The 72,089-nt window shown below is 46.8% G+C and overlaps 1 protein-coding gene across 2 annotated transcripts; it reads left to right on the plus strand.

Moving 5' to 3' along the window:
- The first annotated feature begins 13,933 nt into the window (after positions 1-13,933).
- snap25 (synaptosome associated protein 25) lies at positions 13,934-59,509 on the plus strand. 2 transcript variants are annotated; one of them, XM_033026247.1, is made up of 7 exons: positions 13,934-14,072; positions 17,237-17,278; positions 33,751-33,799; positions 39,861-39,978; positions 49,812-49,937; positions 51,418-51,562; positions 58,563-59,509. In XM_033026247.1, the coding sequence occupies exons 1-7, from the start codon at positions 14,001-14,003 to the stop codon at positions 58,629-58,631; spliced, it is 621 nt and encodes a 206-aa protein (XP_032882138.1). In that variant the 5' UTR covers positions 13,934-14,000; the 3' UTR covers positions 58,632-59,509. The 2 variants fall into 2 exon arrangements, with proteins under 2 accessions (XP_032882138.1, XP_032882137.1); XM_033026246.1 differs by lacking the exon at positions 39,861-39,978 and adding an exon at positions 40,174-40,291 and having other exon boundaries at positions 58,563-59,508.
- The last annotated feature ends 12,580 nt before the right edge of the window (positions 59,510-72,089 follow it).

The raw sequence follows: 72,089 nt of genomic DNA on the forward strand, positions 1-72,089 counted from the left end.
CACTGCCACCCAGGTTTGTGTCATCTGCAAATTTGCTAATGCTACTTTGAATCCCTTCATCTAAATCATTAATGTATATTGTAAATAGCTGCATCGAGCCTTTCAGTACCCCACTAGTCACTGCCTGGGTACTTCTGAAAGGGACCCGTTAATCCCTACTCATTGTTTCCTGTCTGCCAACCAATTTTCTATCCATATCAATACCCTACCCCCAATACCATGTGGTCTAATTTTGCCCACTGATCTCCTATGTGGATTAACTCAGCGGAACAGGCAGCGTCTCGGGAGAGAAGGCATGGGTGACATTTTGGGTCGAGACCCATCTTCAGAGTCTGAAGAAGAGTCTCGACCTAGTAGAGTCTGAAGAAAGGTCTCTACGCAAACGTCACCCATTCCTTCTCTCCAGAGATGCTGCCTGTCCCACTGAGTTACTCCAGCGTTTTGTGTCTATCTAAAGAGAAAGTACTATTTGGAGAAAAAAAAACACTTTTAATTTGTTTCTAAATTATGCTTCCATCAGATCAGTTCAGTTTAGTTTATTGTCACGTGTACCGAGGTACAGTGAAAAGCTTTTGTTGCGTGCTAACCAGTCAGCAGAAAGACAATACAGGATTACAGTCGAGCCATTTACAGTGTACAGATACATGACAAGGGAATAACGTTTAGTGCAAGGTAAAGCCAGGAAAGTCCGATCAAGGATAGTCCGAGGGTCACCAATGAAGTAGATAGTAGTTCAGCTCTGCTCTCTTGTTGTGGTAGGATGATTCAGTTTCCTGATTACATCTGTTTTCCAGATTCCATTTTCCAAGTCGCTGGGGTTTAAGGAGGGAAAACTGTTTCACCCAGAGAGTTGTGAATCTGTGGAATTCTCTGCCACAGAAGGCAGTGGAGGCCAATGCACAGGGTGTTTTCAAGAGAGAGTTAGATTTATCTCTCAGGGCTAACGGAATCAAGGGATATTTGGGGAGAAAGCAGGAACGGGGCACTGATAGACCATGATCATATTGAATGGCGGTGCTGGCTCGAAGGGCCGAATGGCCTACTCCTGCACCTATTTTCTATGTTTCTATGTTCATTCATTGCTATTGTGACTTGTTCCTCTTCCTGGCCCTATACTCCCTTGGTTTATCCTTTGGTTTATCCTTCATGAACTCTCTGTGACCTTGTCTAGGTTCCTCATGGTCTGTTCCATCATTGTTAACCAACATCTTTTGGTTAATGATGCTTTCAAGAGAGAGCTAGATGTGGCTCTTACAAATAGCGGAGTCAGGGGATATGGGGAGAAGGCAGGAACTGATTGGGGATGATCAACCATGATCACATTAAATGGCTCGAAGGGCCGAATGGCCTACTCCTGCACCTATTGTCTATTGTCTATTGTCTCTCAGAATAAGTACATGGGAAAGAAACGGGTGCTGTAGTAGGTCGGCACGGTGGCGCAGCGGTAGAGTTGCTGCCTCACAGCGCCAGAGACCCGGGTTCGATCCTGACTACGGGCGCTGTCTGTACGGAGTCTGTTCCTTCTCCCCGTGACCAGTGTGGGTTCTCTCCGGGTGCTCTGGTTTCCTCCCACACTCCAAAGACGTGCGGGTTTGTAGCTTAATCGGCTTCGGTAAAATTGTAAATTGTTCCGTGTGTGTCGGACAGTGTTAGCATACGGGGTTCGCTGGTCGGCGCGGACCCGGTGGGCTGAAGTGCCCGTTTCCACGCAGTATCTCTAAAGTCTAAAGTAAACGAGATCATATGCGATTTTTATACAGACAAGGGAAGAAATACACGCATTTCCTCTCTGCATAAAAAAAACTGAAGCTGTGCAAGGTATGATCTTAGATTTCCTGTGGCTCTCTTGGTGTTCTTGGAAGCGATACAAATTTCATTCCCACCCCTGCAGTTCTGCTCTGTATTAAATAATTACCAGGTTACAAAATTATAGTATCATCCCAGTGAATTAAAACATTAAGCCAATCCACAAGTAACATCTTCATATAATACATCCAGCTGCTGTGAGTTAGCTACTTGATATAAATCACAGCATTTTTGCTGGGTTGTATAGTTTGGTTTGAAGTTTAGTTTAGTTTAGAGATACGGCACAGAAACAGACCCTTCGGCCCATCGGGTCTGCGCCGACCAGCGATCCCCACACATTAACACCATCCTACACCCACTAGGGCCAATTTTTATATTCGCCAAACCTATTAACCTACAAACCTGTACGTCTTTGGAGTGTGGGAGGAAACAGAAGATCTCGGACAAAACCCATGCAGGTCACGGGGAGAACATGCAAACTCCGTACAGACAGCACCCGTAGTCGGGATCGAACAAAGAAATACGCCTGTGGGCCTGATGATTTCGGGTTGCGGGCCGGATCCGGCCCTTGGGCCGTAGGTTGCCAACCCTGATCCAGAGCATCCTATCCATCATGGAGAACTCAGCAACAGAGAGTGCAATGTTCATAGGTTCATAAGGTATAGAAGCAGAATTATCCCATTTGATCCATCGAGTCTACTCCACCATTCAATCATGGCTGATCTATCTTTCCCTCTCAACCCCATTCTCCTGCCTTCTTCCCATAACCCCTGACACCCGTACTAATCAAGAATCCATCTATCCCCACTTTAACAATACCCAATGACTTGGCCTTCACAGCCGTCTGTGGCAATGAATTCCACAGATTCACCACCCTCTGACGAAAGAAATTCCTCCTCATCTCCTTGCTAAAGGTGCGTTCTTTTATTGTGAGGCTGCGCCCTCTGATCCTAGACTCTCTCACTAGTGGAACCATCCAAGGAGACTCAAAATACTGGTGTAACTCAGTGGATCAGGCAGCATCTCTGGATTCCTCTCAGGAATCAAAGCGGTCACCTCTGTGTGGAGCCACAGGACATGGGCAAGGTCCTCAATGAGTATTTCTCCTCTGTATTTACCGAGGAGAAAGACAGTAGGATGGCGGAACTTGGGGCCGTCAATGGAAGCATCTTGAGAGCAGTCAGCGTTACCGTTGAAGAAGTACTGAAGGTTCTGTCATGTTTGAAGGTAGACAAATCTCCAGGGGCTGATCCGATATATCCGAGGACATTGCGGGAAACTAGAGAGGAAATTGCGGGAGCCCTGGTTGAAATTTACGAGTCGTCCTTAAATACAGGAGAGGTGCCGGAAGACTGGAGGGTGGCAAACGTTGTGCCTCTTTTCAACAAGGGTTGCAGGGAAAATGCTGGGAACTGTAGGCTGGTGAGCTTAACATCTGCAGTTGGTAAGTTACTGGAGAGTAATCTGAGGGATAGGATACACAGGCATTTGGATGAGCAATGGCTGATTAGGGACAGTCAGCATGGTTTTGTACGTGGGCGGTTGTGTCTCACAAATCTGATTGATTTTTTTTGAAGAGGTGACCAAAAAGGTTGATGAGGGCAGAGCTGTAGATGTTGTGTACATCGACTTCAGTAAGGCGTTCGACAAGGTTCTGCATGGTAGGCTGCTCTGGAAGGTTAGATCGCATGGGATCCAAGGAGAGAAGGTTGAATGGATAGTAAATTGGCTCCATGGAAGGAAGCAGAGGGTGATGGTGGAAGGTTGCTTCTCAGACTGGAGGCCTGTGACTAGTGGTGAGCCTCAGGGTTCGGTGCTGGGCCCGTTACTGTTTGTCATCTACATCACTGATTTGGATGAGCACATACAGGGCAAGATTAGCAAGTTTGCTGATGATACAAAAGTGAGTGGTTTTGCAGATGGTGAAGATGGTTGTGAATGATTGCACCAGGATCTGGATCGATTGGCCAGGTGGGCAGAGAAATGGTTGATGGAATTTAATACAGAGAAGTGTGAGGTGTTGCATTTTGACATGTCGAACAAGGGCGGGACCTACACAGTAAATGGTAGGCCCCTGGGTAGTGTTGTAGAGCAGAGGGATCTAGGGGTACAGGTGCGTGGTTCCTTGAAGGTCGAGTCGCAGGTAGATAAGGTGGTCAAAAAGACTTTTGGCACTTTGACCTTCATCAGTCAGAGTATTGAGTGAAGAAGTTAGGAGGTCATGTTGCAGTTGTATAAGACGTTGGCGAGACCGCACTTAGAATATTTAGACAAAAATGCTGGAGAAACTCAGCGGGTGAGGCAGCATCTATGGAGCGAAGGAAAAAGGCAACGTTTCGGATTGAGACCCTTCTTCAGACTGGAATATTAGAATATTGTGTTCAGTTCATAACGTTGGCCTTCATAACAGTTTTGGTCTCCTAATTTGAGGAAGGACATCCTTGTGATTGAGGCAGTGCAGCGTAGGTTCACGAGATTGATCCCTGGGATGGCGGGACTGTCATATGAGGAAAGATTGAAAAGACTAGTCTTGTATTCACTGGAGTTTAGAAGGACGAGGGGGAATCTTATAGAAACATATAAAATTATAAAAGGACTGGACAAGCTAGATGCAGGAAAAATGTTCCCAATGTGGGGCGAGTCCAGAACCAGGGGCCACACTTAGAATAAAGGGGAGGTCATTTAAGACTGAGGTGAGAAAAAACTTTTTCACCCAGAGAGTTGTGAATTTGTGGAATTCCCTGCCACAGAGGGCAGTGGAGGCCAAGTCACTGGATTTGCGACCGACGTCGCAGTCTGTCTGTGTTTTTTTAATCTTTATGTCCCGTTGATGGTATAGTTTGTAGTGGGCTTTTAAATGTGTATGTGTGGGTGGGGGAAACTTTTAAATCTCTTCTCTGTCGGGTCTCCGTTGTCGTTGGGGCCTAGCACCGTGGAGCGGCCTCCAACCGGAACGACCCGGGAGCTCAAGTCACGGAGCCGGCGGAGCTGCGGACCTACCATCTGGCCGGCTTCGGAGCGTGAGGAGTTCGGAGCGTGGAGAGCTGCGGTGGCGCGCGGCTGCGACCCGTCTCCGGTGGACGGTGACACCGGGAGCTCGCGGGTCCCCGGTGGGAGACTGCTTTGCGGGGCACCGGCAATGGCGACTTCTCCCGCTCGAATTGTGGGGTTGAGAGTGACCTGGAGCGGGGCCTTACATCGCCCCGCGTGGCTTTAAATGGCCACGGACTTGCTAGCGCCCGCCGGGGGCTTTGACTTTGACTTTGACATCGGGAGAAGAATGGAGAGCAGGGGAGAGACAAGACTTTGCCTTCCATCACAATGAGGAGGAGACTCACTGTGATGGATGTTTGTGTAAATTGTGTTGGTGTGTGTCTTGGTTCTTTTCTTGTATGGCTGCAGAAACCAAATTTCGTTTGAACCTCATGTGAGGTTCAAATGACAAATAAATGGTATTGTATTGTATTGTATTGGATGGATTTAAGAGAAAGTTAGATAGAGCTCTAGGTCTAGTGGAGTCAAGCGATATGCGGAGAAGGCAGGCACGAGTTATTGATAGGGGACGATCAGCCATGATCACAATGAATGGCGGTGCTGGCTCGAAGGGCCGAATGGCCTCCTTCTGCACCTATTTTCTATGTTTCTATGTTTAGGGCAGCATGTTACAGGAAAGATATTGTCAAGCTTGAAATGGTTCAGAAAAGGTTTACGAGGAAGTTGCCAGGACTAGAGGGTGTGAGCTATCGGGAGAGGTTGAGTAGGCTGGGTCTCCATTCCATGGAACTTAGGAGGATGAGGGGGTATCTTATAGAGGTGTACAAAATCATGAAAGGAATAGATTGGGTAGACACACAGAGTCTTTTACCCAGAGTAGGGGAATCGAGGACCAAAGGTCATAGGTTCAAGGTGAAGGGGAAAGGATTTAATACGAACCCGAGGTGTAACTTTTTCACACAGGTGGGTGGTGGGTGTATGGAACGAGCTGCCAGAGGAGGTAGTTGAGGCTGGGACAAGCCAATTGTTTAAGAAACAGTTAGACGGGTACCTGGATAGGACAGGTTTGGAGGGATATGGACCAAGCGCAGGAAAATGGGACTACTATAGCTGGGACATTGTTGGTCGGTATGGGCAAGATGGGCCAAAGGGCCTGTTTGCACACTGTATCACTATGACTCTATGAGAGGAATAGGTGACGTTTTGGGTCGAGACCTGTCTTCGGACTCTATCCAGGCCTTTCACTGTTCGGTAAGTTTCAATGAGGTCTCCCCTCATCCTTCTAAACACCAGCGTGTACAGGCCCAGTGCCGACAACTGCTCATCACATGTTAAACCCAATCTTCCCTGGGATTGTCCTTGATGTTTTGCTGTTGACATCGGTTTCGTACAGCTTGATAGATGTTGTGCAGTACCTTGCTGAGATCATGTCCCAGTAGTTATCTAATCACCTGGGAAATGTTGAAGATAAACAGGAGAGTCAGGGGATATGTGGAGAAGGCAGGAACGGGGTACTGATTGTGGATGATCAGCCATGATCACATTGAATGGCGGTGCTGGCTCGAAGGGTCGAATGGCCTACTCCTGCACCTATTGTCTATTGAGAGCAGCCCTCGGCTGATTCAGGACATAGATAGATAGGGTTTAGTTTATTGATTTAGTTTATTGTCACGTGTACCGAGGTACAGTGAAAAGCTTTTAGTTTAGTGATCCCCGCACACTAACACTATCCTACACACACTGAGGACAATTTACATTTACACCAAGCCGATTAACCTACAAACCTGTACGTCTTTGGAGCGCGGGAGGAAACCGGAGATCTCGGAGAAAACCCACGCAGGTCACGGGGAGAACGTACAAACGGCGCACAGACAGCACCCGTAGTCAGGATCGAACCAAGGTCTCCGGCGCTGTGAGGCTGCAACTCTACCGCTTTTGGAACTGGGGCTTAACACTCCCCTATGTGCCTGGGTCTAGGACTTTCTGACCGCCAGGCCCCAGGTGGACAAGGTGGGGAGACGCACCTCCAACCCCCTCACCCTTAACACAGGATCCCCCCCCAGGGTTGCGTCCTCAGCCCCCTACTGTACTCCCTGTACACACATGACTGTGTGGCCAGGTTCAGCTCCAACTCCATCATCAAGTTTGCTGATAACACTGTGGTGGTGGGCCTGATCTCCGAAAACGATGAGAAGGCCTACCTGGAGGAGGTGGCTGATCTGGTACTCTGGTGTCAGGACAACAGCCTCCTCTTGAATGTCACAAAAACTAAGGAGCTGATTGTGGACTTTAGGAAGGCTCAACATCCGAGGACGTACATGCCACTGGGGATTAATGGGACTACTGTGGATAGGGTGAGCAGCTTTAAATACCTGGGAGTCCACGCATCTGGAAAACAAAAACACATATGCCAGAATCCTGTACATTGACTTCAGCTCAGCGTTTAACACCATCATCCCACAGAGACTTGTGGAGAAACTAACCCTGCTGGGCCTCAACACCACCCTGTGTCACTGGATCTTGGACTTTCTGACAGAGAGACCGCAGTCAGTCCGTGTTGGCAAGAACACTTCAGGCTCGATCACGCTGAGCACCGGCTCCCCTCAAGGCTGTGTGCTCAGCCCGCTGTTGTTCACATTGCTCACACATGACTGTGCTGCCAGATTCAGGGACAATAAGATCATAAAATTCGCGGATGACACAACAGTGGTGGGACTCATCAGCGGAGATGACGAATCAATGTACAGGGAGGAAGTAAAACAACTAGTGGACTGGTGCGGCTACAACAATCTAGAATTAAATGTCGACAAAACAAAGGAGATGGTTGTCGACTTCAGGAGGGCGCAGCCAAAGCATACACCCCTCAACATCAGTGGCACCACAGTGGAGAGAGTGGAGAGCATAAAGTTCCTCGGTGTGCAAATTACAGACAGCCTCACCTGGTCCAGGAACACCACTGGGACCGTCAAACGGGCCCATCAGCGACTGCACTTCCTGAGGAAACTAAAACAGGCCTCACTCCCCACCAACATCCTCAGGACTTTCTACAGGGGCACGGTGGAGTCTGTACTCACGTACTGCATAAATACGTGGTACTCCACCTGCAACTGCTCGGACAGGAAGGCTCTGCAGAGGGTAGTGAGGGAAGCAGAGAGGATCATTGGCGACTCCCTACCCTCGGTACAGGAACTGTTCCAGAGCCGCTGTCTGAAAAAAGCTCAGAGAATTGCTAAGGACAAACTGCACCCCCTCCACATACACCTGGATCTCCTGGCATCAGGCAAGAGATATCGAAGCATCAAAGCCCGGACTACAAGACTGCTAAACAGCTTCCTGCCACAGGCTGTGAGGCTGTACAACTGTTGCTTGCAAGATGACAATAAAGGTTGATTGATTGATTGATTGATTGATTGATTGATTGATTGATTGATTAATTGATTGATCACAGAGGATCTGACATGGACAACACACGCTGCCACACTGGTGACAAAGGCAAGGCAGCGCCTTTACCACCTCAGGCAGCTGAGGAAATTCACAGTCTCTCTGAGGATCCTTCAGTGCTTCTACTCTGGGGCTGTAGAAAGCATCTTGTCCGGAAACATCTCGATCTGGTTTGGGAACAGCTCTGCCCAGGACAGGAAGGCTCTGCAGAGAGTAGTGTGTTCGGCCGAATGCACTATGGGAACAACACTCACCCCCCTGCAGGACCTATACACCAGGAGGTGCAGATCCAGAGCCAGCAACATTAGGGGGGACCCCTACCCCCCCAGCAACGGACTGTTCCAGCTTCTACGGTCAGGCAAGCGCCTCCGCTGTCACGCTGTGAAAACAGAGAGGATGAGACGGAGTTTCTTCCCACAGGCCATCAGGACCGTAAACTCTTATCTCACCAGGGACTAATTTAATGTTGTGTCTTTTTCTTTAAATGTAAATATTGGTTCTGTTCTGTTCTGTTGTTCTGTTGTTTTGCACAATCCCGCAGGCATTGCCACTTTCATTTCACTGGATGTCTTGTTTGTGTGTGTGTGACAAATAAAGTTGACTTGACTTGACGTGACTTGACTTGGGGTTGAGAGGGAAAGATAGATCAGTCATGATCGAATGGCGGAGTAGACTTGATGGGCCGAATGGCCTAATTCTGCTCCTACGACTTAGGAACTTATTAATCCAAGTTCAATCCTGGTCTTGGCATCATGTGTGGCACAAGCATTGTGGGACGATGTTCTATGTTCTGACTTCTTATACTGTCTGCGCGGAGTTTGCATGTTCTCGCTGGGACCACAGGGGTATTCCTTCGATGCTCTGGTTTCCTCCCACGTTCCAAAGGCCTGGTGGTTGTTGAACGTGCTCCTGTGAATTGCCACGAGCGCAGATAAATTGTGGGTGAATTGGTGAGAGAGAGAGAGAATAGTTTGCAGGAAATGGTTGTGTGGGGATTGTTCTGAGAGCTTGCATCGATTCGATGGGCCAAATGGCTTTCTTTAGCGTCATAGAGAGTCATGGAGTCATGCAGCATGGGAGAAGGTCATTAGGCTCCACCTGTTCCATTATTCTATGTTCGCACTTCTGGGTGAGATGCTAACTGCATTTCGTTGTCTCTGTACTTGTACAGTTCACAATGACAATAATGTTTTAATCTGAATCTGAATTAGGCTCATCGTCATGCCGACCAAGATGCCTCATCTACACTAGTCCCTCCTGCCTGTGCTATTGAGGGAGAGCAGCAAGGCTAATTCCCGGGATGGCGGGACTGTCGTATGCTGAGAGAATGGAGCAGTTGGGCTTGTATACTCTGGAGTTCAGAAGGATGAGAAGGGATCTTATTGAAACATATTATTATATTAAGGGTTTGGACATGCTAGAGGCAGGAAACATGTTCCCGTTGTTGGGGGAGTCCAGAACCAGGGGCCACAGTTTAAGAATAAGGGGTAAGCCATTTAGAACGGAGACGAGGAAACACTTTTTCTCACAGAGAGTGGTGAGTCTGTGGAATTCTCTGCCTCAGAGGGCGGTGGAGGCCGATTCTCTGGATGCTTTCAAGAGAGAGCTTGATTGGGCTCTTAAAGATAGCGGAGTCAGGGGATATTGGGGAGGAGGCAGGAACGGGGTACTGATTGTGGATGATCAGCCATGATCACATTGAATGGCGGTGCTGGCTTGAAGGGCCGAATGGCCTACTCCTGCACCTATTGTCTATTGTCTCCCCCCCCCCCCTGTTTTAAAGGACTTACCGTACACTGTGCTTTAGCTGTCTTAATTACAGCGCCAACCTTCCTGTTCATCGCGGTGTGTGTCTGTATCACCCTGGCTTTGCACCGTGTGAATTTCACTCAGACAGCGCTTCCCCCGCTTGCCCTGTCCCCCGCCTGCATAACGGGCTGGTGAAGGAAGCGGTGTGTGTGTGTGTGTGTGTGTGTGTGTGTGCGTGTGTGCGTGTGTGCGTGTGTGCGTGCGTGTGTGTGTGCGTGTGTGCGCGTGTGCGCGTGCGCGTGTGCGCGTGTGTGCGTGCGTGTGTGTGTGTGTGTTCCACTCTGACAGTCGCCGGCAGTCGCCTGACAAATCGCCTAAATGGGACAGGCCCATATGTCCCCTGGTCCTCGATTCCCCTTCTCTGGTGCATCTACCCAATCTATTCCTCTCATGATTTTGTACACCTCTATAAGATCCTCCTCATCCTCCTGCGCTCCATGGAATAGAGACCCAGCCTACTCAACCTCTCCCTATAGCTCACACCCTCTAGTCCTGGCAACATCCTCGTAAATCTCAAACACCATGAATGGAAGGCGTTAGCAGAGAGATAGAAAGGTCAAAAGGATTCTCAATTAGTCCTGAGACAAGCCAGCTGTGATCAAGTTGATAACAGGCCCTTGAAGCAATCCACATTGATTTCCTGCCAGACCTTATTAAAGCATAACACTTTCATTAGAATTAATATCGTTTGTCCTCTGAGAACAACTGTATGCCTTATGGGCAGCAGTAGACTGAATTTGTTCCCCCTTCATTATTCAATTTATATGTATATAAGTTGAAGAATTAGAATTGATTTTTGTTTAGTTTAGTTTTTCCCATTATCCATCTGACATACTAAGCATTCTCATGAAGCAGAGAAAGGGCTTCTATAGATTAAAGAAGGGTCTCGACCTGAAACGTCACCTTTTCCTTTTCTCCAGAGATGCTGCCTGACCCGTTGAGTTACTCCAGCTTATTGTTGCTATCAAGGGCTTCAACTGTACATATCAGACGGATAAAAAGATGATTACACTATTTATAGCATAGCCTATGTGTTACATTATTTTGTGAGAATGTGGATAGATTTAGTTCAGTTGAGAGACACAGCCTGGAGACAGACCCTTCGGTCTACCGAGTCCATGCCGACCACCCGCCCCCACATGAGGTCTATGTCAACGGACCTTCAAACCCTGCACACGAGGGGGAACTGACAGAAGCTGATTAACCTGCAAACCTCACGTCATTGGGATGTGGGAGGAAGCCTGGACACCCGGAGGGAGCCCACATGGTCATAGGGAGAAGGTGTAAACTCCACACTGGCGCACCCGAGGTCAGGATCGAACCCGGGGTCTCTGGCGATGCCAGACAGTAGACAATAGGTGCAGGAGTAGGCCATTCAGCCCTTCGAGCCAGCACTGCCATTCAATATGATCATGGCTGATCATCCAACTCAGTATCCTGTACCTGCCTTCTCTCCATACCCCCTAATCCCTTTAGCCACAAGAGCCACATCTAACTCCCTCTTAAATATAGCCAATGAACTGTGGCCTCAACTACCTTCTGTGGCAGATAATTCAAGAGATTCACCACTCTCTGTGTGAAAAATGTTTTCCTCATCTCGGTCCTAAAAGATTTCCCCCTTATCCTTAAACTGTGACCCCTTGTTCTGAAAGAATGGGTGACGTTTCGGGGCGAGACCCCATCAGCCTTCATAACAAGAGGAGTTGAGTATAGGAGCAAAGAGGTCCTTCTGCAGTTGTACAGAGCCCTAGTGAGACCACACCTGGGACCCTTCTTCAGACCCGAAGTGTCACCTATTCCTTTTCTCCAGAGATGCTGCCTGACCCTCCGAGTTACTGCAGCGTCTTCTGTTCACAGTGTACTTTCTTTTATGCATGCTGTTCAGTAAAAATCTTACTATATGTGGACACAATCACACTTACGTACAAGAGTTTAGGAATTGTTGATTACACTGAGGCAGCCCACAAGAATCGCCATGATTCTGATGCCAACTTGTATCAGGTACAAGTACAAAGTTGATAAAAATTTACAGTGTCAATTTGGCCATGGAGATTTAACTGGACTTAAGGTCATAAGTGATAGGAGCAGAATTAAGCCTTTCAGCCCATCTAGTCCACTCTGCCATTCAATCATGGCTGATCTATCTTTCCGTCCTAACCCCATTCTCCTGCCTTCTCACCATAGAAAAACATAGAAAATAGGTGAAGGAGGAGGCCATTCGGCCCCTTGAGCCAGCACCGCCATAGTCGCTGACACCCATACTATTCAAGAACCTATCTAGATCTGCCTTAAAAATATCCATTGACAACCTACACAGCTGTCTGTGGCAATGAATTCCACAGATTCACCACCTTCTGACTAAAGAAATTCCTCATCTCCTTCTTAAAGGAAAGTCCTTTAATTCTGAGGCTATGGCCTCTGGAGTATTGCGTGTACTTCTGGGCTGTAGGGCATGTTCCTGTGCTGTGCTGTTCTATGTTCTCCAATCTAAGTAAGAATAAACCTGATTCACAGTGAAATTAGGTCTCGTTGTTCAATGTTACAGACCTTACCATGCTATTTGCATTTATAGGTACCAACAGTATATTGGTAATGTATTCAACTTATTTTTAGTTAGGAATATTGTGTAGGAAGGAATTACAGATGCTGGTTTACACCGAAGATAGACACAAAATGCTGGAGTAACTCAGTGGGACAGGCAGCATCTCTGGAGAGAAAGAATTGGGAGACATTTCGGATCTGGAGAAAGGTCTCGAGCTGCAACGTCACCCATTCCTTCTCTCCAAAGATGCTGCCTGTCCCGCTGAGTTACTCCGGCGTTTTGTGTTTAAGAATGAACTGCAGATGCTGGAAAAATCGAAGGTGGATAAAAATGCTGGGGAAACTCGGCAGGTGAGGCAGCATCTCTGGCGCGAAGGAATAGGTGACTTTTTGGGTCGAGGCCCTTCTTCAGACTGGAGCAGGGTCTCGACCCGAAATGCCACCTATTCCTTCGCTCCATAGATGCTGCCTCACCCGCTGAGTTTCTCCAGCATTTTTATCCACCTTCCAGCATTTTGTGTCTCATCTTTAGTTAGGAATCCTCATGTTTCGAGGTTGTCAACATCTGTGTTCATTTACAGTGTAAAACACAAAAAAGAAAAACATTTGAATTTTATATTTAAGCAGATCATTCTCATTCTCCAATTCCAATTAGAATGTACTTAAGTGTGTAGATTAGAATGTGCAGGAAAAATGTTCCTGGTGTTGGGAAACAGGGGTCACACAGTTTAAGAATAAGGGGATAGGCCATTTCAGACTGAGATGAGGAAAAACCTTTTCACCCAGAGTGTTGTGAATCTGTGGAATTCTCTGGCACGGAAGGCAATGGAGGCTGATTCACTGGATGTTTTCAAGAGAGAATTAGATTTAGCTGTTAGGGTAATGGCTCTCCCGAGTTTCAAGAGCTCTCCCAAGTTTAAAAAAAAATCAAACTCGTGATAAGCACGGAGAATGAACGTAGCGGGTACGTCGGAGCTCGGGGACGTCTCTTAGCGCTAACGGCAGGTACTTGGGAAGACTCGCTAATGGCAGGTAAACTCGGGAAGACTCGTGAAGTTTTTTCAACATGTTGAAAAATGTCCACGAGAGCCCCAAGTACCGACGAGCGGCCATTACCGTAAATCTCCGAGTTCGATTCAGGGCAAACTCGGGAAAACTCTTTGAATGAACTCATACAGTGGGACAGGGGTTTAAAGGAATCAAGGGATATGGGGACATCGCTGGAACGGGTTACTGATTTTGGATGATCAGCCATGATCGTGTATTGAATGGCGGTGCTGGCTCGAAGGGCCAAATGGCCTACTCCTGCGTTTCTAATTCACCCGTCTATTTCATCACCAGGTGTAATCGCTACTGTTGTGTTGCATCTTGCTGGGGATTGTCACAGGCAAGTGTAGCGTTCCTTCACCATGGCTGACGATGCAGACATGCGCAATGAGCTGGAGAACATGCAACAGCGAGCTGACCAGGTAGCTGACGAGGTAAGTCACGTCGTGCAAAACCACCAAATCCCACCGCCTTTTGGTTTTCACCGCCGTCTCAACTCACTTCACCCGTCTGGCCCCGTCCACTGCCACCGAATCACTCACGTGTATATGTCTGGTTTGGCAAGTTCACCCAACAAATAGCTAACAACGGACTCTTTCCCTTATCATCGTTACTTTTTGGCATATCTTCCCATACATTGTTCTATCTCCCTCTACATTCATGTGTGGGAAGGAACTGCAGATGCTGGTTTAAACCGAAGATAGACACAAGAAGCTGGAGTAACTCAGCGGGACGGGCAGCATCTCTGGAGAGAAGGAATGGGTGACGATTCGGGTCGAGTCTGAAGAAGGGGCTTGAACCGAAATGTCACCCATTCCTCTCCAGAGATGCTGCCTGTCCCGCTGAGTTACTCCAGCTTTTTGTGTCTATCTTCTATATAAAGGTGTTGCCAGGAGGACCTGAGGTATAGGGAGAGGATGAACAGGCTCTGACTTTATTCCTTTGAAGCGCAGGAGACTGAGGGGTGATCTTATAGAGGTGTTCAGTTTTCATCATCCTGCTATAGAAAGGATGTCATTAAGCCAGAAAGAGTGCAGGCCGATCTATCTCTCCCTTTTAACCCCATTCTCCAGCCTTCTCCCCATAACGCCTGACACCTGTAATGATCAATAATCTATCTATCTCCGCCTTAAAATTATCCATTGGCTTGACCTCCACAGCCTTCTGCTTAGTGCAAGGTTGAACCACCAAAGCCTGATCAAGGATAGTCCGAGAGTCACCAATGATATCAAGTGCTGTTTAAAACTGAAGAGATCTTGGCAAGAGAAGGGTCCCGACCCCAAACGCACCTATACATGTTACCCAGAGATGCTGCATGATCTACTGAGTTACTCCAGTACTTTGTGTCTTTTTCTTGTGCAAAACCAGCATCTGCAGTTCCTTGCCTCCCCATTTTACTGCTCCTCAAGTTCTACCTACTTTGAACATGTTCCCTTCCTCTCTCCGAGGGGAATACTGTGAGGCCCCCTCTCATCGCTCCCCCTCTGTGATTCCTGCTGCTCCCCCGCTCCTTTGGAAGAAGGGTCCCGACCCGAAACTTCACCTAGCCATGTCCTCCAGAGATGCTGCCTGGCCCGCTGGGTTACTCCAGCACTTTATGTCTTTCTTAGATCTTGAAAAAACGCGGGTTACCTTTTGAAATAACAATGCCTTTATCTTGTTTAAGAAGGAACTGCAGATGCTGGAAAATCGAAGGTAGACAAAAGTGCTGGAGAAACACAACGGGTGCGGCAGCATATTCGAAGAAGGATTTTAGCCTGAAACGTTGCCTATTTCCTTCGCTCCATAGATGTTGCCGCACCTGCTGAGTTTCCCCAGCACTTTTGTCTACCTAATGCCTTTATCTTCTTTGGTTTTTAAGTTTATTTGTTGTTAACAATGATACGATCTCTGGGTAGCTGTAACCACTAGATTCATTATCAATGCAATAATGTTTCAAGAGAGTTTAATTGCCATTAAGCACCAACAATGATTTTTTTTTAACTTGCAGCAGCTTAATAGGCTTGTAAACACAATACACACAGATAATATATAATAATCAGAAGATGAAATAAATTAATAACCACAATACTAATGCTAAAAAACCCAGAGTCCTCAGTGCAAATGATGACAGTCCTAGCAAATGCATAGTTGAGCTTAGTGTTGTGTAGTGTTGAATAGCATAGAGTAGTGTAGTGTAGTGTAGTGTAGTGTAGTGTAGTGTAGTGTTCTAGAGCCTGATGGTTGTTGGGAAGAAGCTAGTGTTTCTTGGTTTCCTGGTCCTCCAAAAATATTCCAAATGGAATTTAAACTGTTGGTGGCGGAGGGTGGACTTAAGCAAAAATGGGTTATTGGGGGAAAAAGAGCTACATTAAATTTAGTTGCTACCTTATGAGCTACCTTAAATTTAGTTGTTAATAACAAACCAGGCGGTCACCGTTTTCAGGCTCCTGTACCTTCTTCCCGATGGCAGGAGTGAAATGAGTGTGTGGCCAGTTTGGTGTGTGGGTCTCTGGTGATGCTGGCTGCCTTTTTGAGGCAGCGACTCCTGTAGATCCCTTCGAGGGAGCGGTGGTCAGTACCTGTGATGGACCGGGCATCGTTCACCATTCCCAGTGATCTCCTTCATCCCTGGGCATTTACGTGGCTGCCACAACTTCATATTTGACATTTTTATTCTTGACTAACTCAGCTCTATTTCGAAGGGCTGTGACCGATTATTATTTGACAATAGGGTGAAAAAAATCACCTTTGCGTTGACTGGGCAGTGTGCAACAAAAGCTTTTCACTGTACCTCAGTACACGTGACAATAAACTAAACCTAACTGAAGGAAACTAAGCTAGACTAACAAAGTTACGCATTGGAATCTAAAATGGTGTTTGATCTGAAGAACTGGGCACTGAGGAAAGGGCAGAAGAAGATAATAATAATAATGGATGGGATTTATATAGCGCCTTTCTAATACTCAAGGCGCTTTACATCGCATTATTCATTCACTCCTCAGTCACACTCGGTGGTGGTAAGCTACTTCTGTAGCCACAGCTGCCCTGGGGCAGACTGACGGAAGCGTGGCTGCCAATCTGCGCCTACGGCCCCTCCGACCACCACCAATCACTCTCACACATTCACACACATTCACACACAGGCAAAGGTGGGTGAAGTGTCTTGCCCAAGGACATAACGACAGTATGCACTCCAAGCGGGATTCGAACCGGCTACCTTCCAGTTGCCAGCCGAACACTTAGCCCATTGTGCCATCTGGCGTCCCAAAATGTTCCTTACAAAGAGTTAGCACAAGAAGAACAGGCTGCACAGCCTCCATCGTTCTGTGATCCTATTTTTGTGTAGGAAAGAACTGCAGATGCTGGTTTAAATCAAAGGTAGACACAAAATGCTGAGGTAACTCAGCGGGACAGGCAGCATCTCTGGAGAGAAGGTCTGAAGATGGGTCTCGACCCGAAAAGTCACCCATTCCTTCTCTCCGGAGATGCTGCCTGTCCTGCTGAGTTACTCCAGTATTTTGTGTCCATCTTATGCTTTTTGTGGTCTAATTGGTGAACAGTCGAGGTGTTTTATCATAACTTCGGAACTGATTTCCTTTTTTCTTCTTGTTTGCAGTCATTGGAGAGTACCCGCCGCATGTTACAGCTCGTCGAAGAGGTAAGCACTTCATATTTGGAAGAGAACGACGTTAGTTTAGTTTAGAAATACAGCGTGGAAACAGGCCCTTCGGCCCGCCGAGTCCGTGCCGACCAGCATTCCCCGCACACTAACGTTATCCTACACACACTGGGGACAATTTGAATTCATAGCAAGCCAATTAACCTACAAACCTGTACGTCTTTGGAGTGTGGGAGGAAAGCCGAAGATCCCGTAGAAAACCCACGCAGGCCACGGGGGCGAACGTACAAACTCCGTAATGACAGCGCACGTAGTCGGGATCGAACCAGGTTTCCTGGAGCTGTCAGGCAGCAACTCTACCGCCCGACGGGTGTGGGTTACACCAAAGATAGGCACAAAATGCTGGAGTAATCAGCGGGTCAGGCAGTATTTCTGGAGGAAAGGAATCCTATGAGTTATGCCTATGGGTTATGTCTGGGTATATTTTGTTCCAATTCTTTAAAATGAAATGTTTTAAATGTTGATAAATATTAAAAAATAGAACAGAGATTACAGCACAGGAACTTCGGTACACAACTAACGTTTAACTAATCCCCTCCGCCTGCTGGTGATCCATATCCCTCTATCCCCTACACAAGATGAGGTTTCATCATTGTTCTTTAGTAAAAATGGCATCCCCCTGCTGTGATGGATGGGGCCCTCGCTCGCGTCTGCTCCGTGTCCCGTAGTTCATGTGTTCGTAAGTGATAGGAGTAGAATTAGGCCATTCGGCCCATCAAGTCTACTCTGCCATTCAATCATGGCAGATCTATCTCTCCCCCTCAACCCCATTCTCCTGCCTTCTCCCCATTACCCCTGACACCGGTACTAATCAACAAAATATCTATCTCTGCCTTAAAAACATCAGTTGACGATATCCACAGCCTTTTGTGGCAATGAATTTCACAGATTCACCACCCTCTGACTAAAGAAATTCCTCCTCATCTCCATATCCCTCCATCCCCTGCATATCCATGTGTCGATCTAAAAGCCTCTTAGCCGCCACTACTGTATCTGCCTCCACCACCACCCCCGGCAGCGCGTTCCAGGCACCCACCACCCTTACTTCGCTCATGTCCTTTAACCTTTCCCCTTCTGACCTTAAAGCTGTGCCCTCTAATCTTTGGTAATTCCACCGTGGGAGAACAGTTTTGACTGCCTTTCCTATCCACAATGAATAACTGTTCGTGAGTCTGCTCGACTTCAGCGGGAGCTTTTGATGGTTAGGATAACGCTGTGTATTTTTAGAATTGCAGCCACTCTTAAGTAATTAAATTAATTAGTGCAAATGTAGAGCAGCTGTCCCCTTTTGATCAGTCTGAAAATAAATATAGTTTTGAACAATTAATTAGTATGAGTGCGGATCCTTAGAATGGAACTGAAGAGTTGTTCAGATAGAGCTTTACAGGCCTATCGTTAGTGTTTAGTTTAGAGATACAGTGCGGAAACAGGCCCTTCGACCCACCGAGTCCGCACTGACCAGCGATCCCCGCACACTAAAGGGCCTGTCCCACTTACGCGACTTTTTCGGCGACTACCGGCACCCGTCAAAGGCGGCGAAAATTTTCAACGTGTTGAAAATCCAGCGGCGACCAGAAAGACGCTACGACTCTTTGGGCGACTGAAGAGACGACTCACGATCATACAGGCGACACCCTGGCGACATATCGCGGGGTGAAGCCTGTATGGTCGTGAGTAGTCGCCCAAAGAGTCGTACCTTGTTCTGGTTGCCGCTGGATTTTCAACATGTTGAACATGTTCGGTAACCTGTAAAGACCTATGACGGGTGCCGGCAGTCGCTGTAAAAGTCGCTTAAGTGGGACAGGTTCATAACACTATCCCACACAGACGGGGTAAAATTTATATTTATACCAAGCCAATTAACCTACAAACCTGCGCGTCTTTGGAGTGTGGGAGGAAACCGAAGATCCCGGAGAAAACCCACGCAGGTCACGGGGAGAACGTACAAACTCCGTACAGACAGCACCCGTAGTCGGGATCGAACCCGGGTCTCCGGCGCTGTGAGTACTGTAAGGCATCAACTCTACCGCTGCGCCACCGTGCCGCCCATTGATGTGCGATGTGAGAGACTAGAGGATGTCAGAGCTGTCTCCACATTTTATTCTTAAAGCGAGTCAGTCAGTGCAAGTCAGTAATGACATCAAAACACTTCAATTAACTTCATCACTAGCTCCAAGGAAACTCTGAAAATAGATTAGCCAGCTGTGTTCCAATATTACATTAGACGTCTTAAAGGAACAAGGCACGACGGCTAATAAAAATATCTGTCAACGAGGGACAGAGAAACCATCTCTGACAATGAACTGTGACTACTTTATATTCTTGGTTTAGTTTAGTTCAGTTTAGAGATACAGCGCGGAAACAGGCCCTTCGGCCCACCGAGTCCGCGCCGGCCAGCGATCCCCGCACACTAACACGATCCTACACACACTGGGGATGATTTACACATATACCAAGTATACAAACCCAAGCCAATTAACCTACAAACCTGCACGTCTTTGGAGTGTGGGAGGAAACCGAAGGTCTCGGTGAAAACCCGCGCAGGTCACGGGGAGAACGTACAAACTCCGTACAGACAGCATTCATGGTCGGAATCGAACCTGCGTCTCTGACGCTGCATTCGCTGTAAGGCAGCAACTCTACCGCTGTGCCACCGTGCCACCGTGCCGCCCGATGATGGAAGGTAAACGACATAGACATTCAGGGCTGAAGATAAACCGTTGCGATGACTTGAACACTGGCTAGGACTTGATTCCTTGGAGCGCAGGAGCCTGAGGGGTGACCTTACAGAGGTGTATCAAATCATGAGGGAAATTGATAGGGTGAATGCGCAGAGTCATTTTACTCTGGATAGTGCAATCAAGAACCAGAGGGCAGAGTTTAGTTTAGAGATACGGCGTGAAAACAGGTCCTTCAGCCCGCCAAGTCCACGCTGACCAGCAATCACCCCTAGGTACACTAGGATCAATTTACAATTTTTACCGAATCCCGATTCACCTACAAACCTGTAAGTCTTTGGAGTGTGGGAGGAAACCCACTCAGTTCACAGGGAGAACATACAAACTTCATTCGGACAGCACCCGTAGTCAGGATCGAACCTGCTTCACTGACGCTGTGAGGCAGCAACTCTTCTGGTGAGAGAGGCATGAATTAATAGGACCCTGAGGGGCAACTTTTTGAATGCACAGTCTTTTTTTCCCTGGGTAATGTCATCAAGACCCATAGGTTTAGGATGTTCCGTCTATCTAGAGGGGCAAGACTTAATAGAAAAATGAGGGGCAACTTTATCACTGGTTATGTGCAACGAGCTGCCAGAGGAGGTAGTTGAGGCAGGTTCGAAAACGGCATTTAAAAGACACCTGGACAGGTACATGGATAGGGAAGGTTTAGAAGAGGTTTTTTTTAGTCAGAGCTCCCGTGGATTTTGAAGCAACAGCAACAAAGAGAAGCAGGAGAAAACACTGATTGTCTTGAGCCCGAGGGGGAGGAGAGTTAGAAGTGAGTCAGAGGGGGAAAACAGTTTAAAACTTTGGTTTGTAAAGCGGTAAATTAGGCAATTTATCAGTCAATATAAGCACGACGGCTCTTTGGGAGCGGCCTTGTGAGGGAAGTGCCCTGTGAGAAAAGTGTGAGTCTTTGGCTCGAGAGTCTTTGGCTCGGAGGCTGAGGAGAGGAGGCTACGCAAAATGCTGGAGAGGGAGAGACGAAAGAAGGAGATGTCAGGCAAGCTGATTCAGTGTGATGCTTGCAGTATGTGGGAGGTCAAGGACATTGCTGGTGCCTCTGGCTGCTACAAATGTGTGAAGTGCATCCAGGTAGAGCTCCTGAAGGACCGTGTTGGGGAACTGGAGAAGCAAGTGGATGACCTCGGGTTCATCCGAGAAACGGAGTCGTTCCTCGACAAGTCCTACAGTAAGATAGTTACACCTAAGGTACCGGAAGAGAGAAAGTGGGTGACAGTGAGAAAGGGAGGGAAGCATGGAATGCCAACGTCCCCGGGTGTTGTACCTCTTGCGAACAGGTTCACCCACTTAGAAGCTGTCAGGACAGAAGTCGTTATCACACTGAGCGGCGGACTGGCTTGTGAAGCAAAAAGGGTTGTTGAGCTAAAACCAAATAGGCCAAAGCCAGGCAACGCCATTGTAGTGGGAGACTCCATTGTGAGAGGTACGGACAGGGGTTTCTGCGGCAACAGACGGGATGCGAGGATGGTGTGCTGCCTTCCTTGTGCCAGGATCCAGGATGTCAGGGACAGAGTGCAGAAAATCCTCAAGGGCGAAGGTGAACAGCCGGAAGTGGTAGTGCATGTCGGCACAAACGATGTCGGGAAGAAGGGGATGAATATTCTGCAGAGTTACTTTAGAGAGCTCGGAAAAACGCTGAAAAGCAGGACCTTCAGGGTTGTTATCTCCAGTTTGCTTCCAGTTCCTCGTGCTGGCTAGAGCAGGAACAGGGAGATACGGGACCTGAATGTGTGGCTGAGGTCCTGCACGGCAACATCAGAGCTGGTGAAAAATATTAGCAAAGTTTCATCATGGAATTCATTGCCACAGACGGCTGTGGAGGATGTCAATCGATATATTTAAGGCAGAGATAGACAGATTCTTGATTAGTACGGGTGTCAAAGAGTAAGGAGAGAAGGCAGGAGAATAGGGGTTAGGAGGGAAAGATAGATCAGCCATGATTGAATGGCAGAATAGACAATAGGTGCAGGAGTAGGCCATTCGGCCCTTCGAGCCAGCACCGCCATTCATTGTGATCATGGCTGATCATCCACAATCGTACCCCGTTCCTGCCTTCTCCCCATATCCCTTGACTCCACTATCTTTAAGAGCCCTATATAACTCTCTCTTGAAAGCATCCAGAGAATTGGCCTCCACTGCCTTCTGAGGCAGAGAATTCCACAGATTCACAACTCTCTGGGTGTAAAACATTTTCCTCATCTCCGTTCTAAATGGCCTACCCCTTATGGTGATAAGCATGAGGGGTAGGCCAGAATGGCCTCATGCTGCTCCTATGATTTATGAACTTATGAACTCATGAAGTAGGATCACACAGAAAACATTTGCTTCTCTGTCGTGATATTTTAATTTTAAAGCATTTCTACCACATCTTTCACCTTCTCTTTAGATTGCCTTAAAATATGGTGAGTGGTGAGGGGCGGCACGGTGGGGCAATGGTAGAGTCGCTGCCTCACAGCGCCAGAGACCCGGGTTCGATCCTGACTACGAATGCTGTCTGTACGGAGTTTGTACGTTCCGAGACCTGCGTGGGTTTTCTCCGGGTGCTCCGGTTTCCTTCCACACTCCAAAGTCACACAGCTTTATTGGTTAATTGACTTTGGGAAATGTTGTAAATTGTCTGAGAGTGTAGGATATTGGTGGACGCGGACTCGGTGGGCCGAAGGGCCTGTTTCCGTGCTGGATCTCCAAACTAAACTAAACTAAACTAAAGGTTTACTGATTACGGAGAGGGAAATGCTTTGAAATTTTAATTCTGTTGTAATGTAGGAAACATGCCAACTGAAACCACACGCAACAAGATTTAATAAACGGCAACATTGGTCAAATAATCGGCTTTACTAATACAGGGTGATGTATATTAGCCAGGGCACCACAGACAACTCCCCTGGTCTTCAGTACGTTGACTTGAGGATGCAGATGGTGCCCTGGTTTAACATCAAAGATGATCTTCTGGCAATGGGACGGCGAGGCTTGCATCTTCTAATAGGATGCATCTCAGCCTGGTTTGGCACCTACTCTGCTCATGACTGCTGGAATCAACCCACAGAGGAGCAGAAACACCGTGGGCGGCACGGTGGCGCAGCGGTAGAGTTGCTGCCTTACTGCGCTTGCAGCGCCAGAGACCCGGGTTCGATCCCGGCTACGAATGCTGTCTGACATGGACAACACACGCTGCCGCACTGGTGAGTAAGGCAAGGCAGCGCATTTGCCACCTCAGGCTAGCTGAGGAAATTCAGAATCTCTCTGAGGATCCTTCAGTGCTTCTACTCTGGGGCTGTAGAAAGCATCCACCCCCTCCCCCCCTCAAAGAAGGGTCCCGCCCCGAAACATCACCTATTCCTTTCTCCAGAGATGCTGCCTGACCCGCTGAGTTAAGGGCCTGTCCCACTTGGGCGTCATTTGCGCCTCACGCAGGCGGCGCGCGAGGATTTTGAGAATCCCCAAATCCTGGGACGCCACACGCTACCGCGCGTCACTGCCTATGCCACCACACCTCACCCCGCGCCATGCGTACGTAATGCACGCCATGCGCACGTCACGACGTGCGCATCGTGCATCGTGACGCAGAAATGATGTCGTGTAACTGGCGCGCAGATAACGCCCAAGTTTTGGAACGCAAAATTTTGGAAAGGCCCTAAAACCCCCACAATTAAAATGTGGATTATGGAAATGTCGGAGACCCTACACCTGGAAAGAATCAGACTTGGCTTAATGGACAAACAAGAACTTTTTGGTCTCCATTCATTGACTATTTGAAGGGGTAGATCGGCTCAGCACGGGAACCTAACTGAAGCTTGAACTCAGGATTAGATGAAAAGTTATACTTTATAATCCACGAACCCATCTCCAACGATGTATTATTAGTAAATCATTCCATTCTTTTTTTATCTTGACATTTGTGGGGTTTTTTTCTCTTTCTTTCTTACTCTCTATCTATAAAACTAGTAGCAGAATCAATCCCCAATTGATAATATTAATAATGTACGACTGATATACATGAAATGTTTTTATCATAATATGTGTTTGCTTCTAATAAAAATATTATATAAAAAAAAAGATAACGCCCGAGTGAGACAGGTCCTTTACTCCAGCACTTTGCGTCCTTCAAAGAAACCAGCATCTGCAGTCCATTCACTATTACATCTGAGATGAGCTTTGTTTATTATCACATGTACCGAGGTACAGTGAAAAACTTTTGTTGCGTGTTAACCAGTCAGCGGAAAGACAACACATGATTACAATCGAGCCATCTGCAGTGTGCAGTTACTTAATAACGGGAATAACATGAATATTGTTTTTAGTGCAAGTATCACCCGACCACAACCAGAGAGCAGTGTTGAACTACTATCTACCTCTTTGGTGACCCTCGGACTATCCTTGATCGGACTTTGCTGGCTTTACCTTGCACTCAACGTTATTCCCTTATCATGTACCTGTACATTGTATATGGCTCGATTGTAATCATGCATTGTCTTTCCTCTGCCTTGACAGACCGCAACAAATGTTTTTCACTGTACCTCGGTACACGTGGCAATAAACTGAACTGATAATGCCAGTAGAGTCTGATCAAAGATAGTCTTAAGAATGGCATCTGCTTCAGCTAAACGGTAGTGAAACATTGTAGAGTAACATCAGTCCCTGCTTGCTTAATAAAACAGGGCAGATTAGTGGGCTGCTTCATATATCCGCAGCGTGCTGACAAACAGGCAGCTAGACAAAGGAGCAAAACCTCACCAGTTCTTCATCAGCATCCTCTAGATTAGATATAAATGCAGTGGAACTACACAGGGCCTCATGAGAGGGATTTGTGAAAACAGATTAAGGATTCGATGAGGCCTGGATAAAAAAAAAGAATTATTGGGAGCAAGTGGTTTCATCTCTGGGATAATGAAGATTTCACTTCAGCTCAAATCCTTCACATGACTGTAATGCTACAGATAAAGTACGGGGGGAGGGGCGAGCAGGAGTGATAAATAGCCACGAATAAGCTTAGACGCACGCTGTCTTAAAGCAGAACGAACAAGTGGCTTGAATTTTACTATACATAATTACAGAAGAATTTTACATTAAGTGAGGTTAATAGATAGACACAGAATGCTGGAGTAGCTCAGTAGGTGAGGGCAGTATCTCTAGAGGGCAACAGAATGGGCGCAGCGTTAGAGGCCCTGGTTCGATACCGGCTACGGGTGCTGTCTGTACGGAGTTCGTACGTTCTACCCGTGTCTTGTGTAGGTTTTCCCCCGGGAGCTCCAGTTTGCTCCCACACGTACAGGTTTGTAGCTTAAATGGCCTTGATGAAATTGTAAATTGTCACTGGTGTGTGTAGGATAGTGTTAGTGAATGAACTCAGTGGGCCGAAGGGCCTGTAGCTGCACTGTATCTATACTGTATCTAAACTAAACTAAACTGAACTAATCAGGTTAAAAGGTAGACAAAAAATGCTGGAGAAACTCAGCGGGTGAGGCGGCAACAGGGAGAGAAGGAATAGGTGACGTTTCGGGTCGAGACCCTTCTTCAGACTGATGTCGTGGGGGGGAAGGGACAGGAAAAAGAAAGGAAGAGGCGGAGACAGTAGGCTTGTGGGAGAGCTGGGAAGGGGAGGGGAAGGAGGGAGAAAGCAAGGACTACCTGAAATTGGAGAAGTCAATGTTCATACCGCTGGGGTGTAAACTACCCAAGTGAAATATGAGGTGCTGTTCCTCCAATTCGCGCTGGGTTCGCTCCATAGATGCTGCCTCACCCGCTGAGTTTCTCCAGCATTTTTGTCTACCTTCGATTTTTCCAGCATCTGCAGTTCTTTCTTAATCAGGTCAAAACGTTACCCATTCCTTCTCTCCAGAGATGCTGCCTGTCCCGCTGAGTTACTCCAGCATTTTGTGTCTATCTTCAGTTTAAACATCTGCAGTTCCTTCCTACAAAGTGAGGATAATATATAAATAGCGGAGTCAGGGGATATGGGGAGAAGGCAGGAACGGGGTACTGATTGGGGATGATCAGCCATGATAATAATGAATGGCGGTGCTGGCTCGAAGGGCCGAATGGTCTATTCCTGCATCTATTGTCTATTGTCTATAACAGTGCAGATTCATGGAATCATAGTCACAAAGCATGCAAAAAGGCCCTTCGGCCCAACTTGCCCATGCTGACCAAGGTGTCCCATCTACACTAGTCCCACCTGCCTGTGTTTGGCCCATAATCTACAGTTCCATGTCTCTACTGTTCAGTTTACACTACACTTACCTGCAGGGGTGAAATCCCAGGAGGGGGGGGGAGCAGGAGGGACATGTCCCCCCTCTGTTTTGAGAGGTGGGGGACGATCCCCCCAAAGTTTTTGTGATCCGGATTTTAAAACCCGGTGAAATCTCCGCTTTCCGCGAGACAGTGGGGGTGGGACTGCCGATCGAGGGAGCCGATTGGACGAGAGGGACGTCGGTCAGCAGGCAATGGGGGCGGGACACGAATCAGCGCGATGATTGGAGGAGGGAGGAGTGGGGGGAGAGGGTGGGACTGAGGATAGAGCGCGGTGATTGGAGGAGGGAGACGTGGCACAGACCTGTGCCTCATCCACAGCCAGGATCGATCCCGGCTGGGTCTCCGGCGCTGTCCCGAGTGCCCCCCCCCCCCCCCAGCCCGGGGGTGGCCAGAGACGTCGGGAGTCAGACGGGAGCTGTACCCCCAGGCCCACAGCCAGCGCAGAGAAGCAGTGCTAAACCCAGCTCAACTCTGCCTGTTCCGCCAGGTTAACCTACAGCCCTGCCTTGTTCTCTTCTCCCCGCCCCCCACCCCCCATCAGTCTGAAGAAGGGTTTCGGCCCGAAACATTGCCTATTTCCTTCGCTCCATAGATGCTGCTGTACCCGCTGAGTTTCTCCAGCTTTTTTGTGTACCTTCGATTTTCCAGCATCTGCAGTTCCTTCTTAAACACTTGTACTATTTGATTTTTTGTTTGCGCATGTCAGGTTGATTGCATTAGTCGAAACAGGGTGGACCACGTGAAGATTACAATCTCCCATCCCGTCTTAATGACTGGGCTTACAAGATTCATTCTGTGAATTTCAAAGTTTGCAACAACAGGAAGATCAGGTTGATTAGTTGCATCTCTTGGGTTGATAGCTGAACCCTCAGCTGAGATGTCTGGATGTGAAATGATGGTAGCACTGGGAAGCAGCTGAACGATACATCATTGACGTAAATAAGAGATGCATTGTTTTTCTGTGGGAAGGAACGGCAGATGGTGGTTTAAACCCGAAGAAAGACATAGCAGGAGAAGGCCATTCGGCCCTTCGAGCCTGCACCGCCATTCAATATGATCATGGTTGATCATCCAACTCAGTATCCTGTACCTGCCTTCTCTCCATACCCCCTGATCCCTTTAGCCACAAGGGCCACATCTAACTCCCTCTTAAATATAGCCAATGAACTGGCCTCAACTATCTCTGTCCTTAAAGACTTCCCCCTTATCCTTAAACTGTGACCCCTTGTTCTGGACTTCCCCAACATCGGGAACAATCTTCCTGCATCTAGCCTGTCCAACCCCTTAAGAATTTTGTAAGGTTCTATAAGATCCCCCCTCAATCTTCTAAATTCTAGCGAGTACAAGCCGAGTCTATCCAGTCTTTCTTCATATGAAAATCCTGACATCCCAGGAATCAGTCTGGTGAGCCTTCTCTGCACTCCCTCTATGGCAAGAATGTCTTTCCTGAGATTAGGAGACCAAAACTGTACGCAATACTCCAGGTGTGGTCTCACCAAGACCCTGTACAACTGCAGTAGAACCTCCCTGCTCCTATACTCAAATCCTTTTGCTATGAATGCTAACATACCATTCGCTGCTATGAATGCTAACATACCACTCGCAGATACAGATATTTTTGTGTCTCGATCTGAAACGTCACCTATTCTTTTTCTCCAAAGATGCAGCCTGACCCACTGAGTTACCCCAGAACTGTGTGCCTATTTCCCGAGTAATATACTTGGTTATCTCTTATTATACCTGGCTCGGAGGTGCAGCGGTAGGGTTGCTGCCTTACAGCGCCAGAGACCCGGGTTCGATCCTGACTACGGGTGCTGTCTGTATGGAGTTTGTACGTTCTCCCCGTGACCTGCGTGGGTTTTCTCCAAGAACTTTGGTTTGCTCCCACACTCCAAAGATGTACAGGTTTGTAGGTTAATTGGCTTGGTAAATATATAAAAAAGATGTCCCTAGTGGAGGATAATGTTAATAATAATAATAATAATGGATGGGATTTATATAGAGCCTTTCTAATACTCAAGGCGCTTTACATCGCATTATTCATTCACTCCTCAGTCACACTCGGTGGTGGTAAGCTACTTCTGTAGCCACAGCTGCCCTGGGGCAGACTGACGGAAGCGTGGCTGCCAATCTGCGCCTACGGCCCCTACGGCCCCTCCGACCACAACCAATCACTCACACACATTCACACGCAGGCAAAGGTGGGTGAAGTGTCTTGCCCAAGGACAGAACGACAGTATGCACTCCCAGCGGGATTCGAACCGGCTACCTTCCGGTTGCCAGCCGAACACTTAGCCCATTGTGCCATCTGTCGTTAATGTGCGGGGATAGCAGATCCGTGCGGACTCGTTGGGCCGAAGGGCCTGTTTCCTCGCTGCATCTCTAAACTAAACTAAAAGTCCACTGTCAAATGGTGCACAGTTTTATGGACTAAATTAAGTTCAATTAAATTTATCCTGCCCCTCCAATCTCCCAACTATTCTTCCTCCTATGCCTGCAATCAGCTCTGAACTGAAACGTCACCTATTCATTTATCACCAGAGATGCTGCCCGACCCGCTGAGCTACACTAGCATTTTGTGTCTATCTTTGATGTTTTTTCTGTGTCGTTTTTCAAACTTCTAATTCTGTCACCGGAATCGACTTAATTATTATATTGTCATTGCTTTGAATTTGATTAACGATTCATAATGGTTCATGTTCATAAGACACAGGAGCAGAATTGGGCCATTCGGCCCGTCGAGTCTACTCCGCCATTCAATCATGGCTGACCTATCTTTCTCTCTCAACCCCATTCTCCTGCCTTCTCCCCGTAACCCCTGACACCCGTACTAAGCAAGAATCTATCTATCTCTGCTTATTCATTAAAAAATACCCTCAAAATACCCCAAAACCTGCCCTTCACAGCCGTCAGCAACATTCCTGGATTATTATTTTCCCAAATTATTTATTAAGGAGTTTGAAAATGTAATTACACAGCAAGGTTCAATTTTTAAAAGCACAAATTAGGACCCAGAGCTCTTTTGTTTGGATGTTTTAATATCTCGATACCAGGGTGTGATTGGGACAATTTGCCCAAGTAGCCATGACCATGTTCATCTGCGCTTCCTTGGAGCAATTAGTGGCAATACAGTGGCGCAACTGGTAGAGCCGCTGCCTCACAGCACCAGGGGACCCTGGTTCAATCCTGACCTCGGCTGCTGTCTGCGTGTGTAGAGTTTGCACGTTCTCCCTGTTTCCTCCGGGTGCTCCGTTTTTTTCCCCGTATCCCAAAGACGTGTTAATTGGCCCTCTGTAAATTGCCCCAAGTGTGTAGGGAGTGGATGAGAAAGTGGGATGACATGTGAACCAGAACAGGCTTCACAGACAAGGATCCAATACATCCTTGGTCGCCTAATTATAGGAAGGATGTCAACAAAATAGAGAGAGTACAGAGGAGTTTTACTAGAATGTTGCCTGGGTTTCAGCAACTAAGTTACAGAGAAAGGTTGAACAAGTTAGGGCTTTATTCTTTGGAGCGCAGAAGGTTAAGGGGGGACTTGATAGAGGTTTTTAAAATGATGAGAGGGATAGACAGAGTTGACGTGGAAAAGCTTTTCCCACTGAGAGTAGGGAAGATTCAAACAAGGGGACATGACTTGAGAATTAAGGGACTGAAGTTTAGGGGTAACATGAGGGGGAACTTCTTTACTCAGAGAGTGGTGGCTGTGTGGAATGAGCTTCCAGTGAAGGTGGTGGAGGCAGGTTCGTTTTTATCATTTAAAAATAAATTGGATAGTTATATGGATGGGAAAGGAATGGAGGGTTATGGTCTGAGCGCAGGTATATGGGACTAGGGGAGAATATGTGTTCGGCACGGACTAGAAGGGTCGAGATGGCCTGTTTCCGTGCTGTAATTGTTATATGGTTATATGGTTATCCTTCCATTGACTCCATTTACACCTCACGCTGCCTCGGCAAGGCCAGCAGCATCATCAAGGACCTGTCTCACCCTCTCACGTCAGGCAAGAGGTACAGAAACGTGAAAACGCACACCTCCAGATTCAGGGTCAGTTTCTTCCCAGCTGTTATCAGGCAACTGAACCATCCTACCACAACCAGAGAGCAGTGCTGAACTACTATCCACCTCATTGTAGTCCCTCGGGCTATCTTGAATCGGATTTTATTGAACTTTATCTTGCACTAAACATTATTCCCTTCCTCATTTATCTGTACACTGTTGGTGGGACGTTGTAATCATGTATCATCTTTCCACTGACTGGTTAGCACGCAACAAAAGCTTTTCACTGTACCTTGGTACACGCAACGACGAATAAACTAAAATAAACTAAACTAAAGGTTGTAGATTAATTGGCTTCTGCAAATTGTAAATTGTCCATAGTGTTCGAGATGATCGCAGGGGGGCGCGGACTCGGTGGGCCGAAGGGCCTGCTTCCACGCTGCAATCTCTGAAGTCTAAAGTCGAAACCGATGAAGAACCACACGATTACTGGAAGGGTGTGAAACAGCCCGGCGGGTTGTCAGACACATCATCTGTTCGCACGTTAAAATGCCAAGCGTCGCGCGGAGAATCTGCATCTCTGTCACTTATTGAAGGCAAACCTGCACGCCAATGATTTATGACTGAGATATACTGTAGGAGGGAAGGTGGCAGACGCAGAAAGATGTAACGTGTTTGAAGTCTCAAGCTGGTGGGGAAGCGAGTGGGAATCTCGTGTGGGGGAGCAGGAGGTGGGATGTGGAGACTGATGCAGTTGGATTGTATGAAAAAAAAGTGCATAAATATATATACACAAGTATATAAAACCATGAGAGTGTTTAAAATCATGAGATGCATAGATAGGGTAGATGCACAGAGTCTCTTGCCCAGAGTAGGGGAATCGAGGACCAGAGGACATAAGTGAAGGGCAAAAGATTTAATAGGAAGCTGAGGGGTGACCTTTTCACACAGAGGGTGGTGGGTGTATGGAACAAGCTGCCAGAGGAGGTAGTTGAGGCTGGGACTATCCCAATGTTTAAGAAACAGTTAGACAGGTACACGGATAGGACAGGTTTGGAGGGATATGGGCCAAATGCAGGCAGGTGGGATTGGTGTAGATGGGACATGTTGGTCGGTGTGGGCAAGTTGGGCCGAAGGGCCTGTTTACACGCTGTATGATTCTATGATTCTAAGATTACATCCCATGGGCTCAAAGTACAAAATCAGCGCAGTGCAATCCAGGGTTCCAACCCAATACCAGGCCTCACACAGGTCACGGGGAGAACGTACAAACTCCGTACAGACAGCACCTGTAGTCGGGATCGAACCCGGGTCTCTGGCGCTGTAAGGCAGCAACTCTACCGCTGCACCATCATGACCGCCCTTCTGCTGCTAGAACGTATGAACCTTAGAACAGGAAAGGGGTTTTATTTGTGGAGAGACACAAGGAACTGCAGATGCTGGAATCTTGAGCAAAACTCAGTGCTGTTGGAACTCAACGGTTGAGGCGGCATCTTAGTTTGAAGGAGTTTAGAGACGCAACGTGGAAACAGGCTGTTTAAGAAGGAACTGCAGATGCTGGAAAATCGAAGGTACTCAAAAAAGCTGGAGAAACTCAGCGGGTGCAGCAGCATCTATGGAGCGAAGGAATAGGCAACGATTTGGGCCGAAACCCTTCTTCAGATTTTCGTGTTCGTTTTCTAGTATCTTTGGACAGGATAAACTACATAGTAATAATAATAATGGATGGGATTTATATAGCGCCTTTCTAATACTCAAGGCGCTTTACATCGCATTATTCATTCACTCCTCAGTCACACTCGGTGGTGGTAAGCTACTTCTGTAGCCACAGCTGCCCTGGGGCAGACTGACGGAAGCGTGGCTGCCAATCTGCGCCTACGGCCCCTCCGACCACCACCAATCACTCACACACATTCACACACAGGCAAAGGTGGGTGAAGTGTCTTGCCCAAGGACACAACGACAGTATGCACTCCAAGCGGGATTCAAACCGGCTACCTTCCGGTTGCCAGCCGAACACTTAGCCCATTGTGCCATCTGTCGTCCCATACATACACAACATCTCCCTGTGCAGCGCAGGAGTAACGGGTCATCCCGCCCCACACAGTCCACCAAACATCACACAGGCCCTCCGACCCAACAAATCCACGCTGACCAGCGATGGCCCCATTCTCCGGCCCTCGAGGGGATGAGCAGGGGCTGGGCTGGGCGACCTCCCTCAACCTGCAAATGAACAATGGCCCTGTAGTCAAGGATGATTCTTGTCGCAGTGCTAGACAATGCCTACAGGAAGGAGGGATAGGAATAAAATTGGTTGAAAATGAAAGTGGAGGCGGAATGTAATTAATACCCCAAAAGATGGTGATAATGAAACAGCTATAGATAGATCTATTAAAGCTTTTCCAACTTCCAGTGCTTTACTGTTCATGAATAATATGTAGGAGGTACTTACTGCTTAATAATATTAACAGATTAAATATGACACTGGATCGAGTGGATTGGAAAGGGGGTTAAGACAAATTGATTGAATTCAAAAGAATCTTTCGACCAACTAATTGAATGAAGGTTACATTGTGGCCGATGTTCACAAATGCATGAGTTCTTCCACTTGAAGTGAGTAGCGAATGTGTGCCCTGATGAATAGATGGCACTGAGCAGGACTGGAACGGATAGCATTTTGGCTGAAATTTAATGAGCGATTGTTAAGGAACAAGTTAACGAGAAGCTTTTACATATGAAATCAATTCTCGCTCGTATCTGCGATGAGATAATGTCCAATATCAACATTGCGAGTAGATGTGGCATGTTGCGAAAATGACGCCCAAGTGGGACAAGCCCTTTACTCAGCGGGTCAGGCAGCATCACTGGAGAACATAGATAGGGGACGTTTCGGGTCATTTCAGGCCATTCGGCCCAACAAATCCAATCTGCCATTCAATCATGGCTGATCTATCTTTCCCTCTCAACTTCTCCCCACACCCATACTTCTACAGTATCTATCTCCACCTTAAAAATACCCATTGACTTGGCCTGCATTGCCGTCTATGGCTTGTAAATACACATGGAAATGCATAGAATAGTAGACAATAGGTGCAGGAGTAGGTATCAATTGAAGGACTGAGATGAGGAGAAATGTTTTCACCAAGAGAGAGTTGTGAGTCTGTGGAATTCTCTGCCTCAGAGGGCAGTGGAGGCCAATTCTCTGGATGCTTTCAAGAGAGAGCTAGATAAAGATAAGGGATATGGGGAGAAGGCAGGAACGGGGTACTGATTGTGGATGATCACCCATGATCACAGTGAATGGCGGTGCTGGCTCGAAGGGCCGAATGGCCTACTCCTGCACCTATCGTCTATTGTCTATCTTATTTATGGCACTCCTTTGATACAACTTTTCACACGATTTTCCGACTGATTTTTCTCTCCTTTCCTCTTCCTCCTTCTGACCACGTTGACTAGAGTAAGGATGCTGGAATCAAGACTCTGGTCATGTTGGATGAACAAGGAGGTAAGATCAGGACATTTCAATTTGTCCTTTGAAATTTTAACTTACAAACGTTTGTTTAATAAGTGATTATTTTTTCAGAAATCAGAATTTTTAGAAATATATTCAGAAAATATTTTCAGATATTTCCACTAGTGGGTGAGTCTAGGACTGGAGGTCAAAGCCTCATAATTAAAGGATGTTTTTTAGGAAGGAGATGAGGAGAAATTTATTTTGTCAGAGGGTGGTGAATCTGTGGAATTCTTTGCCAAGAGGCCAAGTCTGTGGATATTTGTAAGACAGAGATTGATAGATTCTTGACTAGTACGGGTGTCAGAGGTTATGGGGGGAAGTTAGGAGAATGGGGTTAGGAGGGAGAGATAGATCAGCCATCAGTGAATGGCGGAGTAGACTTGATGGGCTGAATGGCCTAATTCTGCTCCTATCACTTATGATCTTATATACATTTTCAGAAATATCACTTTTCAGAAATAAGATTTTCAATTTTTATTTTACTTTTAATTTTATATAATAATTTTCAGAAACATACATTTTCAGAAATAAAATGTTGAGTTTTTATTTTAAAATAAAATGTTTCAAACTTGTTCAATGTGATAAGTTTTCAGAAATAGAATTTTCATAAACAAATTTTCAGAAATGATAAGAGTATTGATGTTCTCAAGTGACAGACTATTTGGAGGGTGGATGATTTTAAATCCTTGGATTTTTTTAGTTGAATACTAACACTCGAAAGTCAAAGTTTGCTGACTTCACTTCCAAACCGTGAAGACACGAGGCCCATTAACAAACTGTTTAAGAAAGAACTGCAGATGCCGGAAAAATCGAAGGTAGACAAAAAAGCTGGAGAAACTCAGCGGGTGAGGCAGCATCTATGGAGCGAAGGAATAGGTGACGTTTTGAGTCAAGACCCTTCTTCAGTCTGAAGAAGGGCCTCGACCCGAAAGGTCGCCTATTCCTTCCTTACATAGATGCTGACTCACCCGCTGAGTTTCTCCAGCTTTTTGGTCTACCTATAACAAATTGTTTTTTGATGAAAGTTATTTAACAGTATATTGCTGGTTATTCTGTTCAAAAAAGCTGCTGTGAAGATTGTCTTACTCATGTGAACTAACTTCTGCAGATAGAAATGTTTCTTTGTTTTGTTGATTTCTCCTGATTTTTTCTCCCCGCTAAACTTGCTAAGGCTGAACAGGAAGACCCGTGTGCAGGGTTATCTAATGCTATTTGGTCGGTACAAGAAGAGAGGGAAAAGGGTCCCCCCCCCCCCCTCCTTGAGAAACCTTAAACATTTCAGGCCATAGAGACTTGCCAAGAGAAAATCGTCTCAGTACACACATCTTTCCCAGTCATTCTAAGACGCCGAGCAACAAATGGGCGGCAGGGTGGTGCAGCGGTAGAGTTGCTTCCCTACAGCGCCAGAGACCCGGGTTCGAACGTCTACTTGTCTGCTCTAGTTCCCTCCTGCCTGTGGATGGCCCATATCCCTCAAATCATATACTGTCCATGTACCTGTCCAAATGCTTCCTAAACATTGCGATAGTACCTACCTCCTCTGGCAGCTCGCTCCGTAAACCCACCATTCTTTGTGTAAAAAAGATACCCCTCAGCTTCCTACTAAATTCTCCCCCCCCCATCTCGTCTTAAACCTATGTCCTCTGGTTCACAATTCCCTTACTCCGCATAAAAGTCACTGTGTAAAAGACTCCGTGTATCTACCCGATCTATTCCTCTCACATAGAAACATAGAAAATAGGTGCAGGAGTAGGCCATTCGGCCCTTCGAGCCTGCACTGCCATTCAATATGATCATGGCTGATCATCCAACTCAGTATCCTGTACCTGCCTTCTCTCCATACCCCCTGATCCCTTTAGCCACAAGGGCCATATCTAACTCCCTCTTAAATATAGCCAATGAACTGGCCTCAACTACCTTCTGTGGCAGAGAATTCCAGAGATTCACCACTCTCTTTGTGAAAATAGTTTTTCTCATCTCGGTCCTAAAAGATTTCCCCCTTATTCTTAAACTGTGACCCCTAGTTCTGGACTTCCCCAACATCGGGAACAATCTTCCTGCATCTAGCCTGTCCAACCCCTTAAGAATTTTGTAAGTCTCTATAAGATCCCCCCTCAATCTTCTAAATTCACGATCTTATACACCTCGATAAGATCACCCCTCATTCCTCCTGCGCTCCAAGGAATAAAGTCCTAGCCTGCTCAACCTCTCCCGAGAACTCGGGCCCTCGAGTTCTGGCGACATCCTCGAAAATCTTCTCTGCACCCATTCCAGCTTGACAACGCCTTTCCTACAAGCTGGTGAGCAAACAGCTGGGAAGTAACTGTACGGTACTGAGACACTGCTAAGAAAATCTGAAAATGATACGTTTCGATTTTCTCGCTAATCAAATACCTAGCATTTCCGTTTATTTTCACGGGCTGTCCTAATATTTCACTCCTGTACAGAAGGCTCCTGAATTCTTGACTCCCCGGACTCAATGGCTCCAAATGTTAAATGCGTCTGTGAAACTGCGACACCTCACCCTCCAGGAATATCAATAAGGATGTAAATTTAGAGGTGCTGATGGCACCCTTGACTCACATCGGGCAAAATGTGCCAAGTAAATTGTAAAGTAATGCGCAAAGTAAGAGTATTTTATGGCCAACGACACCGTTAAATAATTCCATGAAAGGACACAAGGATGCTGGAGTAGATCAATTGGTCAGGCAGCATCTCTGGAGGACATGGATGGGTGACGTTTAGGATCGAGACCCTTCTTCGGACTCCAAGAACTGGAGGGCCTGAAGACCTTCCTGGTGGGAGATGGACGTGTAGAGGGAGGTATAGTTAGGCGGTTATGGTGGCGCAGCGGTAGAGTTGCTGCCTTACAGCGAATGCAGCGCCATAGACCCGGGTTCGATCCCGACTACGGGTGCTGTCAGTACGGAGTTTGTACGTTCTCCCCGTGATCTGCGTGGGTTTTCTCCGAGATCTTCAGTTTCCTCCCACACTCCAAAGTTTGTAGGTTAATTGGCTTGGTAAATGTGAAAATTGTCCCTAGTGGGTGCAGGATAGTGCTAATGTGCGGGGATCGCTGGTCGGCGCGGACCCGGTGGGCCGAAGGGCCTGTTTCCGTGCAGTATCTCTAAACTAAACTAAACTAAACTAAATTAAAAAGGGACTGGACTTCCATGGTAAAGATGAGATAAGAGTCAAGAGTGTTTTATTGTCAAATGTCCCAAAACACAACAATGAAATTCTTACTTGACAAATGGGGGCCTAGAAATTGGAAGTTATTGAAGAGTTGAAAGAAGAAGTGTGAGGTGTCACAGATGTAGGTTGGAAGGAAGACAGACACAAAATGCTGGAGGAACTCAGTGGGACAGGCAGCATCTCTGGAGAGAAGGAATGGGTGACGTTTCGGGTGGAGACCCTTCTTCAGACTGATGTCAGGGGAGGGGGGCGAGACAAAGATAGAATGTAGTCGGAGACAGTAAGACTGGCGGGAGAACTTGGAAGGGGGAGGGGATGGAGAGAGAGGGGCAGCAAGGGCTACTTGAAGGTTGGAAGGGGCAGGACAAAGGGGGATAGGATGGAACCAAGGTAGGTGGAGATGAGTTCAGTGGGGCAGGAGCAGGCAGAAACAATGGGTCTGCCAGGGCAGATTGTAGACTTTGGGGCAGAGATAGAGACAGGCGGTGCGGGGCTGGGGAACGATAAGGTTGGTGGCTTTGGAGGTCATAGTGTCATAGAGAGTGATACAGTGTGGAAACAGGCCCTTCGGCCCAACTTGCCCACACCGGCCAACAGGTCCCAGCTACACTAGTCCCACCTGCCTGCGCTTAGTCCATATCGCTTCAAACCTGTCCTATCCATGTACCTGTCCAACTGTTTCTTAAACGTTGGGATAGTCCCTGCCTCAACTACCTCCTCTGGCAGCTTGTTCCATACACCTACCACCCTTTGTGTGAAAAAGTTACCCCTCGGATTCCTATTAAATCTTTTCCCCTTTACCTTGAACCTATGTCCTCTGCTCCTCGATTCACCAATTCCTCCGTCTATGCCGCATCTGCTCCCAGGATGAGGTGTTCCACACCAGGGCATCACAAATGTCCTCCATCTTCAGGGATCGGGAGTTCCCCTCCCCTACTATAGATGAGGCTCGCACCAGGGTCTCCTCCATACCCCGTAACACTGCTCTCTCTCCCCATCCCCCACTCGCAACAAGGGCAGAGTCCCCCTGGTCCTCACCTTTCACCCCACTAGCTGGCACATACAACAGATAGTCCTCCGTCAGTTTCGCCACCTCCAACGTGACCCCACCACTCGCCACATCTTCCCATCTCCCCCCCTGTCTGCCTTCCGCAAAGACCGCTCCCTCCGTAACTCCCTTGTCAATTCTTCCCTTCCCTCCCGTACCACCCCCTCCCCGGGCACTTTCCGTTGCAACCGCAGGAAATGCTACACTTGTCGCTTTACCTCCCCCCTCGACTCCATCCAAGGACCCAAGCAGTCGTTCCAGGTGCGACAGAGGTTCACCTGCACCTCCTCCAACCTCATTTATTGCATCCGCTGCTCTAGATGTCAGCTGATCTATATCGGTGAGACCAAGCGTAGGCTTGGCGATAGTTTCGCCCAACACCTCCGCTCAGTCCGCAATAACCAACCTGACCTCCCGGTGGCTCAGCACTTCAACTCCCCCTCCCATTCCGTATCAGACCTCTCTGTCCTGGGCCTCCTCCATGGCCAGAGCGAGCAACACCGGAAATTGGAGGAACAGCGCCTCATATTCCGCTTGGAGAGTCTGCATCCTGGGGGCATGAACATTGAATTCTCCCAATTCTGTTAGCCCTTGCTGTCTCCTCCCCTTCCTATCTCTCCCTCAGCCCTCAGACTCCTACCCCTCCTTTTTCCTTTCTTCTCCCCGCCTCCCCCCACCCCCCATCAGTCTGAAGAAGGGTTTCGGCCCGAAACGTTGCCTATTTCCTTCGCTCCATAGATGCTGCTGCACCCGCTGAGTTTCTCCAGCGTTTTTGTGTCCCTTCCATTTTCCAGCATCTGCAGTTCCTTAAATACCTGATCTATTCCTCTTATGATTTTGTACACCTCTATAAGATAACCCCTCATCCTCCTACACTCCAAGGAATAGAGTCCCAGTCTACTCAGCCTCTCCCTATAACTCAGACCCTCTAGTCCTTACAACATCCTCGGGAATCATCTCTGATAGCGTTAGTGTGCAGGGATCGCTTGTCCACGAGGACGTGGTGGACCAAAGGGCCTGTTTCCGTGCTCTATCTCTAAACATGAACTAAATATTACACTCCAGTCTCCAAAGTGGTACTCCCTAAACTATTTCCTTGGGCTATTGATAATTAATTAACTCGAGTGGTTGCAGAAGGAGTCGTGGCAAATGGAACAACAATTAGGAGGTGCGGTGGAGCAATGGTAGAGTTGCTGCCTCACATCGCCAGAGACCCAGGTTCGATCGCTGCCTGCACGGAGTTTGCACGTTCTTCCCGTGACCTGCGCGGGATTTCCCCGGGTGCTCCGGTTTCCTCCCACACTTCAAAGACGTGCAGTCCTGAAGGGGTTAATTGGCTTTGGTAAAATTGTAAAAATGTCCCTCGTGCGTGTGGGATAGCGCTCGCGTACGGGGTGATGGCTGGTCTAGGCGCGCACCCGGTGGGGCCGAAGGTCCCCGTTTCTGCGCCGTATCTCCTCAGCAAAAAGCGGAACGGGGAAGGTCGAGCTCCCTATCGAAGAAAGGAGTCGAACTGCTGAAGATTTCTACTCCCACAGCGTGGTGCTAACTTTCAGAGCAGTAATTATCAGCATTCGATCGCGTGGTAAACGTTAACAATTTAACAACTGATCTCCTTTTTAGGTCCAGCGTCGACAAGTACTTTGGGCCAGCATTCAGTATGCATGTAGTAATGAGAACAATGCATTGAATTAGAGAACATTCTCTTTGCCTTTCATAACTTTAATCGACACCGACATTATTCATGTTTTTCGGCTCAATGCAAAACCAAAATTCATTCCACTACTATCATCCCTTTATCCTGACCAGAACAACTTGACCGTGTTGAAGATGGCATGAACCATATCAACCAAGACATGAAGGAAGCTGAGAAAACATTAAAAGATTTAGGGAAATGCTGTGGCCTTTTCATATGTCCATGTAACAAGTAGGTACTGGGTACGCAGCCCTGCTGTGGAGTGTCCAGTTGTCGCAGTGAATGTCTGAAAAGTTTTTATCCTTTTTTGAAATTGTCTTTTTTTTTCCCCCACCCCCTATATGTCCTTTCTTTCTCATCTGCTTCAATGTGTGGCGATTTATATATGTGTGTGTAAAAAAAAAACCCCATCTTGTGTTCAACCAGAGCAACTGGAGCGCATCGAGGAAGGAATGGACCAAATCAATAAGGATATGAAGGAGGCAGAAAAGAATTTGACAGATCTAGGAAAGTTCTGTGGTCTTTGTGCCTGTCCATGCAACAAGTAGGTGCTGTCTGCTTGACTGCTTGCCTGCTTGTCAAAGCTTCTGAGCACCCAAGGCTCCAGTTATGCCTTGTGCAGCTCATCCACATTCGGCAATAGAGGGAGGATGAGCGTGCGATATGCAGAATAATAATATCAATAATAATAAATACCGTTTATAAAGGCAACCATTTCATAGTGTAGGCTCTCAGATCGATTTAATGCATAAAGAAATCAGGCATGCTGCAGAAAAGACACAACCATCTTTGACCTCTCTCTAAGAGATACTCCTGCATGCTCAGTATACCCGCTTGACGCCAACTTATAGATGGCAACCCGAAATAATAGAGTATTACTGGAACACACTCGGTTTTTGGCAGCATTCCACCGATCAGTCCATGGATGGCACCACTTTATACGCGCAACACGCCGTTGTGTCACGTGACGGTGCCTTGCCGCGAGCGCGTTCACGTGTGGTGCGGTGGATCTTAGCACGCCGGGGTCCATTTTGACGCGTCGCATGTTGAAATGTCCGCCAGCTGAAGGCCAGACACAAAAGGAAATAACGAAAAGCAAAAAGTATGTGGGAAGAATATGGCCAAACCCGACCTTCCCTGAAAGGACGACACTGTCCCAATGTAATTTTCCAGCAGAAACGTTCACGTAAATCAAACAGCCTCCTCCGCTCCTCCGTGGTCACCGCACACCACCATTTTATGAAAAGTCTTGTCGCCCCTGCATGTTTATTACCACCAATCTGTTTAATGCCTGAGTGTGTTCTTGTACGTTATGTAATAATCTATTATTTGAGCATGTAGACTTACCAACAGGGTCTGACCATGTGCAGTAATGCTGTAATAGATTGTCACGCCCAAACATTGAATTCTGAACCATGCTTGATAACAAATTAGCATCTAAAAATTAAGAGAGTTCAGTTCAGTTTGGTTTGATGTATTGCCACATCAGCCGAGGTACAGTGAAAAGCTTTACTTTAAGTTTACTTGGATTATTAAATATTTAGACGTCTGATATACAGCGTGGAAACAGGCCCTTTGGCCCACTGAGTCCGCGCCGACCAGCGATCACCCCGGACACTAGCTAGCCGATAAAACACCAGGGACAATTTACAATTTTTGCCGTACCATTTAACCTGCAAACCTGTGCGTCTTTGGAGTGTGGGAGGGAAATGGAGCGCTTGGAGAAAACGCACGTGGCCACAGGGAGAACGTGCAAACTCCGTGCAGACAGCACCCGAGGTCAGGATCAAACCCGGGTGTCTGGAGCTGTGAGGCAGCAACTCTGCCGCTGTGCCACCCACTGGATGACAACAAAGCCCTGATCCTAATCCAGATCCAGATCCAGATCCAGATCTAGTTCTAGATCCAGACCCTGACCCTGACCCTGGCCCTGACCCTGACCCAGATCCAGATCCTGATCCGGATACTGATCCAGATCCAGATCCAGATCCCACCTCAGATGAATCCCAACTATATTTTGGAGACACAAGGAATTGCAGATGCTGCTTTACACAAAAAAAAGACACCAAGCACTGGAGTAACTCAGCAGGTCCAGGCAGCCTGTCTGGAGAACATGGGTGGTTGGCGTTTCGGGGTTGGGACCCAGTCTGAAGAAGGGTCTCGACTAGAAATGTCACCTACCCATGTTGTCCGGCAATGCTGCCTGACCCGCTGAGTTACTCCAGCATTTGGTGTCTTATTTTCCTGTCATTTTTCATTCATGTCACAGGCAGACCCAAGACCTATTACACATACCCACTTCCTTGTGACAGGATGCTGATGAGACTCTAATTGGAATCATTGGACTGTCGGTGCACGCTTCAGTAGCTCTGACCAGCATCAGGAATCATCTTGGCAACCCGTCACCAAGTACCAATTAAACATTGGCCGCAGGAGAATTGAACAAAATAATGTTTTGCTCCTTGTCTGTATCAGTGAAGACCATAAGGCATAGGAGCAGAATTAGGCCATTCAGCCCATCGGGTCTGCTCTGCCATTCAATCGTGGCTGATCTATTTTTCCCCCTCAGCCTCATTCTCCTGCCTTCTCCCCATAACCTGTGACCCCCGTACTAATCAGGAACCTGTCCATCTCCATTTAAAAAATATCCAATGGCCTCCAGAGCCGTCTGAGGCAATGAATTCCACAGATTCAGCACCCTCTGAATACAGAAATTCCACCTCATCTCCGTTCTAAAGGTACGTCTTTAATTCTGAGGCTGTGCTCTCTGGTCCTAGACTCTCCCAGTGGTGGAAACATCTTCCCCACATCCACTCTCTCCAGATCTTTCATTATTCAGTAAGTTTCAATAAGGAGGTACACAAAAAAGCTGGAGAAACTCAGCGGGTGCAGCAGCATCTATGGAGCGGAGGAAATAGGCAACGTTTCGGGATGAAACCCTTCCGGGTTTCGTCCCGAAACGTTGCCTATTTCCTTCAGGGTTTCGTCCCGAAACGTTGCCTATTTCCTTCAGGGTTTCGGCCCGAAACGTTGCCTATTTCCTTCGCTCCATAGATGCTGCTGTACCCGCTGAGTTTCTCCAGCTTTTTTGTGTACCTTCGATTTTCCAGCATCTGCAGTTTCTTCTTAAACAAAAAAAGTTTCAATAAGATCTCCCTTCATCCTTCTAAACCCCAACGAGTACAGGCCCAGAGCCGTTGGTTCGATCCTGACCTCGGCTGCTGTCTGTGTGGAGTTTGCACGTTCTCCCGGTGACCGTGTGGGCTTGCTGGTTAATCACCCTATTTAAATTGCCCCTCGAGTGTTGTATGTGGATGAGCTGAGGAATAGCATTGAAATAGAGTGAATGGGTGGATGATCTATGGGCGGCATGGACTCAGTGGGCCGAAGGGCCTGTTTCCATGCTGTATCCTTTCAATCAATAAAACAAAGCTCTGCTTGTTTGTTTTTCTCTCTACCCCATGAGACAGAACCAGCCTTCTTTTTAGCCCATCTCCAACACCCAGTATTGACATCCGATTCCAAACTATCTGGCAGAATTGCATTAGGGAAATAGTAAAAGGCTGCCTTTTCATTTAACACATAACAGAGGACAGTACAGCACAGGAAAGGGTCCTACAGCCCACAATATATCTGTGCCGAACAAGATGCCAAGACCATCTCTTTTCTGCCGGCATATAATCCATATCCCCCCATTCCCTGCATATCCATGTGCCTATCCAACAGTCTTTTAAACACCACTGTCGCATCTGCCTCCACCTCCACTCCCGGCAGCACACTCAAGGCACCCACCACCCTCTGAGTAAATAACATTGCCCCATGTCTCTCCTTTAAACCTTGCCCCTCTCACCTTAAAGCTTTGCCCTCTTGCATTTGACATTTAGAGAGAGAGAGAGAGAGAGAGAGAGAGCGAGAGCGAGAGCGAGAGCGAGAGCGAGAGAGTCAAGAGAGTCAAGAATGTTTTATTGCCATATGTCCCAGATAGACAATGACATTCTTACTCGCAGGAGCATACATATACATACACATATATACACACACACAAACATACAGTATATATATATAGTGTACATATATATATACACACACATGTACATGTACACACATATATATATATACATATACACACACACACATATATACAGTATATATACACACATATATATATACACACACACATACATGTACACACACATACATATACACACATATACATACACGCACACACACACACACAAATATATACAGTTTATATATATACATACACACATATACATATATATATATATATACACACACACATATATTCATGTACACACACACACACACACACACACACACACACACGTACATATATATATATGTACTAGACTAAGTGGGACCCGTTGGTCCCCCAACGCAATATTCCACCAATTCCAATATTGGTGGCCAGTGGGGGGGCTTTCTGGAGTGCTGGTATGGGTTCTTGGGGTGGCAGCTCAGTCCCTCAAGCCTGATCTGCTGGCAGCTAACTCACGGCTGGTGGGCTGGCAGTTGACTCATGACTATTCCTTGAAATTCCATTTCAAGCAGGGTGCAAGGCCACCATATTCAAATCCATGTTCCTACCATTTCAAGTAGGGTGCAAGGCCACCAAATTCAAGTGCACTTTCTTACCACTATGAGCAGGGTGCAAGGCCACCGAATTCAAGTGCAGTTTCCAACCACTTCAAGCAGGGTGCAAGGCCACCAAATTCAAGTGCAGTTTCATACCACTTTCAGCAGGGTGCAAGTCCACCAAATTCAGTGCAGTTCCATACCACTTCAAGCAGGATGCAAGACCGCCAAATTCAAGTGCAGTTTCATTCCACTTCAAGCAGGGTCGAAGGCCACCAAATTCAAATGCAGCTTCATACCATTTAATGCAGAGTGAACCACCATAAAACCACACAAAATACCAAACTCACAGTTCAGTAGACATTCAGTGTGTTCAGTTGATTCACAGCTCAGACAGAGTCATGACCTCTTCCTCCCCCATCATGCAGAGACTGAGCCACACCCACACTTCCGGGTTTTATAACCCCTCCCCCTCCCACCAGAAAAGGTGTGGCTTTCAGGGCGTGATTGACAGCAGAGAGATTCTCAACATTTTTTAAACACTAATAACACTTTTATTTTTCATTGATGGGAAGAATTCTCTGCACCTGCTCAGCAGAGGGGGGGGACTAAGATGGCCAAAAATCACTGCCGTAAGTGGTAGCATTTTATCTTAAATCAATATACAGTGCAAACAGGAAGTAAGTGCATTTGCAGTAGTGCCTTTTAACTTCAAGCCAAAGCACCCAAGCCGCCATTTGCAGTAAGTAGTGACTTTCAACTTCAAGCCAAAGCACCCAAGACACCATTTGCAGTAAGTAGTGCCTTTCAACTTCAAGCCAAAGCACCCAAGCCACCATTTGCAGTAAGAAGTGCCTTTCAACTTCAAGCCAAAGCACCCAAGCCACCATTTGCAGTAAGTAGTGCCTTTCAACTTCAAGCCAAAGCACCCAAGCCACCATTTGCAGTAAGTAGTGCCTTTCAACTTCAAGCCAAAGCACCCAAGCCATCATTTGCAGTAAGTAGTGCCTTTCAACTTCAAGCCAAAGCACCCAAGCCACCATTTGCAGTAAGTAGTGCCTTTCAACTTCAAGCCAAAGCACCCAAGCCACCATTTGCAGTAAGTAGTGCCTTTCAACTTAATGCCACCATTTGCAGTAAGAAGTGCCTTTCAACTTCAAGCCAAATCACCCGCCACCATTTGCAGTAATCAGTGCCTTTCAACTTCAAGCCAAATCACCCTCCACCATTTGCAGTAATTAGTGCCTTTCAACTTCAAGCCAAAGCAGCCAAACAACCATTTGCAGGTAGTGCCTTTTACTTCAAACAAACCATATTTTCATTTTCAAACCACATTAAGGGTACTCACAGTTGTGTAGACATTTGTTCAGTGTTATTCAGAGCTCATAGAGACGTGACCCTTGACTTCATCCATCTTGCAGAGAATGAGTGAGGCACACCACTTCCTGGTTTTATAGTCCCTCCCCCTCCCTCCAGCAGGTGCAGCAGAAAGTATGGTGATTTTTTTAAACTTCAAGCCAAAGCTCCCAAGCCACCATTTGCAGTAAGTAGTGCCTTTCAACTTTAAACCAAAGCTCCCAAGCCACCTTTTGCAGTAAATAGTGCCTTTCAACTTCAGGCCAAAGCACCCAAGCCATCATTTACAGTAAGTAGTGCCTTTCAATTTCAAACAAATCACCCAAACCACCATTTGCAGTAAGTAGTGCCTTTCAACTTCAAGCCAAAGCACCCAAGCCACCATTTGCAGTAAGTGCCTTTCAACTTCAAGCCAAATCACCCACCACCATTTGCAGTAATTAGTGCCTTTCAACTTCAAGCCAAAACACCCAAGCTACCATTTGCAGTAAGTAGTGCCTTTCAACTTCAAGCCAAAGCACCCGAACAACCATTTGCAGGTAGTGCCTTTTACTTCAAACAAACCATATTTTCATTTTCAAACCACATTAAGGGTACTCACAGTTGTGTAGACATTTGGCAAGTTTTATTCAGAGCTCATAGAGAGGTGACCCTTGGCTTCATCCATCTTGCAGAGAGTGAGTGAGGCACACCACTGCCTGGTTTTATAGTCCCTCCCCCTCCCTCCAGCAGGTGCAGCAGAGAGAATGGTGATTTTTATTAAAATCAAGCCAAAGCTCCCAAGCCACCATTTGCAGTAAGAAGTGCCTTTCAACTTCAAGCCAAATCACCCAAGCCATCATTTGCAGTAAGTAGTGCCTTTCAACTTCAAGCAAAGCACCCAAGCCACCATTTGCAGTAAGTAGTGCCTTTCAACTTCAAGCAAAGCACCCAAGCCACCATTTGCTGTAATAGTGCCTTTCAACCTCAAGCCAAAGCTCCCAAGCCATCATTTGCAGTAAGTAGTGCCTTTCAACTTTAAACCAAAGCTCCCAAGCCACCATTTGCAGTAAGTAGTGCCTTTCAACTTGAAGCCAAAGCACCCAAACAACTATTTGTAGGCAGTGCCTTTTTACTTCAAACAAACCATATTTTCATTTTCAAACCACATTAAGGGTACTCACAGTTGTGTAGACATTTGTTCAGTGTTATTCAGAGCTCAGAGAGACGTGACCGTTGGCTTCATCCATCTTGCAGAGACTAAGTGAGGCACACCACTTCCTGGTTTTATAGTCCCTCCCCCTCCCTCCAGCAGGGGCAGCAGAGAGAATGGTGATTTTTTAAAAAACATTAATATCTCTCTGATTTTTCATCGATGGGAAAGATTCTCCGCACCTGTAAGGCGGAGAGGGGCTCTGAGCGAGGTGGCCAAAAATGACGGCCGTAGGTGGCGGCGTTCTGTCGGAAATCGCAGCACAGTGGGCCAAAAGCGGTCAAGATCAGAGATTTAGTAATATAGATAGATAGATATACACACACACATTTACATATACACACACATATATATATATATATATATATATATATATATATATACACATATACATATATATATATATATATATATATATATATATATATATATACACATATACATATATATATATACACAGATATGTGCACACACACACACACAAACATATATATACACACATATGCATATAAACACGCACAATGTATATATATGTTTAAGAAGGAACTGCAGATGCTAGAAAAATCGATAAAAATGCTGGAGAAACTCAGCGGGTGTGGCAGCATCTATGGAGCGAAGGAAATAGGTGACGTTTCGGGTCGAGACCCTTCTTCATATATACATGTATACACACACATATGCATATATATACATACATATATAAACACACACACACACACACATATGTATATATATATATATATATATACACACACACATACATATACGTCAAAACAAACAAACCATAATAGTGCAAGCAGACAAAACCGATGCCACCAAGTCTATGTCATTGTCTACCCAATCTATGGTCTATCATTAAAAACATGGCATCACATTTGTTGACCTGATCAAGAGCAATGGAAGAGTTCTAGGGCAGGCTGATGGTGCATGTTTTTGCAGGCCAGTCCAAATCGAATCTCACCCCCCAACTGTGCCGTTGGAGAATCAGTCACCTTTTATTTGGCTAGGTGCTGGAAAGTATAGCTTCAGAAAAAGCAGAGTGACTTTCTAACACAAGCATTATGCTGCACATCTCAGAGGCCTGACACTGCAGCAGTGCCGTGATTTATATGTTATTGTCGACAGCACGGATGAGAATGGGTCTTTACATTTATATTCTAGTTCACACTGGTTGTGCAAGTCATCTTTTCTTTCAGCCTGCTCTCGATTAACTGTCTCGGGTTCTGCTTAATAATCTTCTGCCTCCCCCGTCCAATATTACCCCTCTGTCAGAGATCCATTCTACCTGTATTCCTGTGTAGGAGAGAACTACAGATGCTGGTTTACACCGAAGATAGACGCAAAATGCTGGAGTGACTCAGCGGGACAGGCAGCATCCCTGGAGAGAAGTGATGGGTGATGTTTCGTGTCGAGACCCATCCTCAGGCCATTCCTTCTCTCCAGAGATGCTGCCTGTCCCGCTGAGTTACCCCAGCATTTTGTGTCTATCGACCCGTATCCCTGATCAGTCACCACTTCCGTTGCCGCTAGAGCACCCTGTGCAAGTGGACCAACAGAGAGCTGGAGCTGCCTGAAGGGCCTGTCCCACTTGCCGATTTTTCCCGGCGACTGCCGGCGTCATATAAGTGTCGCCGAAAGATTTTTAACGCTTCGAAATCCAGCGGCGACAAAAAAAATGTTGCGACACTTGGAAGAAAAACACCGCACGTAAATATGTCGTTACGCCGCAAAATTTTCGGTGACCTGATTCGTCACTGTCAATGACACCGGCAGTCGCCGACAAAAAAAAATCGCCAAGTGCGACAGGCCCTTGTATGTGTTTCCCGTTTCCTTCTCACGCCCACGGTACAAGGGTTTCTCCAAGGCTTTTCCTTCTGAGGCGAATTACTTTACCGATAGCTTTATCGTTTTACGCTCTCGCATTTGTTTCACTCCACTGTTTGTCTTTAGTCCGTGTGTTCGTTTACGAGGGAGTTGTACAACAGGGATCGATGTTTGGCCAACGAAATCAGTAGCAGTACCGATATATTAGACTGGGATGTAAACACCATTTTAAATCTAGGGGGAACCACTCCACATCAGGTTGGTACAGTGGTTCAGAGGAACTATCTCAATTTGCTGACCTTGACCTGTTATCTCAATAACTAATAGACAACTGCTTAACAATAGCAAATCCATTACCTTCAGCAATAAAGGGGAGTGAATTTTAGTATTTTTAAAAATGCTCCTCACTTATTCTTGAATCGATGATTTGCCTTCTTGGGGGCCTGTCCCACTTTCCCGAGTTATTCACGAATTCTCCCGAGTTATTTACAAATTCTCCCGAGTTTTCCCCTCGATTCAAACTCGCAGAATGTTCGTAATTCACAGAGTCCGTAGGAGTCCGTGGATATATCGTAGCGGCTCGTTACGTCAGCCGTAGGTACTCGGGGCTATTTTTTTACTCGTGGACATTTTTCATCAGGATGGAAAAAACGTCCCGACTTACCTGATGCCCCGCAGTACCTACGGCTGGCATAACGAACCGCTACGATATATCCACGGACTCCTACGGACTCGTTATGAACATACTACGAATTTGAATCAAGGGGAAAACTCGGGAGAATTTGTGAATAACTCTGGAAAGTGGGACAGGCCCTTTAAGCCTACGGCTTTTGGCAGTTATATTTCCAACCTCGAGTGTTGTGCTGGTTAATAAATCCAATCTCTAGCATAATGGGCAAAACATTCCTATTGAAGTGAAAATGAAATGGATGTTTACAGAGATTATGGAAACATTTAATCGACCAATATAATATATCGGTATACTATCGTTTTCTCAAATGTCCATTCGCCTGAGCCAGTGGGAAGGTTGAATTGTAAGGACTGCAAGGGTTTGGTTCCAATGTGCACTGAGTGTCTTGTTGTTTTAATTGCCCAGACTCAAGTCAAGCGATGCTTATAAAAAGGCTTGGGGGAACAACCAGGATGGGGTGATCGCCAGCCAGCCGGCTCGTGTGATGGATGAACGTGAGCAGATGGCCATCAGCGGGGGGTTTATCCGCAGGTGGGCTCAACTCTCCATCCATCTCTGTACATAGATCTACAATGCCTAGAATACGCTGCCAGAGGTGGGGATGGGGGGGGGGGGAGTGGAGTGGTGGTGGGGGAAGATATGGCCATCCTGTTTAAGTGACTTTTCGGTAGCCACATGGACATGCATGGAATGGAGGGGTATTGATCACATGCCGGCTCATAAGAGTTGGAGAAATAAGGAACTGCTGGTAGAGAGACACAAAATGGTGAAGGTTTCAGTTGCAGTTTAGTTTATTGTCACGTGTACCGAGGTACAGTGAAAAGCATTTGGACAATAGACAATAGACAATAGGTGCAGGAGTAATCCATACGGCCCATCGAACCAGCACCGCCATTCAATGTGATCATGGCTGATCATCCCCAATCAGTACCCCGTTCCTGCCCTCTCCCCATATCCCCTGACTCCGCTATCTTAAAGAGCCCTATCTAGCTCTCACTTGAAAGTATCCAGAGAACCTGCCGCCATCACCCTCTGAGGCAGAGAATTCCATAGACTCACAACTCAGTGTGTGGGAAAATGTTTCCTCAACTCTGTTCTAAATGGCTTACCCCTTATTTTGGACTCCCCCAACATCGGGAACATGTTTCCTGCCTCTTGCTTCCCCAAACCCTTAATAATCTTATATGTTTCAATAAGATTCCCTCTTATCCTTCTAAATCCGTATACAAGCCCAGCCACTCCATTCTCTCAGCATATGACAGTCCCGCCATACCGGGAATTAACCTTGTGAAGCTTTTGGTACGTGCTAACCAGTCAACAGAAAGACAAGCTTACAGTCAAGCCATTTACAGTGTATAGATACATGATAATGGAATAATGTTTAGTGCAAGGTAAAGCCAGCAAAGTCCGATCAAAGTTAGTCTGAGGGTCCCCAATAAGGTAGATAGTAGATTATGAATAACTCAGCGGGTCAGGCAGCACCTCTGGAGAGAAGGAATAGGTAACGTTTCAGGTTGGAATCTTCTACAGATTCCTTCTCCAGAGATGCTGCCTGACCCGCTGAGTGCTGAGTTACTCCAGCATTTTGTGTAAGAAGGAACTGCAGATGCTGGAAAAATCTGAAGAAGGGTCTCGACCCGAAACGTCGCCTATTCCTTCGCTCCATAGATGCGGTCTCACCCGCTGAGTTTCTCCAGCATTTTTGACTGCCAGCATTTTGTGTCTATCTTTGGTATAAACCAGCATCTGCAGTTCCTTCCAATACAGATTCACAGTGAAAAGCTTTTGTTGCGTGTTATCCAATCGTTGGAAAGACTATCGATGATTGCAGTCGAGCCTCCCGCAGTGTACAGATACAGGATGAAGGGAATGAGAGCCATTTCTTGGACTCCTCGCTTCCATTTTCGGAGAGGAGTTGGGATGTTAATTTTAACTTCAGTGTTGTCCGGTGAACATGAAAGCACCCAATGCGAGTGAGCAATACCCTTACAGAGATCTTCTTCTGGCACAGAGTCACGGATGATGCCCGGGAAAATGAGATGGATGATAATCTGGAGCAAGTCGGTGGCATCATTGGCAACCTTCGCCACATGGCACTGGACATGGGCAACGAGATTGATACACAAAATCGCCAGGTCGACAGGATCATGGAGAAGGTAAGACCACCGGCAAAATCGGTCTTTTCAGAACTGGTCATTTAAGAATGGTGCATTCTCCACGGCCAGTAGTGACTACTTCAGAATCGGGCAGCTTACAACCCCCGCCTCTTCGTTGAACACCTCCGCTCACCTACCTGATCTCCCGGTGGCCCAGCACTTCAACTCCCCCTGCCATTCCCAATCTGATCTTTCTGTCCTGGGCCTCCTCCATTGTCAGAGTGAGGCCCAGCGAAAATTGGAGGAACAGCACCTCATATTTCGCTTGGGTAGTTTACACCCCAGCGGTATGAACATTGACTTCTCTAACTTCAGATAGCCCTTGCTTTCTCCCTCCTTCCCCTCCCCTTCCCAGCTCTCCCACTAGTCCTACTGTCTCCGCCTGCTTTCCATCTTTGTCCCTCCCCTGCCCCCGACATCAGTCTGAAGAAGGGTCTCGACCCGGAACATCGCCCATTCCTTCTCTCCATAGATGCTGCCTGACCCGCTGAGTTACTCCAGCATTTTGTGTCTACCCAGCGGTATGAATATTGATTTCTCTAACTACAAGTGACCCCTGCATTCCCTCTCTCTCTGCCCCTCCCCATTCTAGTGCTCCGACTGGTTTCACTGTCCTCTTGATTAATTTTACTGATTGTACGCCTCCTTGTCACCTTCCCCTCAGCCAACAATGACCCATTCTACATTTCCTTACCATCGGCTGCTGGGATCTGTTGGTTTCACACCTTACACTTCCCTATCTCTGGACTCCCTCTCCCCTGACTCAGTGTCGCTACCCGAAACGTCACCCATTCTTTCTCTCCAAAGATGCCGCCTGTCCCGCTGAGTTACTCCAGCATTTTATGTCTGTCTTCGGTGTAAACCAGCATCTGTAGTTCCTTCCTACACGCTTCAGAATTATTGTTGCGTTTAGACTTTAGGCTTTAGAGATACAGCGCGGAAACAGGCCATTCGGCCCATTGGGTCCGCGCCGACCAGCGATCACCCCTGCACTAGTACTATCCTACACACTAGGGACAATTAAAAATGTATGCCAAAGCCAATTAACCTACAAACCTGATAGACACAAAATGCTCAGCGGGTCAGGCAGCATCTCTGGAGAAAAGGAATGGGTGCCTACAAACCTGTACGTCATTGGAATGCAGGAGGAAACCAGAGGACCTGGAGAAAATCCATGCAAAGGTTCAAAGGTTCAAAGGTCAGTTTATTGTCACGTGTACCAATTAAAGTACAGTGAACCTCGACTCAGGTCATGGGGAGAACATACAAACTCCGTACAGACAGCACCCGTAGTCAGGATCGAACCTGGGTTCCTGGTGCTTTGATGCAGCAACTCTACCACTGTGCCACCGTTCTTATGTATTTTAGTGAATTTAAGAAACCATTTTCAGTTCAATTTTTGTTAGAGATACAGCGCGGAGACAGGCCCTTCGGCCCACCGGGTCCGCGTGGACCAGCGATCCCCCCACATTAACACTATCCTACACACACAAGGGACAATTTTTACATTTACCAAGCCAATTAACCTACAAACCTGCACATCCTTGGAGTGTGGGAGGATACCGAAGATCTCGGAGAAAACCCACCCAGGTCACGGGGAGAACGTACAAACTCAGTTCGGACAGCACCTGTGGCCAGGATCGAACCCCAGGTCTCTGGCAAAGACGTACAGATTTGTAGGTTAATTGGCTTGGTATAGGTGTAAATTGTCCCTAGTGTGTGTCGGATAGTGTTAGTGTGCGGGGATCGCTGGTTGCTGCGGATCGGTGGGCCGAACTGGGCCCGCTTCCGTGCTTTATCTCTGAGCCAAACTAAACAAAACTAAAATGCTTTCAATTAGAACATAGAATATAAAAGAGAACAGCAGAAGAACGGGCCCTTCGGCCCACAATGTCTGTGCTGAACATGATTCCAAATTAAACTAACCCCTCCTAACTGCATGTAATCCACATCTCTCCATTCTCTGCACATCCATGTACCTATCTAAAACAATCTTCAATGTCCAGGCACCCAACCCCACCCTCCCTCCCCCCCAACCACCCCCACCCACCCCACACCGCCTTTCCACTGTGTAAAACACATCTCCTTTAAACGCTCCTCTCTCACAGTAAAGCCTTGCCCGCTAGTCTTTGACATTTCCACCCTGGGGGAAAAAGGTTCTGACTGTCTACCTTGTCTATGCCTCTCATAATTTTATATACAGTACTTTTACCAAGTTGCCCCTCCCCCCCGATCACTGATGAACTAGCTTTCACTCTCAGCAAACGTCTTGCGATTTAGTCACACAGTGCTGGAGTCACTCAGCGGGTCAGGCAACATCTCTGAAGAGCATGGATAGGTGCCGTTTCGGGTCGAGTCCCTTCTTCAGACTGATGAAGGTCCCCGACCAGAAATGTCACCTATCCATGTTCTCCAGAGACGCTGCCTGGTCCTCTGAGTCACGCCAGCAATTTGTTGTTTTCTTTGTAGAAACCTGGATCTGCAGTAGCTTGTATCTCATCTAGCGGTGGAGCTGTAGAAGAGGTCCCATCCCGTTGGGAATTTCAAAATTGGTTGAGGCGATCATAACAAAAACAACACCTTGTGGCAAATCCCTGTTGTCAGACTGAATCCCGAGGGACATCAGAGTTTGTAGCCTATGCAACCAGTACCTTTCACGTGCAAAAAAGTTTGCAAATAAATGGTTTTTAACCTATTTGTACTCATGGCTAATCAGCACAAGTGGTTTGAAAATCTGCAAACTGTATATTTTCAGCTGCTATGCTTAAGTTTAGTTTGGTTTTAGGGCCTGTCCCACTTATGCGATATTTTCGGCGATAGTCATAGTCGCAGCAGGTCGCCGAAAATTTTCAACACGTAGAAACATAGAAAATAGGTGCAGGAGTAGGCCATTCGGCCCTTCGAGCCTGCACCGCCATTCAATATGATCATGGCTGATCATCCAACTCAGTATCCTGTACCTGCCTTCTCTCCATACCCCCTGATCCCTTTAGCCACAAGGGCCACATCTAACTCCCTCTTAAATATAGCCAATGAACTGGCCTCAACTACCTTCCAGCAGCGACCAGAAAAAGATACGACTCTTTGGGCGACGACTCACCACCAAACAAGCGTCATCCCACGACATGTCGTGAGTAGTGTCCCAAAGAGACGTAGCTTTTTCTGGTCGACGGAACACTGCTGGATTTTCAACGTGTTGAAAATTTTCGGCCATCTGCTGCGACCATGACGGCTGCCGACAAGTCACCAAAAAAAATCGCCAAAAAAAAACAGGTTTGATCCTGTCTACGGGTGCTTGTCTGTATGTTCTCACCGTGACCAGAGTGTGTTTTCTCCGAGATCTTCGATTTCCTCCCACACTCCAAAGACGTACAGGGGTTTGTAGGTTAATTGCCTTGGTATAAAATATTTTAAAAAATGATCCCTAGTGTGTGTAGGATAGTGTTAATGTGCAGGGATCACTGGTCGGTGCGGACTCAGTGGGCCGCAGGGCCTGCTTCCGCGCTGTATCTCTAAACTAAACTAAACTAAACTAAACTAAACTAAACTAAACTAAACTAAACTAAACTAAACCAAACACTCTCACAGTTTATTAAAATCCACTGTTCTTTTTCTCCAAGTTGCTCATACCAGTATCCAGGAGATTCATTTAATCTGTGGTGACTTCAGGGAACTCCTGATGGAACAGATGTGTGCAGATGTTTCAATGTTCCTTCTCTGAAAGCAAAGGGTTCCTGGAAACAGTGAAACGTCTGTTCACCTCTGTTGCATTGGGGCCAAAAATATGTGCCAACTCCCTGGAATCATACGCGCATGTTACTCCAGTGTGATTGATCTCGGCGGCTCATCTTGTATTGGCATTTAAAGTTTTAGTTTAGATTAGTTTAGTTTAGAGATACAGCGCGGAAACAGGCCTTTCGACCCATCGAGTCTGCGCCGACCAGCGATCCCCGCACACTAACACTATTCTACACACACTAGGGACAATTGACACCTACACCAAGCCAATTAAGCTGGAGTGTGGAAGGAAACCGAAGATCTCGGAGAAAACCCACGTGGTCACGGGGAGAACGTACAAACTCCGTACAGACAGCACCCGCAGTCGGGATTGAACCCAGGTCTCTGTAAGGCAGCAACTCTACCGCTGCGCCACCGTGCTGCCCTCAAAAGCATTTACATTCTGTTAATTCAAGACTTAATTTCTGATGCTTACTGGAGAATTGGGTTTAGTTGTTAAAGATACAGCGTGGAAACAGGACTTCCGGCCCACCGTGTCCATGCCGACCATCGGTCACCCATTCACACTAGTTCTATGTTATTCCATTTGTGCTCTGTACACACCAGGGACTATTTACAGAATCCAATTAACCTACAAATCCGCACTTCTTTGGGATGTGGGAGAAAATGGTGGCACGGTGGCACAGCAGTGGAGTTGCTGCCTCACAGCGCCAGTGACCCCCGGTCAATCCTGACTACGGGTGCTGTCTGTATGGAGTTTGCACGTTCTCCCCATCATAAGTTAGATCGTTTAGTTTAGTTTATCATCATGTATACCGAGGTACAGTGAAAATCTTTTGTAGCGTGCTAATCAGTCAGCGGAAAGACAATACATATAACATATAACAATTACAGCACGGAAACAGGCCATCTCGGCCCTACAAGTCCGTGCCGAACAACTTTTTTCCCTTAGTCCCACCTGCCTGCACTCATACCATAACCCTCCATTCCCTTCTCATCCACATGCCTATCCAATTTATTTTTAAATGATACCAACGAACCTGCCTCCACCACTTCCACTGGAAGCTCATTCCACACCGCTACCACTCTCTGAGTAAAGAAGTTCCCCCTCATGTTACCCCTAAACTTCTGTCCCTTAATTCTGAAGTCATGTCCTGTTGTTTGAATCTTCCCTATTCTCAAAGGGAAAAGCTGATCCACATCAACTCTGTCTATCCCTCTCATCATTTTAAAGACCTCTATCATGTCCCCCCTTAACCTTCTGCGCTCCAGAGAATAAAGACCTAACTTATTCAACCTTTCTCTGTAACTTAGTTGTTGAAACCCAGGCAACATTCTAGTAAATACGTGATTGTAATCGAGCCATTCACAGTGTACAGATACAGGATAAAGGGAATTTGTAAGGATGATTAGTACAGGTGTCAAATATAACCATATAACCATATAACAATTACAGCACAGAAACAGGCCATCTCGGCCCTTCAAGTCCGTGCCGAACACTTATTTTCCCCTAGTCCCATCTACCTGCACTCAGACCATAACCCTCCATTCCTTTCCCATCCATACACCAATACTATGGGGAGAAGGCAGGAGAATGGGGTTGAGAGAGAAAGATAGATCAGCCATGATTGAATGGTGAAGTAGACTTAATGGGCTGAATGACCTAATTCTACTCCTATGAGTAAATAAATTATAAATGTACTGAGAATTAATGGTATTTTCTGTCAGTGGTATGTAGTTCAACTTCAGTATGAATTATATCCATTGGTGTCTCGACATGATGGGCCGAAGGGCCTGTGTACGCACTGTCTCTCCAAACTAAACTAAACTCAACTATAAACTAAACTAAACTAGTTTGTAGGAAGGAACTGCAGATGCTGGTTTAAACCGAAGATAAACACAAAATGCTGGAGTAACTCAGCGGGTCAGGCAGCATCTCTGGAGAAAAGGAATAAGTGGCGTTTCGGGTCGAGGCCCTTCTTCAGACTGAGAGTCAAGGGAAGGGAACGAGAGATATAGATGGTGATGTAGAGAGATACGGAACAAACGTATGTAGGATATGTAAAAAAGTGACAATGATAAAGAAAACAGGCCCTTGTTAGCTATGGGCCAGGTGAAAATGAGTTACAGACAACGAGACAATGAATCACCCATTCCTTCTCTCCAGAGATGCTGCCTGACCCGCTGAGTTACTCCAGCTTTTTTGTGTCTATCTTTGGTTTAAACCAGCATCTGCAGTTCCTTCCGAGTCAAAAGGAGAGGAGTGAGCTGTGAAGCCAGAGGGAGGGACATAGGTGGAAGGGGTGTGTGGGATGGAACTGCAGTTGCTGTTTTAAGCCGAAAACAGACACAAAAAGTTGGAGTTTAACTGAGCGGGTCAGGCAGCATCTCTGGAGAGAAGGAATGGGTGATGTTTCGGGTCACGACCCTTCTACAGGAAGGGGGATGGGGGGGAAAGGGTGTGCGGAAGAAATTAATGTGGAGGGAAATAAAAATAAAAACGAAAAGTTACAGACTCCGCAGGTTTGCTTTAAGTGACTTTATTGCATGATATCATGGAGAGATGGCTGCAGTAAACTGCTCACCACTTCTCTGACATCACAGCAGAATTAGCTGGCAGTTATACTGTGCAGTAAATAACTTTTGTTTACTTGTTAGATACAGCTATACGAAAATATACTATCTACCACATGGGTGCTATCTAACACAATACAAAGGCCTCTTGACATTGTTCTATCTCATCTTTCAGGTGGCCCACGCCACCATCCCCATTCCGAGCCAATCATAAGCCTCCCATTTACTGCAACGTATCTGCGCCACTAGCAGTAGGGGGCGCTGGTGACCTACTGTAACCTCTCAGAGAAAATTAAACAAGCTTTGTTATCTCCTTTTATTTACATTTAATTTACATTTACCATCCACCCCTCATCACGTTCCTAGACCGGAGGTAATACGTCTAATCTACTTTGCCGTTTCCAGTGGATTCTCTTCCACACCTGGACGTGAGAGATTTCCAATGGTCACCTCCCAATACACCCCTTTCGTTACCTTGTTCAATTTCAATCAAAATTAAATAAAGACGGATGTTAAATTTTCTTCCACAGTGTGCGGGATAGTGGGCAAAATGTGTGAGCACCCGGGATGGGGCAGGGTGGGGGTGGTGGGAATTAAAAGTGCAACATTCTTCAAGACTTGTGTCTGATTTGTACCCTCCACAAAGCTAACGCGTGTGTTGATCTCGTTTTGTTTTGTTACATCCTAGGCCGAGTCCAATAAAACCAGGATTGACGAGGCCAACCAGCGTGCAACAAAAATGTTGGGAAGCGGCTAGGGTCGCCTGTGGGAGAGTCATCGTCCTCTGGCCCGGTTGGGAAAGCTGCGTACAACTTGATTTTATTGTGGTGTTTACTGATTAGATTTGCCCACATGCACATATCGAACCCAGTGTAAAAGTTGCCCTGTCCAAGCTTGCCAAACTCTGAACCAGACTACATGCTATTTATTTATTTATTACTAGATGAACCTTATTCCAAAGGATGGGTGTCGTGCTGGATTCATGGTTTTATCTCCCTAGTGACCTTTACAAAACATTTTTCTGTTCAACGTAAACAAAGTTTGCTTGGTTAGATAGCAATGCTAGAAAGGCTATTTTTGTTCTAAAATGGCAGACTGTACAGTATTGTCGTTCAAAATGGTGTCACTACACACAGCTACTGCCATGTTCCTAGGGTATTGTGATGGTAAAAGACCATGTAGTTTAAAACAATGTTGTCATATTTATTTCACACAGCCATTCTAAGTCAACGTCGAGGAGCTGTGGTGTATGTAACTGTATTCGTCCTTCCACTGAGGTGATGATATATATGCATGAAATTAACTTTCAGCCCTTCTGCTAAATGATCTTCACATTGGTGGTGACGCCTTGCTAGAGCATGCTCAGTATTGGGACACAGTTGACACCTGGTGATATTTACAAGTCTACAGTGGTGCCATGTTTTATGTCCTAGCAACAAAAAACTTGGTGTAAAATTAGGATAAAGCATTTACTAAATGAGCAATGTGTGCGACGAATTTGCAGATCGATCTTCATCAGTAAATGTCAACTCGATGCTAAAGTGGTGGATGCTAATGGGGAAGTGGTCAAATTCAGCCATGAGCTTTAGATACTGCTAATAATGCCCCTGTCCCACTTAGGAAACCTGAACGGAAACCTCTGGAGACTTTGCGCCCCACCCAAGGTTTCCGTGCGGTTCCCGGATGTTGCAGGTGGTTGCCGGAGGTTGCAGGTAGTGGAAGCAGGTAGGGAGACTGACAAAAACCTCCGGGAACCGCACGGAAACCTTGGGTGGGGCGCAAAGCCTCCAGAGGTTTCCGTTCAGGTTTCCTAAGTGGGACAGGGGGCATAAAGGGGCTGTCCCACTTTTCCGAGTTCCTCGCAAATTCTCCAGAGTTTTTCCCTTGATTCAAACTCGGAGATGCCAGTCGTTGGTACTCGGGGCTATTTTATTTACTCGTGGACATTTTCCAACATGCTGAAAAAACGTCCCGACTTACCCGATGCCCCGAGTACCCACGGCTGGCATTACGAGCCGCTACGAAATATCTACGGACTCCTATGGCCTCCTACGGACTCGCTGCGGACGTTCCCCGAGTTTGAATCAAGGGGAAAACTCGGGAGAATTCGTGAGTAACTCGGGAAAGTGGGACAGGGGCTTAATTGTGATTTCACTTGTTGAGGGAAAGACTGCACTAATAGAGATAAACAGTTGTGTAAATAGGTCTGAATATTTATGAAAGATATGAAGTAGTTTTTATAAAGAAATTGTATTTTCTTTGTTTTGACCGTGTGTGATTTGTATAAGTTCCTTGTTGCTTATGTAATAGAGCTCAGCGCAGCAAATGCCTGGACTGTGCAGTCATTAAAAGAGTCAAATCAAGTCGTAAAATTATTCTGGACAAAAATGTGATGTAACATGGAATTTCTTCTGCCTTCTGTCAGACCGTGAAGTAGTAACTGTTTTATAGTTAGTTAAAATAATAAAAAATTATGAAACTTATGTTATACGCAGTTTAGTTTATTGTCACCACCATGCGATATTCCATTGCTCTAGGTGTCAGCTGCTCTACATCGGTGAGACCAAGCGTAGGCTTGGCGATAGCTTCGCCCAACACCTCCGCTCAGTTCGCAATAACCAACCTGATCTCCCGGTGGCCCAGCACCTCAACTCCCCCTCCCATTGCGAATCCGACCTTTCTGCCCTGGGCCTCCTCCATGGCCAGAGTGGGTCCCACCGTAAATCGGAGGAGCAGCACCTCATATTTCGCTTGGGTAGTTTACACCACAGCGGTATGAACATTGACCTCCAATTTCAGGTAGTCCCTGCTTTCCCCCTCCTTCCCTTCCCCTTCCCAGTTCTCCCACAGCCCGCTGTCTCCGCATCTTCCTTTCTTCTTCCCGCCCCCCCCCCCCCCCCCCCGACCCTCAGTCTGAAGAAGGGTTTTGACCCGAAACCCATTCCTTCGCTCCATAGATGCTGCCTCACCCGCTGAGTTTCTCCAGCATTTTTGTCTACATGCGATATTCTCTGATTGGTTGGTGGATAATTCCTTTAGTGCGTTACAATAATGAAACTCGGCTACAAAGCAGACTTTCCTCAGCACCAAGGCTAATGGTTTACTTACAATTTCTGTCGTGAATCGCAAGCACTTATTGAACATAGAAACATAGAAAATAGGTGCAGGAGGAGGCCATTTGGCCCTTCGAGCCAGCACCGCCATTCATTGCAATCATTGCTGATCGTCCCCAATCAATAACCCGTGCCTGCCTGCTCCCCATATCCCTTGATTCCACTAGCTCCTAGAGCTCTATCTAGCTCCCTCTTAAATCCATCCAGTGACTTGGCCTCCACTGCCCTCTGTAGCAGGGAATTCCACAAATTCACAACTCCCTAGGTGAAAAAGTTTTTTCTCACCTCAGTCTTAAATGGCCTCTCCTTTATTCTAAGACTGTGGCCCTGGTTCTGGACTTGCCCAACATTGGGAACATTTTTCCTGCATCAAGCTTGTCCAGTCCTTTTATAATTTTATATGTTTCTATAAGATCCCCCTCATCCTTCTAAACTCTAAGTGAATACAAGCCTAGTTTTTTCAATCTTTCCTCATATGACAGTCCCGCCATCCCAGGGATCAATCTCGTGAACCTACGTTGCACTGCCTCAATCACAAGGATGTCCTTCCTCAAATTAGGAGACCAAAACTGTATGCAATACTCCAGATGTGGTCTTACCAGAGCCCTATACAACTGCAGAAGAAGTTCTTATCAGTATGAACATTACTGCCCAATCTAGGGCTTGTGTTATTTAAAGAGATCCGTCGTTACACACAGATATGCTGGAGAACAAAATGGAAGGAGAGTTGAGTGTGCATTTTGTCTTAGACGAGGGAATTAAATGCAACATCTCCAAGTTTGCGGATGACACAAAGCTGGGTGGCAGTGTGAACTGCGAGGAGGATGCTATGAGGCTGCAGGGTGACTTGCATAGGTTGGGTGAGTGGGCAGATGCGTGGCAGATACAGTATAATGTGGATAAATGTGAGGTTATATGCATTTGGTGACAAGAACAAGAAGGCAGATTATCATCTGAATGGGGGAAAAAGGGAGGTGCAAAGAGACCTGTGTGTCCTTGTACATCAGTCACTGAAAGTAAACATGCATGTACAGCAGGCAGTGAAGAAAGCCTTCATAGCGAGAGGATTTGAGTATAGGAGCAAGGAGGTCCTGCTGCAGTTGTACAGAGCCCTGGTGAGTCCACACCTATAGTATCGTGTGCAGTTTTGGTCTCCTAATTTGAGGAAGGACATTCTTGCTATTGAGGGAGTGCAGTGTAGGTTCACAAGGTTAATTCCCGGGATGGCGGGACTGTCATTTGATAAAAAGAATGAGCGACTGGGCTTGTACTCACTGGAATTTAGAAAGATTAGAGGGGGTCTTATTGAAACATATAAAATTCTTAAGGGACTGGACAGGCTAGACGCAGGGAAAATGTTCCCCATGTTGGGGGAGTTCAGAACCAGGGGTCACAGTTTAAGAATAAGGGGTAGGCCATTTAGGACTGAGATGAGGAAAAACTTTTTCACCCAGAGAGTTGTGAATCTTTAGAATTCTCCGCCACAGAAGGCAGTGGAGGCCAATTCACTGGATGTTTTCAAGAAAGAGTCAGATTTAGCTCTTGGGGCTAACGGAATCAAGGAATATGGAGAGAAAGCAGTAACGGGGTACTGATTGGGGATGATCAGCCATGATCATATTGATCAGCCATGATCATTTTTCCTGACCACGCGTGCTGTCTGTGCGGAGTTTGCACGTTCTCCCCTTGATCTGCGTGGGTTTCCTCCGGGTGCTCCAGTTTCCTCCCACACTCCAAAGGCGTGCAGGTTTGTAGCTTAATTGGCTTCTGTCGATTGTAAATTGCCCCTGAATCTGGAGGTGTGCGTTTTCAAACTTCTGTTCCTCTTGCCCGATGGGAGAGGGGAGAAGAGGGAGTGACCGGGGTGAGACTGGTCCTTGATTATGCTGCTGGCCTTGCCGAGGCAGCGTGAAGTGGAGATGGAGTCCTTGGAAGAGAATGTGTATAGTAGTGTGTAGAATAGAACTAATGTACAGGGTGATCGCTAGTCGGCGTGAACTTTGTGGGCCGTGGGGCCTGTTAACATGCTGTATCTCTAAAGTGTAAAGACAAATGTAAAGAAAATTGCCGCAATTGGCACTAAAGTTAGCCTGGTGTACAGGTAGGTAGCTCATGAGAGGGAGTGTATGTCTCCCCACAAATATTAGTTAATTTGCTCGAGGGTGGAACGGCACTCCCGTCGGGGCAGCCCAGCTCGAGGGTGGAACGGCACTCCCGTCGGGGCGGCCCAGCTCGAGGGTAACGGCGCTCCCGTGAGGGCGGCCTGGCGCGGGGCTGAGACGCTCACGTGAGGGCGACCCGGCTCGGGGCTGGAACGGTGCTCCGGTGGCTGAGACGGTGTTCTGGCGGCGGCGGCCTGAGTCCGGGGTTCGGCCGCGGGCCAGTGGACGACGTCGTCAACAGCTGCGTCCGCTGGACTGGAGGGCGGCAGCTTCGACCACCCCTGGGCCGCGGTGTTTGAACCGGCCCGTTCGCGGAGCTCGGTGAGCCGCGGGACTGATTTACCATCGCCCGGTGGGGTATCGCCTCAGCGCAGAGGGAGAAGAGGAGGGAAGAGACTGCAGCCCTAAGATTTTTGCCTCCATCACAGTGAGGAGGTGCTTGGTGGACTCACTGTGGTGGATGTTAATTTGTGTTTACTGTCTGTTCTGTTGTCTATTATTGTATTATTGTATGTATGACTGCGGGCACGAAATTTCGTTCAGACTGAAAGGTCTGAATGACAATAAAGGAAATTCATTCATCACTATCAGCAAAGATATGAACGAGAAAAGGATTTGCACTTATAGCCTTTTCATGCATGTGTAACAATTTAAACAATGCACACTCTAACTAGGATCTATGGCGCAGCAGGAGAATTGCAGCATTACAACATTTAGAGCGCCAGAGACCCGGGTTCGATCCCGACTACGGGTGCGGTCTGTACGGAGTTTGTACGTTCTCCCCGTGTCCTGCGTGGGTTTTCTCCAGGTGCTCTGGTCTCCCCCCACACTCACAGGTTTATAGGTTAATTGGTACCAATGTAAATTGTCCGTAGTGTGTGTAGGATAGAGTTAGCGTGCGGGGATCGCTGGTCGGCGCGGACTCGGCGGGCCGAAGGAGCTACTTTCCGCGCGCTGCTTCTCTAAACTAAAACTACACTAGCAAAATGTGACATTACAATTTTCACATGTAAACTCAAGAATGCCACACAAAGACAAGTGACAATTAATTGGGAGTAATAGAATGGCATGGTGAATCATTTCCGATCATTTACCGGGGATTAGCAACCTATTATTAACAGTGAGCAAAATCAATAGGACACGGATCTGACAGCAATGGGTAAAAATATATCTCAATGCAGTTGTTGGTCGACGTTTCCAAAATGAGAATGCACCATTTTTACCACCTACCATTACAAGTAGGGCAGCACGGTGGTGCAGCGGTAGAGTTGCTGCCTTACAGCGCCAGAGACCCGGGTTCGATCCTGGCTACGGGTGCTGTCTGTACGGAGTTTGTACGTTCTCCACGTGACCGCATGGGTTTTCTCCGAGATCTTCGGTTTCCTCCCACACTCCAAAGATGTGCAGGTATGTAGGTCAATTGGCTTGGTATAAATGTAAACATTGTACCTGGAGGAGGATGGGTTTAATGTGTGGGGATCGCTGGTCGGTGTGGACTCGGTGGGTCGAAGGCCTGTTTCTGCACCTGCATCTCTAAACTAAACTAGAACAGAACTATATGCAATACTCCAAATACAGCCTAACCAAAGCCCTATAAAGTTGCTTCATGACTTCCTGACTCTTATGCCCACTTTCCCAACCTGTGAAAACCAGCGCACCAAAAGTGTCTGAAGAAGGGTTTCGGCCCGAAACGTTGCCTATTTCCTTCGCTCCATAGATGCTGCTGCACCCGCTGAGTTTCTCCAGCATTTTTGTCTACCTTCGATTTTCCAGCATCTGCGGTTCCTTCTTGAACACGGCCTTCTTTACCTCTCTAGCTACTGTGTTGCCACCTTCAGAGAATTATGGGCATGGACTCCGAGATCCATCTGGGAGATGCTGGTGTTTTTTTTTAATTTTTTTTAATTTTATTAGAAGTACGGTAAATTACAATAACACACAACACATATATCTTAATACATTTTTTGTACCGCTTCATTTTTTTTTTTTTTTTAAAGCTTTAAGAAAAAGATAGAAGTAAGGAAAGTAAAGAAGGTGCGCAAGAGTTGTGAAGTGCAGGAGAGTGTTGGGAAAAGAAAGCCCCTTAGAAAAGAAGTTAGAGAAGGAAGTAAAGTAAGAAAGTAGACCCTAGAAAAGAAAGAAAAAGAAAGTAAGGACAATCGCTCTATTATAACATTAAACTCCGCAGAAAGACTACCAACCAAGTCTGTTTTTGTTGTTTTATCTCCCAATGCCAGGTCCTGATACCATTTATTTATTTATTTATTTTTAAAATTACTATTGCACCTCATGCTTGTAATAGGAGATGCTGGTGTTAACTAACGATAGACACAAAATGGTGGAGTAACTCAGCGGGACAGGCAGCATCTCTGGATAGAAGGAACGGGTGACGTTTCGTGTCGAGACACTTCTTCAGACTTGCCCCGTGAGTGACTACAGCATTTTGCGTCCATTTTGTACGTCAATACTGTTGCGGTCTTGATTGTAATTATATATATATTTTCCCCTCTATCAATTTGACGTCACAAAGTGCAACGCACTTGCTCAGATTAAGGTCCATCTGTCACTTCTCTGCCCATTTCTGTAGCTGACCTATATCCTGCTGTACACTATGACAGTCTTCTTTATATATATATATATCACAAACAGCAGTTGTCCCAGCACAGATCCAGTTGTCCCAGCACAGACATCTGGCCTGAATATTGTCCTTCAATCACAGCCCTCTACTATCAGTAAGCCAGTTTAATTTAGTTTAATTTAGAGATACAGCGCAGAAACGGGCCCTTCGGCCCACCAAGTCCACGCCAACCAATGTCAACGTTTTAACTGGTTTAATTACTTTCTTTATATTAAAGACCTGTTGAGATATTACGTGTCGGAAGGAACTGCGGATGCTGGTTTAAACTGAAGATAGACACAAAAAGCTGGAGTAACTCAGCGGGATACGCAGCATCTCTGGAGAGAAGGAATGGGTGACGTTTCGGGTCTGAAGAAGGGTCGTGGCCCGAAACGTCACCTATTCCTTCTCTGTTGAGATATTACAACCGGGCACTCAAACTGATACATCCCAGGTGCTGGTGGTGCCCTCTGCTGTTTGAGACCCGACATAACTCCCCAAGTGTTAGTCTGGATGGATGAAACTCGATTTCACATAGCAGATTAAGTCCCTCAGTAGTAGCTTCTCGTGACAGTAATCCCGGCTCACCAGCATTCAGATGCCTCATTAACGATCTACCTCAAGAGTGTTTTATCGTCATATATCCCTTAACGGAACAATGATCGCCAATGATGCCGCCTGTCCCGCTGAGTTACTCCAGCATTTTGTGTCTATCTCCGGTGTAAACCAGCATCTGCAGTTCCTTCCTACACAAGATAAAGTGGATTAAATACTTGAAAATACACTCATACACATAGAAAGATTGAGAGATAGAAAGATTGATTGATTGATAAGATAAATTTACAGATTGATAGATAGTTGATTGGTAGATATTGATTGATAGAAAGAAAGCTTGATCGATTGATCTATTGAATGACAGACAGACACATACAGCTTGGAAATGGGTCCTTCGCCCAACAAGTCCACACCAACCATCGATCACCTATTCACATTAGTTCTACGTTATACTACTTTTTCACCCCCTCTCTACACACTAGGGGCAATTTACAGAGGCCAGTTAACCTACAAACCCGCACGTCTTTGGATGTGGGGGGAAACCTGAGCACGCGGAGAAAACCCACGTGGTCACAGGTAGAAGGTGCATTATCTGTTAGTTGCACTTTATCAGTTTATTTATTCATGTGTTTTGTAATCAATGCCTACTATGTTCTGCTGTAGTCAATGCCTGACTATGTTTCATTGTCCTATCAGGGACACATGACGATAAACTCATTTGAACTTGAACTTGAACTCTACACAGACAGCACCCGAGGTCAGGATCGAACCCGGGCATCTGGCGCTGTGAGGCGGCAGCTCTACCAAATGCACCAGTGTGCCGCCCCTGATTTTGAAGCCATTCTTGCCGGTTTGCAGGAAGAGTCAGTCTGAAGACATCAGGCTGGTAATTGTGGCCATCCTAATGAAAGATTTCATGGTGACCACACTTGTGGAAAGTGCGTTGATCTGCAGGTCGTCTGCAGGGTGGTGGGTGTATGGAACGAGTTGCCAGAGGAGGTAGTTGAGGCAGGAGCTATCCCAATGTTTAAGAAAATGTTAGGCAGGTACATGGATAGGACAGGATTGGAGGGATATGGACCAGGTGGGACTAGTGTAGACGGGGACATGTTGGTCAGTGTGGGCAAGGTGGGTCGAAGGGCCTGTTTCCACTCTCTATCACTCTAGGTCCTGACCGACCAGATGGGAGTGGATCAGGCTGGAGGTGGACCTCTGGGGACAGTGAACCAGATGGGGGGAGGGAGATGAGTCTATGCAAGGGGGAGAGGTGGGGGGGGAGGGGTGAGGGATGAAAGGAGGCATAGGGGAGGTGAACAAAGGCCGTGGGAGACAAGAAAATGAAGGTGGCGGAGGGGGAACCTCATTGAAACTTAGAGAAGAACGAGAGGCATAGATAGAGTGGATGTGGAATGGATGTTTCCACTGGTGGGAGAGTCCAGGACCAGAGGTCATAGCCCCAGAATTAAAGGGCGCTCTTTTAATAAGGAGGTGAGGAGTAACTTCTTTAGTCAGAGGGTAGTTAATCTGTGGAACTCATCAGTGGAGGCCAAGTCAGTGGATATTTTTAAGACAGAAATAGAAAAATTCTTCATTAGAACGGGTGTCAAGGGTTATGAGGATATGGCAGGAAAATGGGATTAAGAGACAGAGAGCAGCCATGATTGGATGGCGCAGTAGACTTGATGGGCCGAATGGCCTAATTCTACTATAACTTGTCATAAGGTCATAGGAGTAGAATTAGACCATTCGTCCCATCAAGTCTACTCCACCATTCAATCATGGCTCATCTATCTTTCCCTCTTAATCCCATTCACCTGCCTTCTCCCCATAACCCCTGACACTCATACTGCAGGAAAAATGGTCCCGATGTTGCAGGAGTCCAAAACCAGGGGTTACAGTTTAAGAATAAGGGGTAGGCCGTTTAGGACTGAGTTGAAGAAAAACGTTTTCACCCAGAGTTGTGAATCTGTGGAATTCTCTGCCACAGAAGGTAGTGGATGCCAATTCACAGGATGTATTCAAGAGAGAGTTAGATTTAGCTCTTAGGGCTAACGGAATCAAGGGATATGGGGAGAAAACAGGAATGGGGGTACTGATTTTGGATGATCAGCCATGTGCTGGCTCAAAGGGCCGAATGGCCTACTCCTGCACCTATTTTCCATGTTTCTACGTTTAATCAGTAAGGTAATAAGGAATAGTTTCTGAATTTGCATTCCTGTTCAGCTCTGCTGACACATAAATCAGACATCAATGCACAATATGTGTGGAAATCTATGTAACTAAAAGTCTCATCTTGACCACTTCCAATTTGCGCTGTATATTGATTTTAGAAAAAAACGCTACCCTATATCGCTATGATTTTTGGCCATCTTACTCACAGTTCTCCTCCGCTGAGGCAGCCCTGGGGATTTTTCCCGATCGATGAAAAATAAAGAAGTTATGAGTGTTTTAAAAATCTTGAGATCGGCTGATTGGTCCTCTCACCTGCCAATCACCATGATGAAGATAACGCCCCTTCCGGGGGGGGGGGGGGAGGGGGCCTATAAAACCCCGGATGCCTGGACAAGAGCCAGTCACTCTGAAAGATCACGAGGGAGAGGCCACAACTGTGATTCTAAGCTGTGAATCAACGGAACTGAGAGTCTGCAATGTACTTGCAATAAATGATTTGTTAGCCCTAAATGGAAATGATATGAAAATGCAATGAGTTGTTTGGCCTGCCCTGTGCTTGAAACTGCAATGGAAATGGAAATGAAAATGGAAATGAAAATGCAATGAGCTGTTTGGCCTTCCCTGTGCTTGAAACTGCAGTAGAAATGGAAATGAAGTGAAAATGCAATGAGCTGTTTGGCCTGCCCTGTGCTTGAAACTGCAATGGAAATGAAATGAAAATGCAATGAGCTGTTTGGCCTGCCCTGTGCTTGAAACCGCAATGGAAATGGAAATGAAAATGAAATGAATATGAAATGAAAATGCAATGAGCTGTTTGGCCTGCCCTGTGCTTGAAACTGCAATGGAAATGGAAATGAAATGAGTTGTTTGGCCTGCCTGAAACCGGCCTAATTTCGGCACAGAAGGCCCCTATTAGCCGAGAAACCAGTCCCTTTTTGCCCAAAATGCTCGTATTTGCCCAGGAGGAGCAGTTTGGCCCAAAAGGCCCATGCCAGGCCAGGAAAAGTCCAGAGAAAGTGCCTTTCACTGAGATTTCACTCAGATTTTCTTTTAAAAGAGCCCCTTCGGCCCATCAGGTCTGCACTAGCCCAGGAGGAGTCCCTTCGGCCCATAAGTAAGTATTCCCCCTGCAAGTATTAAACCTCACCCCACTATTTTTCTCCCTCCCTTCACTGGCTCAGGTCAGGATAGACTTTCCTCCTTCATTGCTGTGATCTGCAGAAAAATATGAAAAATGTTTAAAGTTGATTCTCCACCCTCTCCCCCTTCTCTCTCTCTCTCACAGAGTCTCACCTGTTTTGGGCAGAATTTCTGGCAGTTTCTGAGCTGCCAGCCCACCAGCCCTGAGTGACCGAGCTGCCAGCCCACCAGGCCTGAGTGACCGAGCTGCCTGCCCACCAGGCCTGAGTTACTGAGCTGCCCGCCCACCAGGCTTGAGTGACTGAGCTGCCAGCCCACCAGCCCTGAGTGACCGAGCTGCCAGCCCACCAGGCCTGAGTGACTGAGCTGCCTGCCCACCAGGCCTGAGTTACTGAGCTGCCAGCCCACCAGGCCTGAGTGACTGAGCTGCCAGCCCACCAGGCCCGAGTGACTGAGCTGCCTGCCCACCAGGCCTGAGTGACTGAGCTGCCAGCCCACCAGGCCTGAGTGACTGAGCTGCCAGCACAAGAATCCATTCGACCCACAATGTCCATACTAGCCCTCTGGAAACCAGTCCCTTCGGTCCACATGGAAAAAGACCCTTCTGTTCACTGTGTCCATGCCGACCAGCGATCCCTCATACACTATAGTTCTTTCTTACACATTTGGAACAATTTACAGAAGCCAATTAACCTACAAACCTGGACGTGTTTGGAATGTGGGGAGGATACTGGAGCACCTGGAGAAAACCCACGTGATCACAGGGAAAATGTGCAAACTCCATATAGACAGCACCCGCAGTCAGGATATAAAACCCGCGCGGTCACAGGGAGAACATGAAAACTCCGTACAGACAGCACCCATATTCACGATTGAACCTGGGGGCCTCTGGTGCTGTAAAGCAGCAACTCTACCGCTGTGCCACTGTGCTAAAACGGTATGTCATCTCTTGACACAAAACAGTCGACAGTCTGGTCCAACAAACTTGCATCATAACATTTATTGTTGGACTTGCCGAACAGTTCCAACATTCTCCACTTTAATTTCCTGTACCCACATCTGTAATGTTCGTGTGATAAATGTTCCCACAAAGATCAGTTGCGTAAACAGCCTCTTTCCATCAATTGCCTGAATTCCTCTGAAACGTCTCGTGTTACATTTTGAGCCTGCAATGAGGATGTTGCTGTCGCATAATAAAAGTATAAGTTTACCATTAGCTTACGCGAAAAGAATTGAGGAATTGCATTGTGTTCTGTGATGATCTGTGTGAATTTATCTCATTCTGTGGTTTCCTAATAATAATTCCAGACTTATCATGTTAATGTCACTTCTCATGCGGCCAGCAACTTTTCTCACAGTCTTCTGCTGATTCCCATATTTCACGTGCTGTCTCTGCAAGCCACTGAATTTATTTTACAACATTTGAACCAACAATGTTTAGTTCACTTTTCCACAGATCTTGGCTGAGTCAGTTGCCATTATTCTTGCCTTTAACAATTGTTATTCCCCTGTCCCACTTAGGAAAACCTGAACGGAAACCTCTGGAGACTTTGTGCCCCACCCAAGGTTTCCGTGCGGTTCCAGGAGGTTTTTGTCAGTCTCCCTACCTGCTTCCACTACCTGCAACCTCCGGCAACCACCTGCAACCCCCGGGAACCTCACGGAAACCTTGGGTGGGGCGCAAAGTCTCCAGAGGTTTCCGTTCAGGTTTCCTAAGTGGGACAGGGGCATTACCCTTTGAGTTGTTCTTTCATTCTAGCGATCAATTTTCTGAAGGTATCAAGGGGCTAAAAACCTTTCTTGTTATTACTACCGTTGATTCAAATCATATGGAGGTGATTCCAAACCTGAAATCCGGTGTCAGAGGTTATGGGGAGGAGGCAGGAGAATGGACTTAGGAGGGAGGGATAGATCAGCCATGATTGAATTGCGGAGTAGACTCGATGGGCCGAATGGCCTAATTCCTCTCCTATCACTTATGACCTTATGAAATGTAGAACACAGAACAGTTCAGCACAGGGAACAGGCCATTCGGCCCATAATGTTCACCCAGAGAGTTGTGAATCTGTGGAGTTCTCTGCCTCAGAAGGCAGTGGAGGCCAATTCTCTGGATGCTTTCAAGAGAGAGTTAGATAGAGGCCTCAAAGATAGTGGAGTCAAGGGATATGGGGAGAAGGCAGGAACAAGGTACGGATTGTGGATGATCACATTGAATGGCGGTGCTGACCCGAAGGACCGAATGGCCTACTCCTGCACCTATTGTCTATTGTTTGTGTCGAACATGAGTCCAAGTTACACTGGTCTCATCAGCCTGAACTTGATCCATATCCCTCTATTCCCTGCACTTCCCATATGCCTATCTAAAAGCCTCTTAAACACCATTATCATATCTGCCTCCACCACCACCCCAGGCCATGCGCTCCAGGCTCACAGGACTGACCCTCAGTGCAAAAATG

Source organism: Amblyraja radiata, chromosome 8 (genome assembly GCF_010909765.2).
Source record: "Amblyraja radiata isolate CabotCenter1 chromosome 8, sAmbRad1.1.pri, whole genome shotgun sequence".
Classification (NCBI taxonomy): domain Eukaryota; kingdom Metazoa; phylum Chordata; class Chondrichthyes; order Rajiformes; family Rajidae; genus Amblyraja; species Amblyraja radiata.

Excerpts from the sequence above, each read along its gene's own strand:
- snap25 (XM_033026247.1), top strand. The coding sequence starts at position 14,001 with ATGGCTGACGATGCAGACATGCGCAATGAGCTGGAGAACATGCAACAG. Across the intron at positions 14,073-17,236 it reads CTGACCAGGTAGCTGACGAG|TCATTGGAGAGTACCCGCCG; the intron begins GTAAGTCACGTC and ends TCTTGTTTGCAG. Across the intron at positions 49,938-51,417 it reads AGCGGGGGGTTTATCCGCAG|AGTCACGGATGATGCCCGGG; the intron begins GTGGGCTCAACT and ends CTTCTGGCACAG.